This window comes from Pistacia vera, unplaced genomic scaffold (genome assembly GCF_008641045.1).
Source record: "Pistacia vera cultivar Batoury unplaced genomic scaffold, PisVer_v2 Contig190, whole genome shotgun sequence".
NCBI lineage: Eukaryota > Viridiplantae > Streptophyta > Magnoliopsida > Sapindales > Anacardiaceae > Pistacia > Pistacia vera.
In genome coordinates, this window is record NW_022195991.1 from 2,157,577 (window position 1) to 2,218,524 (window position 60,948).

General features: G+C 37.7%; 2 protein-coding genes and 1 pseudogene across 2 annotated transcripts in view; all 3 read left to right on the top strand.

Moving 5' to 3' along the window:
• The window catches only part of LOC116127350 (putative leucine-rich repeat receptor-like protein kinase At2g19210), a 16,313-nt gene extending 3,889 nt beyond the window's left edge, over positions 1 to 12,424 (top strand). Inside the window, exons 3-4 of the mRNA XM_031412997.1 lie at positions 12,147 to 12,178; positions 12,298 to 12,424. Of these exons, the coding sequence (XP_031268857.1) occupies positions 12,147 to 12,178; positions 12,298 to 12,424 (159 nt within the window). The remainder of the gene's footprint in view (positions 1 to 12,146; positions 12,179 to 12,297) is intronic.
• A 26,749-nt stretch (positions 12,425 to 39,173) lies between these two features.
• On the top strand, positions 39,174 to 53,198 carry LOC116127351 (N5-carboxyaminoimidazole ribonucleotide mutase-like). Its single transcript, XM_031412998.1, is given in 5 exon segments — positions 39,174 to 39,220; positions 52,315 to 52,411; positions 52,522 to 52,675; positions 52,732 to 52,791; positions 53,040 to 53,198. Coding segments are annotated over 4 exon segments (447 nt in total). The 5' UTR covers positions 39,174 to 39,220; positions 52,315 to 52,337.
• A 152-nt stretch (positions 53,199 to 53,350) lies between these two features.
• Positions 53,351 to 55,227, top strand: LOC116127352 (annotated as a pseudogene).
• The last annotated feature ends 5,721 nt before the right edge of the window (positions 55,228 to 60,948 follow it).

The window sequence follows — 60,948 nt, forward strand, 5'->3', positions numbered from 1 at the left end:
TGTATTCAGTTTCTGGACCAATGATCGGAATAATAAACTGGATTGAGCAACAACTGAATCCCACTGTGGCCACAGTTTTAATGTCATTGTCATTTGCTGAATTATGTAGTGAGATAACTTCTCTCGTACCCAGGAGTAATGAATCCTCTGTCGATCCACCATAGTCTTGATACACTCCTTGATGCAGCCAATCACTGCTGTATTGATAGCTCTGAATAGAATTGCATTGGGCTAGTGTCAAACTACACCAATCGGTGCACAAGGCGCTCCGGTGATCTCAAGTCTAAGGATCACATGCACCACCATTCGTTAGAGGATTTATTCCATAGACACTAAGGTTACCATCCATATGGAATCCTCTGGTGGGTCAGTCCAGTGAACTTGCCTACAGCAAGCACCTATGTGTTGCACCAGGTTGTCACCAAACAACCTTAACAAGTAAGATCAGTCACTGCCTTTCGACAGGGTCATTGAACACTATGATAGACTTACCGTATTATCTGTGCCCTTACTTCAGAATAATATTAGGGCTATGGACGTTTCTGGAATGGCCACCATATATGCTCATAGGGTTCTCACTATCAAGATTTGAAACACTTGATACCCTCGTCATGGTTCTACCATTCTAAGGACATATATCAATACATACAATAATGATTTACGTGATATAGAATAAAATGCCTTTTTATTGATCAATGAACATTAATACAAAGAGTCAATTCTACAATAATTGATTGGCTCTAGGGCACCTACTCTAACATATTATTGATTGTAATTTATTAAAAATTGTTTGAATTATGATAAGTCAATATTAATGTTTTTTTGGTAATTATAATAAAATGGAAAGCTTACAAAAAAAATAAAAAAAAGATTTATAATAAATTTCAGAATAAATAAATTAAGTTGGGGTATTATTCAGAAGAAAAAATGATTAAAATGTCTATTGTTGATACGAAAATTGCACTAACCTAAGAGAACCGCCTTGATGGAATCGGAACTGATGTGTCCGTGATTTAATGAAAACCAGCAATGGAATATTTAATATGGTAAAATAAATAACACAAAAGAATTTTTAAATTGGTTCGACAAGTTAGAACTTGAGCCTACGTCCACTGTTATCTTATTGCTTCTAATGGATTAAAAGAACAATAATAAATTTGCCTAAAATAATTTGCTAACCCTTCTGTCATCGTTGGAGCGGGTTTATATACAATTTTGAGATAAAGGAAAGAGAGAAAATATCGGGATTGCAATCAAATTCAAATTGCAACTCTGATATTTCCGTGATTGAATGCTAAGATCGCCTTGTCATCAGTGGTAATCTTATCTCTTCTGAAATATCTGATATTTGAGCTTATCCCTAGTTTGTCAAACAACTGCTAGAGTTGGTCGCAACTAGCTTGTGTTAGGTTGAGCTATCCCTTTCAACGAGCTTATGCTAGGTCAGACCAATGTGAGTCAAACTGATTCTAGGCCGAACTATATCATCACGGGCTCTTGACTTCTCCAAGCTTAATGGAAAAATCACACACAACATCTTCCCCCTAGTGTTTGGTACTCATTTCGAGCTTCAAGGACTAATTGCCCCCTTTGACATTTAGCTCAAACTTCTTAAGTCGCATGCAGACTGTAGACTTGGCCGAAATTCACAAGTTAGCCTTAGTCTCAATCAACGTGAACAAGACTTGGCTTTTGTTGTGATATTTCTTGATGCATTTTGAATTGAAATGAGGGGGACATAGGTAATTTCCATGCAGTCGTGTCGCATTAAATGTTGTCGACTTTTGCAGTTAGTTTTTGTCGCGAGTAGGCAACTACAGCTGTCCACGCATGGAGTTAAGGCAACGTGGGATGACGGTTATGATTGCATTATTCTGACGATTGATTGCCTTTTGTGGATGACTAACATGTGGATCTGTTGAGCGGTCAAGATTGCTCGAGAAATGGAAGGCTAAGATTCATCACAGATCAACGGCTTAGGTTAAATCTCGCCCTTTCGTCTCCCCATCACTACTATAAAAACAAGCTTTTTCGCCAGAATTACACAGTTGCAAGAATTCTTCCACACCCACAATCATTTTCTTTCTCTTCTCCATTGTTGCTTCTTCAAACTTACGACGACGTTCTGGCGAGTTCTCACTACATCTCATTCTTGTTCTTTTATTTAAGTTTCTTGTTGTTGAGAGCGGCCATTACTATGGCCGCATTAACTTTTCTAGGGTTTTAGAAGTGCTTAGATGGGTGGTTGTTGGAATCTTGATAGCTCGCTTGCATCCTTAGGTTGATGCGAGCTATCTTGGATGCCTAAACTGAAGGCAAGTATGGATAGGTCGCCTGTAGTCTAAGCTCTAACACTTGGCCCCTTTTGTTTCAGGTATCTAGAAGTGAGCTAATATGATGTCTTCGTCTAGTAATCCTAGCATTGAGTGTCTATTCGAGGTGGGTTCCCCGCCGACCTTAGTTGTTTGCGGGGAAAGGATCCCAAAGGAGGTTTCCAAGGAAATCATTGTAGGGAGCTCAAATAGTGATGCTACGGGCTCCTCAGATACGGCTTCTACCAAGAAGCTCCTGATGCGTGTCTACTACAACATGCAATATGTAGCAAGTATACTAGTCGCACAAGTAATAGAGTGATGAGTAAGTATCGTTCCCACGAGGATTGGTGGCTAAGCACTAAGTTTTTCTACTGTTTTCAAGTTGGAGCAACCGAGTTGTTTGGATTGAAGGGAGACAAATTAAACTTAAAAACTAAAACAAAATTTCTAATTGTTCAAAACTAATTGATGAAGGCAAAATTTAAGACGCGGATAAAATCAATTCAAAACAAACGGGTAGGGTTTTGACTTCATTCGAACTCTCTGGGTTAAACCTAAGGATTATACTAATTTCAAAGTCACATGCAGTGATTGTAAATCAAACTCTCTAAAATATAAAATATACCTTCTCATGCTATATTTCCTTACTCTTTCCTATTAAACTTCCACACCCAACAAAATGAAGATTAATATTTCAAAGTTCATTAAGCACAAGAATCCTAGATTGATTTCATTGATTCTTAAATCTATCTCTAGCATTTAATACTACAATGGTGATTACCCAAGAAGCTTAACATGAATTATTTCTCAATCTCATCATGTTCATCACATAAAAACAATAATTTCAGAATAATCACACAATCAAAGCAAAATCATATGAAAATAATAATCATCAATTACTTAACCCATTAGAATCCGAACTACATCAAAACCCTAACCCAAAATAGGTTAGTTCATGGCTAAATCAACAATACCAATAAAAGAAATGAAAAATCCGAAGTTCAACATAATGAAAATAAGAGAAAAGACAAGAAAATCTCCCCAAATGAAGAATCCACTGGTTTAATCTCGAATCTTCACCCTTTGCAATCAAAGTTTGCCCAAAACTAATCTAAGAAAATGTAAAAAGCTGCTCTCTCTAAGAAAAACGAACTCTCTCAATAAAATGACTAAGTTTCTCTTTTATACTCAGCCAAAAACCTAAAAACAAATGCCTAAATGAAACTGTGCGTTTTTTAAATTCCCAGACTTCGCCGCGGCGAAGAAGTGAAATAAACCCACGTGCGCAACTCTCTTCGCCGCGGCGAACCTTCATGTGGAATTCTGAAATTACAGAATTGCCCTCCACTTGCTCCTTTGCTTGAATCTTCGATCTTTGACACTTTTCTCATGGAACAAGCTTCATCGTGCATCCATTCTGCTTCAGAACTTTCCCAACTTCTGAGATCCGCTCACTTCTGAATCCAAAAACTCCAATTCGCTCCTTAATTGCATTAAATGTCCATTTTAGCCTGAAACACAAAATATAAAGAATTAAGTAGCAATTCAGGTCAAAATGAACTAAAAAGTATCTGAAATCCGACTAAAAAGTCTAATCAAAACAGTATAATCCACGGATTATCAAATACCCCCAAACTAAAGACATGCTCATCCCCGAGCATAAGGACTCAATGAAAGAAAAACAATAAACAACTAAACACATAAAACACAACACAACAAAACTGAAAAATGAACAAACACAACTTAGACTCAACTCAACATACGAATTGCCTCGAAATTTCACAAGTCTCAAAGGTTGTTGAAAAATTATTATCAGAAAATGTTCAACACTCCAAGAAGTTATAAGCTACATCGACAGTCTTTCTCAATCGGTCCACCGAGTAGGTGATCCCCACTTCAATCCACATTCCAACTTCCCGGATTATTTTATGCAGAAATGAAAAGTTTATCAAATGGTGGCAGACTCCATAAGCCTAAATATCGAACTACTCTCCACTAATGTGGACTAGACATCGCTAAGGATCAAAAGGTCTTTGCAAGCTTGTAATGTTAGGCTCGGGTAGTGGGTTTCAAGAAAAAGGATAGGATAAACAAAGTAAGAGAACTCGGTTTTCCTCATGCAAACACTACAAGTCACATCAAACTCCACTTCTTCTCAACCACCAATCAAAGTATCAACCAATTTACACCCCTCAAACTTATGCATTCCTTATTTTGATTTTGAATTGAACTAAAGAACAAATTTTTTTTATTTTTTTATATATATATTTTTTTATTATATATATATATATTTCACACAATCAAATTGAGGTTAATTAACTCTCTTATTCTTATCACCCTTCTCACAACCCCCAAACTGTTCTTTTAATGATTCGCACCACTCTTTACTTTCTTTGTGTTTGCATTAGGCCCAAGATTCTCCTAAGGGTACGATTATGTGTTTAGGGTAGTTGGATTGGGAATTTTTTTGGTTTGTAAGAAAATAAGACACAATGATAATCGCATAAGGCTCAAGTAGGTGACTAGGGGCAATATCACTCGTGGGTTGGCTAGAAAGGCTCAAACGTTCGAAAAAATGCCTAAATCATTTCCTCAAAAATGTCTATCCTAAGATTTCGCCTCAAGCACTTCTCTACTAGGTTCTAGAATCCACCAACATTATCAAACTTTACCTAACCACATAAAATGAATCTAAGCATGCCGAAATAAATGAAAATGGTGGTTGAACCACTCAACAAACCTCAATCAAAATTCAATCAATAAACATAAACTTGAAGCAATGCTTAACACTTTTCAACAATAAAATCCCAACAATCCTAGTCTCATCATGGACTTATGCAATTCATCATTGGCAACCACAATAAAAACACAAACTTAACTGAAACAAAATCAAATTTTTTCAAATTTTTCTACCCCCAAACTAAAGATGACATTGTCCCCAATGTCACATTATGCACAAATTAGGAATGGAAAACAAAATAGAAAAAGGTGAGAGATAGTTCCCTGATTAATCTGTGAAGTTGAAATTCCACTCAACATTGTGCACACCCGGTCCTCAGCTTTTTCATCACCCACATTCTGTACAACAATTGAAAACTGTGGTGTCCACTATGTTAGAAAAATCCACTGACTAATATGAAAGTATTACAACCCTAATCTAGTCTTTACATCAACTAGAATTTAAAACAAAAATGAAACAACTAAAACAACTCACACAATCCCAAACAAAAATATCAACGGAGTTCAATGTTCAAAATAAAAGAAAAACAAAAACAACTAAACAAATAAAAATAACAAAACTAAAACAGGTGCTCAGGTGCTCATTCTTCAGCTTCCTCGTCTTCCTCAGCGTCATCCTCTTCTGTTTCTGAGCCCATCCACTCATCTGAATCCCAGTCTTCCCACTAGTGTTTTGAAGTATCAATCCCGACGTTGTTGCAGCAGCTAATTTGCAGCTCATGTGTCTTCCTAGCATGCTCTCGCATAGTTTTTCCGAGCCTTTTCATTCATAAACCGGTCATCTACTTTCTTTCCTTTTCCCTTGCCCTTGGATGGTACCTTGACTTTGAGCGGCATTTTCTCCTAAACTACACTTCAACTCAAACAATGCAACTCAACAATTCAAACCTAAGTGTCCTACAACACCCAATTCAATCCTGCAAAAACTTCCAACATTTCCAAAAAATTTCACCTCAAACCCCAAACTACAATTTTTCCAATTTCAACCAAACACTTCAAAATTCAAGACCCATACTTCTCAATATCACACAACGTACAATCAACTCTTCCTCAAACAAAATCAACACTTACAAGCACACAAATTCCACAACTCAACCAACAATCAAAATTCTCAGATCTTCAATTCAAAACTCAAAATTTTTGAATAAAACGTTAGAGAACATGAAATCTTACCAACACTAAGGAGTATTCGCCACCAATTGAGCCAAAATAAGCCTAGATTGCAAACCCCCAAATTTCCTTGAACTCAAAAATTTCATGAATTTTCGCAAAAATTGTTGTTGAAATGAGTTGTTTTGGTGTTTATGAGGGTTAAGGAGTGAGGAAATTGGTTGGAAAATCACTGGGAAGGCTCTGGATTAAAGTTTGAAAATTTTTCTCTGAAATGGATTTGAAGAGTCGCGTGAAAAATGAAGAACGGAAGTGAGAATTTATAGAAAGCAGAATTTAAAGACGATGAAGGGTGAAGGTTGTTCGCTTCATCAGCTCGCTAAAGGGGCACGTTGTCTTGTTCGTTCGCTGATTGTCCTGTTCGCTTGCTGTTGTCTTGTTTGTTCACTATTGTCTCGTTTGTTCGCTGTTGTCTTGTTCGCTTCATCAGCTCGCGAGAGAATGGCGCCACGGCGAAGTTCATCATTTGAATCTAGGGTTTTTAAAACCCAGTCGATGCCGCGACAAAGCAAAATGCTTCGCCGCGGTGAAAAAATACAGGGAGTTCTTTGCCTCGGCGAAGACAAATCTTTGCCGCAGCGAAGATTCCTTGTTCTTTTTCGCTCACACTTCTCTTGACGCGGCGAAGACAACTTTGTCGCTGTGGTGAATTTTTACCAAGAGAATAGCGCCGCGGCGAAGAGACATTTTCGCCATGGCGAGGTCTGGAACCTTTGCCAACCAAATTTTTTCAAAAAAAAAAAAAAAATGCTTCACCGCGGCGAAGCGAAGAAGAAACTTTGCCGCGGCAAAAACTGGAAAATTCAGTTTTCTCCTTTGATTCACAATTTCACCTGAAACATCCAAAAACACACAAATTAAACTTCATAAACACAGTCAAACCAAAAACTAAACAACTACAAAATAATGATAAAGATAAAGAAATGAAAACACTTGGGTTGCCTCCCAAGGAGCGCTTGTTTATAGTCGAAAGCTTGACTCTTTTGATTTTTCACGTCAGTCCGGACTATCCAGTTACATCACATCTTGGAAATCCCCCTTGCACTGGAGCTTCATTTGTTGATGATCTTTTTCACACAGGGTCTTTGTTGAGAGCTTGGCCACTCATCCATCCCTTGGTTATAACTTTGGTGGCTCGACTCTTCTCACCGACTACTTTCCGTTTTCTTGACTTGCCCTCACCCTTTTTGAGCTGAGAGACCCGTTCCTTGTGAAAACACCATCTCGACTATGGCTCATCTCGGAATGTTGTGCAACCCTTTCCATTATGGTCCTCACTCTCTAACTGACTCAGTTTGACAATGCAGCTCTTAATTTCCACATTAGGACTATTCAGTTGGAATGGTTCAATTTTTGACTGGTCACCAAATCGATTTTTAAACATGACTCTTGCTTAGGTGGATTCTTATCGACTCAAGGACATTAAATGTTACTTCGTCATCTTGCATCCTCATGATCAATTTCCCTTCTTGAACGTCGATTAAAGCTCTTCCAGTAGCCAGAAATGGTCGTCCCAAGATAAGAGGAATCTCCTTGTCCTCTTCCATATCCAATACAAAGAAGTCTATAGGGAAGATGAACTTGTCCACCTTAACGAACACATCCTCTACAATGCCCCTCGGATGCTTTATGGATCTATCCGCAAGTTGCAAGCATATGGTTGTCGGCTTCACTTCACCAATTCCTAATTTCTTGAAAACAAAAAAAGGCATAAGGTTAATCCTGGCACCTAGGTCACATAAAACTCGATCAAAGGTAATATCTCCTACAGTGCAAGGAATAGTAAAACTCCCTGGATCTTTGAGTTTCGGTGGCAACTTCTTCTGGAGAATGGCGCTGCACTCCTCTATAAGCATCACTGCTTCTCATTATCCAACTTCCTCTTGTTCGATAAAATTTCTTTAAGAAATTTCGCGTAGCTCGGCATCTGTTGCAATGTATCTGCAAAAGGAATGTTAATATGTAATTTCTTAAAAACATCAAGAAATTTAATGAACTGCTTATCCTGATTTTCTTTTCTGAGTCTTTGAGGGAAAGGCACTAGAGGAGTGTGATGTGCCAACTCTGGGGGTATTTCGGGGAATGGCAATTTCTCTTTCCTTTTCTTTTGCCTCTCTTCCCGCTTCTGTTCATCTTTCCTAGGGCTAGGTGGTTTCTCTTCAACAATGATGTCTTCATCAACTTCCTCATTAGATTCTTCATTTTTCCTTGATAGGGTTTTCTCTTTCCTTGGATTTTCCACCTCTTTTAAGACTGTCCCACTTCTCAAGGTTATTGCGTTCACTTGCTCTGGTGGGTTAGTCACTGTGTTGCTTGGTAAAGACCCCTGTGGTCTCTCATTTAGCTTTTCAGCTAACTGCCCCATCTGTACCTCCAAGTTCCGAATGGACGCCCCTTGATTTCTAAAATTAGTTCTCGTCTCATTCATAAAACCTGTGGTTTCTTGCATGAACTTCCCAAACACGTCCTCCAATTTTGTCACTCTTGGGTCCCCTTGTTGGTTGTTCACCCCTGTTTGGTTATTTGGCAATAACCTTTGATTCCATTGACTGTTTTGCTAATTCTGTTGGTTTTGATTGCCCCAAGACAAGTTTGGGTGATTCCTCCAACCGAGATTAAATGTGTTGGAGTACGGATTATTCTGTTGCCTTTGATTTCCAGCCAAGTAGTTAACCTGCTCCGATGATGACAATGCTGAGGCAAATGTGTTCCCTACTTGACATTCATTGCTCACGTGATTACCTGCACAAAAATCACAAGTTGGTTGAGGAGCTTGAATGGAATTTACCTGCATACTTCCCAACTATTTCTGAAGTGCTGTCAATTGGGCTGAAATGGCTGTATAGGCATCAACTTCATGAAGACCCATAGATTTCTTTGGTAGCACCCTCTCATTAGGTCTTTGGTAGTTGTTGCTTGCCAGAACCTCAAGCAACTCATGAGCTTCTTCCGGAGTCTTATTCTGTAATGCTCCTCCCGAGGCTGCATCCACCATAGTTTGCACATTCACTATTAATCCATTATAAAATGTTTGGACTTGCATCCAAACTTGCAACCCATGATGTGGACACCTTCTCAGTAACTCTTTGTCTCCGAAGCCTCATACAAAGATTCTGACTCTTCTTGAATGAATGACGTGATGTCATTTCTCAACTTTGTCGACTTTGCTGGAGGAAAGAACTTGGTCAGAAAATTTTGTGCTAAATCATTCCATGTGGTGATTGTTCTGGTTGGTAGTACCAGTAACCATCCCTTAGCTTTATCCTTCAATGAAAATGGGAATAGTCTTAATCTGATTACATCATCTGACACTCCATTAGACTTGAAAGTATCGCAAATCTCTAAGAAATTTGCAATGTGTAGATTTGGATCTTCCTTCAAATCCCCCCTGAACTGAACCGACTGTTGGATCATCTGGATGATTGCTGGCTTTATCTCAAACGTGTTGGCTTGGACAGCTGGTCTTGTAATGCTCGACCCACTGCCTTCAACTGAGGGAACAGAGAATTCCCTCAATGTTCTGTTCTATGCCATCTCTACAACTATTTCTTCTGGTTCAACTGGAGCTTCTCTTTCTCTTCTTTCTCTGTTCAGTCTTCGAGTGGTTCTTTCAATCTCAGGATCAACAGGAACCACTGGCTGACATCTTGCTCTTCGTATAAACTACACAAAAAACTAGCAAGAGTAAAATCACACTAAACAAAGAAAAGTAACAAAAATAAAACGAATAACAATTGAGTAAAAATAATACTCCAATCTAGCTAACACTGGAAAATTTTAATGTTAACACAAAACTCAATCCCCGGTAACGGCACCAAAAACTTGATGCGTGTCTACTATAACATGCAATATGTAGTAAGTATACTAGTCGCACAAGTAATAGAGTGATGAGTGAGTATCGTTCCCACGAGGATTGGTGGCTAAGCACTAAGTTTTTCTACTGTTTTAAAGTTGGAGCAATCGAGTTGTTTGGATTGAAGGGAGACAAATTAAACTTAAAAACTAAAACAAAATTTCTAATTGTTCAAAACTAATTCATGAAAGCAAAATTTAAGACGTGGATAAAATCAATTCAAAACAAACGGGTAGGGTTTTGACTTCATTCGGACTCTCTAGGTTAAACCTAAGGATTATACTAATTTCAAAGTCACATGCAGTGATTGTAAATCGAACTCTCTAAAATATAAAATATACCCTCTCAGGCTATATTTCCTTACTCTTTCCTATTAAACTTCTGCACCCAACAAAATGAAGATTAATATTTCAAAGTTCATTAAGCACAAGAATCCTAGATTAATTTCATTGATTCTTAAATCTATCTCTAGCATTTAATACTACAATGGTGATTACCCAAGAAGCTTAACATGAATTATTTCTCAATCTCATCATGTTCATCACATAAAAACAATAATTTCAAAATAATCACACAATCTAAGCAAAATCATATGAAAATAATAATCATCAATTACTTAACCCATTAGAATCCGAACTACATCAAAACCCTAACCCAAAATAGCGTTCATGACTAAATCAACAATACCAATAAAAGAAATGAAAAATCCGAAGTTCAACATAATGAAAATAAGAGAAAAGACAAGAAAATCTCCCTAAATGAAGAATCCACTCGTTTATTCTCTAATCTTCATCTTTTGCAATCAAAGTTTGCCCAAAACTAATCTAAGAAAAACCGAACTCCTTTTGTAAAATGACTAAGTTTCTCTTTTATACTCAGCCAAAAACCTAAAAACAAACGCCTAAATGAAATTGTGCGTTTTTTAAATTTCCAGACTTCGTCGCGGCGAAGAAGGATCTTCGCCATGGCAACAAAGTGAAATAAACCCACGTCGCAACTCTCTTCATCGTGGCGAACCTTCATGTGGAATTCTAAAATTACAGAATTGCCCTTCACTTGCTCCTTTGCTTGAATCTTCGATCTTTGATACTTTTCTCATGGAACAAGCTTCATCGTGCATCCATTCTGCTTCAGAACTTTCCCAACTTCTGAGATCCGCTCACTTCTGAATCAAAAAACTCCAATTCGCTCCTTAATTGCATTAAATGTCCATTTTAGCCTGAAACACAAAATATAAAGAATTAAGTAGCAATTCAGGTCGAAATGAACTAAAAAGTATATGAAATCCGACTAAAAAGTCTAATTAAAACAGTATAATCCACGGATTATCAGCTCCCACCAATCCCTACATTTAGGAAGGAGCCAAGCTCCTTGATTAGTCTAGAGGACATTGGTCGCATAAGGGAAATTTATGCAATCCAACCCCTGTTGATGGCTCCGAGAAATGCCTCCCAAAAAGATCCCCCCGCTACCTGGATGGCGATCTCTGAAATCCTTCTAAAGTGCGGTATGTCTGCCCCACCTCACTTTTTCATCGCCTACGTGTTGAGGAGATTTGGCATTGCTCCCCTCCAGCTCACGGGGAATTCATACATAATCATAGTAGGACTATATATAGCTTACCAAATAGCTTAAATAGGCGAGCTATCGGTGGACGAGCTTGTCCATCTATATAGGTTGAATGGTTTAGTCGAAGTCCCAAAAAAGTTGGGTAATTGGGACTCTCAGTACTTCTTTTACCACGCCAAGGAGAATGGCACCTTTACCTTGGATACTAGTAAGTGTTTTGGTAATACAAAACTAAAGGCTTTTTAGTCAAATAACCGAGCTAAACCAGCACTATACTCTTTATTTTGTAGTGAACGTCAACCTGAATTTTGTCAACGTAGAGAATCGAGAGCAGATCTAGTGTTTTAGCAAGCTTCCCGCTGTGAGTGCAATGTCACCTAGTTTATTACACTTTCTCACTTGTAAGCGTACAATTTTTGCAATGATTCTGCCAAGTTTTATACCATCTTTGAGAAAGGTAACTGTTCAAAAGCTCACCTTTTATGTCTTTCTTGTATTAGGTCGCTAATAACTCTACTACTTTTGCAGATATGTGAGTTGATAAGCCTAAGAATCTGAAGAAGAAGTTGGCAGCTCGCGGAGCTGCCAAGAATCAACTAATAACCTAGATGAAAAAGCAGCCTACGGGTCTTGTAAGAGCGTTTGGGGCAGGTTCCTCATGACCGGTCCCAAGCGAACTGGTGGTGAGCTTGAAGGGGCCCCAAGTTCTAAGAAGTCCATAACTACTTCCAAAGCAGTTGCCAAAAAAGATGTACTTGACTCTACAAGGGCTCAATGAAGAAAAACACCGAGCCAGTGGAGGGCTCAGGGAAGAAAAAAATGCTCGAGCAATTGGAAGGCTCAGGTAAGAAAGTTGCCAAGCCTACAGGTGGCTTGAAAAAGGTCTTGATCAAGAGTGTGGCCAAGAAGAAGTCCACTTTGGCAGTTGAGGCCGCCTTGCAAAAAGTGAGTAGAGGAAGCTCTTCCAGGCGACATGACAAGAAGGAGCTAGTTGAGGCCGAGATTAACAAGCTGATCTGCGAGCTCCCTAAGCACTTGGGCGTTGAAGCATATGTTGCTAGGGAAACCGTGTTTGAGCAGTAATACGAGCTGTTCAAGTCAGCCCCTCCTCACGAACTGATTTCTCGCATATGCAGCTTGGTCACTAAGGTATTGGTAGCTCGCTTTTTCTGTTTTGCTTCGAGTTCTTCCTCCTCTTTTTTAATTTTTTTGTTTTTTACTAACTATTTTCTCCTTTTCAGGCTTGCACGATGTAACAACTGCTGTAAACTAGTAAAATGCTTGCATAATAATATAGAAAATGGGCCCAAAACTTTTCTTTTTATTATATGTACTAAGTCTTTTATACACAAAGAGCATGATTTACAAAATGCCATTTAAAAAGACAAAAACAGGGGAAACAGTGAACTATTGCTCCTCGCTTGCCGACGCCCCTCCGACTGCATCATCACCTAGATCCTGCATCCACAAAGGAAAATGACGGGGTGAGCACAAAATAATGCTCAGTAAGTAAACCCTCTATTAGTCTAACCCCGTAACTATTTTTCTTAATTCTTTCCTCACACTTTCTTTCCATTGTTTCCTACTAATATCATGGCCTCATCTTACCGGAGGTACGGCCGGATGGCGTTCACACAGCGCCATCTCACTCTTCATGACTGTCGGGTGGAGTTCACACAGCACCAACCTGCTCTTAATGACTACCGAGTGGGGATCACAAAGCACCTATCCGGTTTCCATAACTATCGGATGGAGATCACAAAGCACCTACCCGTTTCTCGTAACTTTCGGGTGACGATCACAAAGCATCAATCCGTTTCTAATAACTATCGGGTGATGATCACAAAGCATCAACCCGTTTCTAATAACCTTCTCATTCACTCTACTTTAGCACTTCTCATTCTCTCTACCCTTATAGTAGTTGCATTCACAAAGTTCTCTACTCATAGAGCAAGTGCATACACAAAGTTTTCTACTCTTCCTTAAGTCAATTAATGCATATGGATGGTTCATGCTCATTAATGCACTTAGGAAATGCCAATATGCAATGTTGCAATAATTAAGGTTCATAATTCATTCTCATGCTTCTCTTAGGCATTTCTTCAAACAACTCATGTGCATATAAAAACTCTTCTCTAACTGCAATCCTATTTCTCTCTTTAACCATCCAAAATTGGAAGTAAATTCCCTTCCATGAGCATAATCCCTACCATAGAAGAACACTCCCAAAAGACAAACTCAATTTCATCTATCTTCATCTCAAACTCATCACACATCAACACTTCCATAAAGGAAATATATCCAACAACATAACATGAATACTCTTCTCAACTCAATTTCTCAACAAACAAACACATATCTCTACTCAATTTCTCAACAAGCATCAATTATACATGCATAAAGAAATCTCTACTCAAGAGAATTCTCAAATCTCAACTTGGGTTGGGATTTACTTACCTTGTGATTGAGAGATCTCTCTAGCACTTCCTTTCTCTTGGTTTGCTTGATTTTTCTCTACCCTTTAAACAATTCAACAATTAAACCAAAAGACCTGAATAATCAAATATACACAAAATCTTACAAAACTTTACATCCAAAGCAAGAATCCTTACCTTAAGATGTCTTAGATTGATTTTCTACCCCAAATCACTCCAAAAGCCCTCTAAAAATTCTTTAACAAATGAAAGAGAAATTGAGAGGAAGTGAGAAAATGAGAGTGGCGGTGGAGAAGAAGAATGAAGGGTTTGCAATGACTTAATTCCTTTTAATACAATTTATACACAAGCATTCCCATTTTGCCCTTACTCTTCCTTGGAAATTCCATCTATGTCCTTTGATTCATTACAAACACACCCCCATATTAACATATTCTCCATGAAAATTTCTTACATTTTACTCCCCACTTTCTCTACTAATTAGGGGTAGAATGGTCAAATTGCCCCTAGGGAAGAAAATATCTAAAACTTAACAAACAATTTGGTCGGCACATCGCCGTGGCGAAGAAACTTCTGTCACCGCAACGAAACTGTCCAGTAGCTTTCCCGTGGCTTTAACACCTCTTCGCCGCGGCGAAGATTCTTCTTCGCCCCAGCGAAGCCTGGAACACAAAACTTCCTCTATTTTCAACCAATTTCTAGGCAAATATTCAACATACCACTCAATCAAAGGCCAACCAACAATAATACTAATAAACCGACTCAAATAAGAGTAAAAGAAGAAACGTTAGCTACGTACCTCAAGTGGGGCGTTACACACGACAACCGAGCTCCTCTATGATGGGGGCTATACGACCTTGGAAGGCTCGCATCAAGGCTAGGAGGGAGTGGAGAAAGTTAGGGAAGAGGCCTTGGCAAGGGCCAAGGAGATGAAGCAAGATAATGGTTCGTTGTGAGTTGAGCTTGACTTGTTGAAGAACGAACACGTTGAGGTCCTTGCTGGCAAAGAGAGAGTTTCTCAACAAACTCTTAGATCGAGGCCACCAAAACGTTGGCAGACAAGGACCTGGCACAACAGCGGGGTGTCAATAATAAGTTGGCTTCCGAGCTTGCAAAGACTTAACAAGCCAAATTGGACTTGGAGGCCAACTTCTCAAATGTGTTAGCTCACCTCTTCATCGAAGAGGAGAACTGCAAGGTGGCCGAGGCGGACGCTGCTAACCTCAAGAGGGAGATTAACGAGCTAAAGGAAGAAGTTAGGACCATGCTTGGGAGACATCAGTCTACTTGGTCCAACACCTATGGGAGGCTCATCTTTCGCTAGACTTCTCATTTCTCCTTGCAATATATCAAAAGGAGATAGAGAGGATTAAGGTTGGGGCAGGGGACATGGAGTCTGTTTATTCAGATAGCTTCGAGTCAGATGAGAGCGAAGGCGACAAAGAAAGTGAAAAAGAAAAGGCCAAGGTCAAACATGAGGTTGAGGACCCGACCTTGCCAATTCAACCTTTAGCTTCTATCAGCGTTCCTCCTCTAGGTGAGTCATCAAAGGACACTCTTCTATCTCCAGCTCCCAAGACACTCAAGCTCCTGCACTATAAGCTGCTCGTTTTTTGTCTTTATTTTTTATTTTTATTTTTAATTGAAAAATTAAACAATCAATGAAGCTGAATTTTTCCCATTCTCTTGTCGAGCAATGTTTTTTTATTACTGTGGAGTCATTTTAATTGCTCTAACTAAACTTAGTCTAATAATTTGAATTTGCTCCAAATTATGCGTAGTTCACTTCTTTAAGAGCTTTTCAAACAATCAAGAAAGTCTTTCTTGTGACAACACCGAGTTAGGGTTGGTCGCCTGTCTCGTGATTTGGTCATCAAGTTATGATCGGCTTTCTCTTGACATGTTTTACTCGAGTGTTTTTTGACTTTTAACCTCATCGTGTCATGGAATTTTTTCCTTGATGAGTTCAAATTATGGTGTTGCTTATATAGTTAAGCTGCCTTTTTTCGAGCTCTTGACTCCAAGTTTTTTAGGGTTTATCGCTTAGGTCGCGATCTTAAAAATAAAAAATAAACAGGAAAGATTATGAATATATCTCTTTATTGATAACAAAAAATTAGTCATGAGAGACCTTACATTACTGATAATAATAGAGTAACAATACTGGACCTGAGCTGTTTACTGATAGTATCTTTGTAAATGCTTGATGTTTCATGTTCGCAAAACTGCTTCGCCATTAAGGAATTCCAAGTGAAAGGTTCCCAATGCGAGCTTTTCTGAGATCCTGAAATAACTTTCCCATTTGGGCCCAAGTGCCCCCAAGTTTGCATTCTGTACACCAGGGATGATCTTTCTTATAACTAGGTCACCTATCCCGAAGTCTCGATTCTTGAGTTTTGAGTTAAGGTATCTCTTCACTCGCTGTTGGTGCGAGGCAACTCTTAGCTGAGACTTACCTTGATGTTCCTCGATCAAGTCTAACTTCAAACGAAGAAGATCCTCGTTTGAATCTTTTTCAAAGACCTCTTGCTGAAACGAGCTGACCCCAACTTCAACTGAGGCTATCGCCTCGTATCCATAAAAGAGCGAGAATGGGGTCTCTCCTGTCGAGCTTCTAGCTAAAGTTTTGTATGACCATAAAGCCTCAGGTTGCTCGTTTACCCATCTTCCCTTAAGGGAATCAAGTTTTTTCTTAAAGGTGTGCTTGATCACCTTATTAACTGCTTTTACTTGACCGTTAGCTTGAGGTCAGTCGACAGCAAAGATGTTTTTCTTGATGCCAAGCCTTTAACAAAACAATTGGAAGTCTTCACAATCGAACTATTTTCCATTATCAGTTATGATGGTATGTGGGATTGGAACCTACAAATGATATTTTTGTAGAGGAAATCCTTTAGCTTGTTCGAAGTTATGGTCGCCAAATGCTTAATTTCTGCCACTTGGTGAAGTAATCGACCGTGACCACTGCGAACTTGACAACTCATTTTCCCTGAAGCAGAGGGCCTATTAGATCAATTCCTCAAATTACAAATGGCCACAGGCTTGTTAGGGTAGTCAACTCTTGGGGTAGAGCTCGCAGAATATTTACAAATCTCTGACACTTACCACATTTTCGCACAAAGTAAACCGCATCATCAAAGACTGTCAGCTAATAGTACCCTTGGCAGAGTACCTTGTATGCCAAAGATTGGCCCCCAGCGTGGTTTCCATAGATACCCTCGTGGATTTCCTTCAAGATATACTTCGCATCCTTATGATCTACATATCACAAGAGCAGGGAATTGTAGCCTTTCTTATACAACCTGTCGTTAATAAGTGTAAATCAAGCTAATTTTGCTCGCAGTGCCTTGGCTTTGTTTTGTCCATCTAGTTATACCTTTGCCTTGTTGCCAAAGTTGTTTCCTTTGATGCGAGGATGTTTAGACTTGGCAGGAATTTGATGGGGATTGAATCTATTGTATCTTTGCTCATCGTATAAGCCAAGCGAGCTAAAGCATTGCCACAAAGTTCCTTTCCCTTGGAATCTGCTGAACTGTATAAGCTTTGAAGTGCTCAAGCTCGAACATTAATTTTCGGATATAGGACACCATTCTGTCTTCTTTGGCTTGGTATTCTCCAGATATTTGATGGACGACGAGCTGGAAATCACTATAGATTTTGATTGATCTTGTCCCCATTTCTTTGTCCAAGCAGACTCCTGCGAGCATGGCCTCATATTCTACCTCATTGTTTAAGGCGGCAAACCCGAATCTAACTATAACTATAGCTCGGATTGGATCCCCTTCAAGACCTTTGAGTAGGAGCCCGGTTCTTGTTCCCTTTTTATTTGAAGACCCATCTACATACAAGGTCCACTGCCACAAGTTGTCAAGCTTGTGCTCCATAAATTGTTTACTCTTGAGGTGCTTGCTTCAGGCTGGCTTGACTCCTCTTCGGGCTGATATGAGAACTCTAAGATAAAGTTAGCCAATGCTTGTCCCTTGATCGTTGTTCTCAGGAGGTACTTGAGGTCATGCTGACTCAGTTCCATTGTCCACTGAATCAATCTACCCGGTGCCTTGGGCTTTTGCATTACCTTTTTCAGTGGAAAATTTGTAAGCACATGCACAGAGTGTGCCTGGAAGTAGGGCCGCAATTTTTGAGCGGCTATGATGAGTGCATAGGCAAGCCTCTCCATCTCTGGATACCTTGTTTCGCCATTGAGCAACTGCTTGCTCACATAGTAAACTGGCCACTTCACTCCTCCTTCCTCGCGTACCAAAGTCGCACTGATCGTGGACTTAGATACCGATAAATACAACAGTACGGGCTTGCTTGGAACGAGTTGGATAAAAAAGAGGCTGCCTCAAGTGCCTTTTTAACTCCTGGAATGCTTTCTCGCACTCCTCTATCCATTTGAAACCCTTATTACCTTTCAAGGTTTCGAAGAATGGCAGGCATCTGTCAATTGCTCGAGAAACAAATCAGCTCAACGTGGCTACTCACCCTGTCAAACTTTGAACCTGTTTTATCTTGGTCGGACTTTGCATGTTCAAAAGAGCTTGAATCTTATCTGGGTTGGCTTCAACACCTTTCTAATTCTCTAGAAAACCCAAGAACTTCCTTGAGCTTACTCCGAAAGCACATTTCAAGGGATTTAGCCATATTTGGTATTTCTTTAGAATACCAAACATTTCTCCTAAATGCTCGATTGTTAGAATAGATGCCCTAAAGCCAATCAATTATTGTAGAATTGATTCTTCGTAATAATGTTCATTAATCAATAAACGACATTTTATTCTACATCGCGTAAATCATTATTATTGCAATATGTATTGATATATGTCCTTAGAATGGTAGAACCGTGACGAGGGTATTAAGTGTTTCAAATCTTGATAGTGAGAACCCTATGAGCACATATGGTGGCCATTCTAGAAACGTCTGTAGCCCCAGTATTATTCTGAACTAAGGGCACAGATAATACGGTAAGGCTATCATAGTGTTGAACGACCCTGTCGAAAGGCAGTGACTGATCTCACTTGTCAAGGTTGTTTGGTGACAACCTGGTGCAACACATGGGTGTTTGTTGTAGGCGATTACACCACAGCAAGTTCACTGGACTGACCCACCAGAGGATTCCATATGGATGGTAACCCCAGTGTCTATGGAACAAATCCTCTAACGAATGGTGGTGCATGTGATCCTTAGACTTGAGATCACCGGAGCGCCTTGTGCACCGATTGGTGTAGTTTGACACTAGCCTAACGCAGTTCTTTTCAGAGCTGTCAATACGGTGGTGATTGGCTGCATCAAGGAGTGTATCAAGACTATGGTGGATTGACAGAGGATTTATCACTCCCGGGTACGGGAGAAAGTTATCTCACGGCGCAATTCAGTATATGGCAATGACACTAAAACTGTGGCCACAGTGGGATTGAGTTGTTGCTCTATCCAGTTTATAATACGGGTCATTGGTCCAGAAACTGAATAAATAATATCGAGAGTAACCGAAGGTTGACACTATTTCTATGCCTTCGTCTCGTCGAGATAACGTATGATGAAAGGATCGAATTGCACGGTAACCATATCGTTGACAGGTAGCTACTTTGCTGAATCCGAATCTATCGGGTGGCCATGATGCCTTGCTAGGGGCCAATCTTGGTCTGTGTATTAGTGAGACGATTAATTGGTGTTAATCGCGATACTATACACTGCCGATATGATGAGGAGCCTATGGGTCACACACATAGAAGACAATTTAAGATCCAAGAAGAAAGAAGGGCGTTTTCGTCTTTTAAGGCGAAAGGGTATTTTGGTAATTTCACAGTGCAATTAAATTTGCTGAGGTCGTAGCCTTTATTTAATTTGTTAGAAAAATTAAATAAGTGAAATTACGTTTAAATGTGTGTTCGCACATATTTAAATATATTATCATTATTGTTAAATGTTAATATATATTTAAATATATATTAATTGATTTTAATTGAGATAATGATGGAAAATAAAATAAATCAAATTGGGAGTGTTTGGCAACATGGGGCGTTTGGGTTGGAGCCCAAGCCTATTCTGTATGGGATTAGGGCAAATTGTTTTTACTATAAAAAAAAAAAAAAAAATATGTGAATTTTGATTGAGATTTTTTTTGGAAAAACAAAAACACACAGCCCCATTGTACACTCCCACTGCAGAATCCAATTTTTGCCCAAAATCAATTCATTTGATTTGTCTTCTTGATTCTTAAGGCTAAGGAGGATCTAGCAAATCCCTCCTTAGTTCTTTTGGGATTGTCTTCGTGTGGACTATGTGGGTTCGATCCTACACTTGGATCGGTAGCAAAACATTCGTCGACAAATTTGGAGGAGCCTCCAACGTGCGTTTGTTTTCTCTTAACTCATGATTAATATTTCTGCAGATTCTTATTATGATAAAATTGTAAAATTATACCCTTGATCTTGGCTCATGTAAACGATCCTGTTAGATTATTTTGTTGTTTCTGCTGCGTATACAGGACCGTTTACTAACATCGATGTGACTTTCAGCAACCTTTGATTGATGAGCATGTCATCAATATATATCTCCATGGTCTTGCCAATTTGTTCAATGAACACTTGATTCACTAAACGCTGGTAGGTCACCCTCGTGTTCTTTAGGCCAAATGGCATAATGTTGAGTGTTGGAAATTCAGATTTATTTAGTGATTTGGGGGTGAAACTGTAAGGAATTTAAGGTTTAATGCATGACTTATGATGTGATTTCTTGCATGTTTCGTTATCTTTCAGAATCACGGGTATTGTGTGTGTTTTCAAGTATTCAGGTGCAAAAGAATGGATTATTCGTGCTGTGCTAGTGTTCAGACATCTTGGACCTATCGAGTGTAGATAAATCAAGGCGAGAAGAAAAAGAGTGAAATTCTGACTTGGCGCCACAGCACGATTTTCTAAGTCGTGGCGAAAAAATGGGGCAATTCAAACTAGACCTAGTCAAGGACCGGTCCCAAGCAGGCCCGAGCCTAGGCTCGTTTAGGACTGGTCCTTTTGGGACTGGTCCTTTTGGGACTGGTCCCATGAGCAATTTTAGGACCCAGACCGGTCCTATGGGCTTGCAAAATTTCTTTTTCCCCCCTTACCTTTTTTTATATTTTAGGGGCGAAATGAAATTCTGTAAAGGGTTTTATTAATTTTTAGGGGTAGATTAGTAATTTAAGAAATGAATAAAAAAGTTCACAAACCGCCCAATCATCATAGCTGACAACTTCCTCTGGATAGTTCTTTTGGTTGACGAAATCTGTAATTTGTTTTGTGGTTGGCAAAGTTTTTTCCAACATCAAGTAGGTGGAGTTCCAACAGATAGGCATGTCCATACATAACTTCAAAGGTCGAACCTGTAGGTCTTCTTGCCTACAATATTTGACGTACTCCTGCCATCTTTTATTGCTACTGTCGACGATAAATCTGATAGCCACACGCACCCTCTCCATCTTCGAATGTATAGCATCTAAACCTGCTTTAACAATCAAATTAATGAGGTGGCAAGCACATATCTGGTGAAAAAAATTGCCTTCACCACGCGGATCCAATCTCTTTTCAAATAAAGAGATTGTTGCGGTGTTAGCAGCTGCATTATCAAGCGTTAGCACTACAACTCTATCAGTTAATAGATATTCTTGCAAAACTTCAAGAAGTGTAAAATAAATAGTGTCAACACTATGTTTTTCATATTATGGTTTAAAACCCATCAATTTTTGAAATGTACTGTGACAGTTAAAAAATCGATTTTTGATCTACAAGCCCATATGTCTGATGTAAGTGCAATAGATATATTCCTAAAATTTTGAAATTCGTTTTTAAGTTTATTATTTATTTTGTTATAAAGTTTTAGTATATCTCTTCTACTTGTACTTCTACTAACAGGGGTATATGTTGGACAAAATGCAGTTTTAATCATATGAATAAAATAAGGATTTTCAGATAAACAAATGGGAGAGTACGTAGCAACTATGAATCTTGCTATTTCCTCTCGTGCAACATATGCATTGTATTGTCATGTTGAGAGAGTTAAGAATTGTGGATTAAAATTAAGTTGAGTTTGAATTTGCCTACCTAATCCGGTTGAAGATGTACCGGGCAGCTGCATTATTTGGGGGTGCTTCTTCTCCAAGTGTCATCGCATCGTCAAAGTCCCCTTCTCAGCGCCAATAATGGTTCCACAGAAATTACATACCCCACACGATTCTTCCTCATCCCCATTTGATTTTGGCCGTTTTGATTTGGTGAAGTGTCGTCATACATCGGACACAACCCTCTTTGACGGTCAAGGGGGTTGGGTTATGCCCGTTGACTCGCAACTCGCATGTGTTTGGCTACACCTCGTCCCGGCCGAATGTGGTTGTGGAATTGCAGTTGCTACCTGATAAGAGTGTAATTTACATATTTTTTATTCCTATCATATTATGTTTTTGTTATGTTTTATGCCTAATTNGGGTGGGAACTTGGAATTTTGCTAATCTTTGGGTGGGAACATGTCGTTTACTCTAAAAAAAAATTGTTAATTGTGTCAATTTTCCAAGTGGTCACATAAATAACATCCCTACTAGGTCAACATTACAAAACAATGCTCAGAATTGAACGTTGTAATTGATAAAAGAGAGATATAAAATTAGCTTATTATATTCATAGCATTTTACAACTTTAAATACATCTCAAGGAACCGTTTCTGCTATACAAATAAGGAATAAAAAACTAACCACAATCTCCACAACACATTACACGTTCAACCATAAACAAACTAAAACTAAAAGAAAGCCTATGATTTAGGAGCAATTCTTATCACGTTCTATCATGCCCCCGCAAGAGCAAGCTGTTCGGTAGAATGCTAAGCTTGGATTTGATGAGATTAGAATAGAGCCTGGGCTAGTGGCTTTGTGAGAGAATCAGTCAGAAGTATGCACATGAGTAACATAAAGTTCCTTCTTCAATATTTAATCTCGAACAAAGTGAAAATCAATAGCAATGTGCTTCATTCGTGAGTGGAATACCAGATTAGCACATAAATATGTTGCTGCGACATTATCATAGCAAATAGTAGGCATAGTGGATAGATTAAAACCAAGTTCTTGGAGGAGATGAGATAACCGGTTAACTCAACTGTAATGGAAGCTATGGCACGATATTTAGCCTCTGTAGTGGGCCGAGCCATAGTTGGTTCCTTCTTGGAGCTCCAGCTAATGAGATTAGGACCTAAGAGTATGGCATAGGTAGAAGTAAAGGAATAGTTGTCTTTGTTTGAGCATAATCAACATCGACAAAGGCATGGAGAGCCAAAGAAGAATGACAATGAAGAAGTAATCCATAGTGAAATGTACCCTTAAGAAAACAAAGAATACGTTTGACTGCATTCCAATGATTAGTAGATGACCAATGAATGAACTAAGAAAGCTTATTGACTGCAAATGAGACATCGGGACGTTAAGAGACAAGTACTGGAGAGAACCAAGGACTTGCCTATACTTCGTGGCATTGTGATTTGGGAAACCATCATAAAGCAAAAGAGACTTAGTAGAAGTCATTAGAGTATTAACAGGTTTTGTTTTGGCTAGAAGACCATGAACATACTGATGCTATGAGAGATGAAGACTAGAAGCTGTACAAGTAGCTTCAACAACCAAAAAGAAACTTAAAGAGCCTAAATCTTTTAGTGAGAATCGACTGGAGAGAGTATCAATAAACTTCTGAATAGCAACATCACTATTACCTGTAATAATTATGTCATCCACATAAACAAGGAGATAGAAAGTAATAGTAGAAGTCCAACTCACAAATAGAGAAATATCACAGCGTGAATTACAGAAACCAATGAGGGTGAGGAAAGCTCGCAGCTCATTGTACCAAGCACGAGGAGCTTGGCGAAGGCCATAAATGGTTTTGTTTAGTTTACACACAAAGTTTGGAAACTGAGAATGTAGAAACCCTTGAGGTAGCTGCATAAAGATATCTTCACCCAACCAGCCTTGCAAGAAAGCGTTGTTTACATCCAATTGTCGCAAGGACTAGCCCCGAGAAATGACAATGCCAAGAACAAGGTGAACAGTAATCGGCTTAACAATAAGACTAAATATGTTTGTGAAATCAACTCTAGACCGTTGGTGAAAGCCCTTAGCAACTAGATGAACCTTGTAGCTAGCAATAGAACCATTCGAATGTCGTTTGATGCGATACACCCACTTACTTCCAATAATATTCTGTTTGAGAGAGGAAGGAACAAGAGACTATGTGGAATTGTTAAGTAGAGCAGCAAACTCTTTGCACATAGCCTCCCGCCATGGTTTTAGTTTCTGGGCTTGGGTAAAAGAGGTTGGTTTAGAGAGGATAGAGGTAGAGGAAGAGAGAGATGTGTTTAAATCAAAGATTTTTTTGAGTTTGAATATATTGTTGAGAGAATGAGTAATGATGCGAGAAGAGTGATCAGGATTGATTGTAGGTGGTAAGTGGTGGGTAGTCTGGTCTAGAGAGGTGGAAAAGGAAGGGGAAGTGGGAGAGGAACTTACTTGAGCTAGAGGAGAGGCAGGTACATTCGATGGCACCGAAGACGTTGAGATAGGAACCTTGGAATGAACCAAATTTTGTGGAGAGGGGGAGCGATTTGCGTTGCGTGTAGGTGAGTGCATCGATAGTTGAGATGGATGCAAGGAAGACACGGTCAAGGGAGAGAGAGAGAGAGAGAGAGAGAGAGGTGGAGAAGGCGGGTGAGGAACAGACTGTGCAGGTGATGGGAGTTGTTTGATAAGCATATTGGAGGATGGAACTTTATCTAGGAAGGCTGGAGAAGAAATGGGCCTTGTGAGTGGTGGGCCTAATAGGAAAGTAGGAGAAGATAGGCCATGTTGGGTGGGTTGGAGGAGAGTGTTAAGGAATTCGTTAGTGGAGGTAGGATCTACCTGAGAAGAAATAGGGGAGAGTTGTTGAAAAGGAAATAAAGTCATTTCAAATTTAACATGGCGGGACACAAAGGTTTTATTACTGTGTGGGTCAAAACAATAAAAAGAGTGTTGAGCAATGGAATAACATTGCTCAAATTTTAGAAGGATTCGGTTCTACAACCCTATCGGACACAATGTGATTAAAAAATTTGAGTCTTGTCGCCCTAAACAAACATTTTTCTTGTTTGGCAAATAATTGATTGTCTTGCAAACATTTTAGGACCATGGCCAAGTAATACTCATGCTTGTCTATGTCTCGACTGTATACAAGAATATCATCAAGAAAATAATAACAAATTTGTGTAGGAAAGGTCGAAATACCTCATTCATCGTGCTTTGGAAGGTGGCAGAAGCATTTGTCAAGCCAAAAGGCATGACAACAAACTCATAGTGGCCATCGTGAGTTTGAATCGTTGTTTTGTTAATATCTTGATCATCCATTCGAATTTGATGGTAACCTGAGTGTAAATCGATTTTGGAAAAAACTTTAGCAGCAAATAACTCATCCAAGAGTTCATCAACTATGGGAATTAGAAATTTGTCTGGAATTCTTACTTTATTCAAGGCTCGGTAGTCCACGCAGAAACGCCACGAACCATCCCTTTTTTTCACTAACAATACTGGCGAGGAAAAAGGACTGTGACTTGGGCGAATCAAACCACTGGTCAACATCAATTGCACCATAAGCTCGAGCTCGCCATTTTGAAAATGTGGGTAATGGTAAGGTCGAACTTGCATAGGTGTAGCATTTGGGTGAAGACAAATACAATAATAGTTAGAGGCTTGTTGGCAATGCAAATATATCAGTGTACTGCTGTAAAATGCCTGCTATTTCAACTGGTAAATCTGTAGGTTTTTGCGAAGGTTGCTAAGTTGCACATACTGCCAAACTGAAACACTGAAAAGTAGAATCAATGGAGTCGACATTGAACATTCTAACCAACAAATTTAGCTGAACTGCTTTGATTGATGGTGGTTGGTGACTTGTCAATGTCAACGCCACTCCATTCCACATAAAGGATAAAGTAAAAGCTTTGTAGTCCATCAAAATTGGTCCAAGGGTGGCTAACCATTGCGCAACCAATACCATATCGACTCCATGAATGGGAATGACAAATAAGTCAACCATAAACTGATGACCATCCAAGAGCAAAGGAACCCCCGAGCACACTCCCACACAACGCATGGTATCCCTATTCTTGATCATAGCATGGAAATTAAGAGAAGTGGAATAGCCAAGCCAAGATGCACAACGAGACGTTCTTGAATAAAATCATGAGTAGAACCCCCATCAACCAAGACCTCCATTCGACAACCCTGAAGATACCAGAACAATGAATATAGTGGGAATTATGTTGTCTAAAGCAATGCACGAAAAGACTACGGCACAAACCTGAATCGAGAGGCAAGTTTTCATTGCCTCGTCCATCGAAGGTTGTAGTAAGTCGACCTCTTCACGGTCTATAGCAAGAAAAACGGGACTTGCAATGAGGACCAGGATGAATCTTTCATCACCAGTTATAGACATAGGCTTTTTCACACCTATTCCCAGTTGTCTGGATGTAGCCGTTTTATAGGAATTACAAGTGGATGTTCTGACGGTTTTAATGGTCAAAGGCCTGTGGAAGCAGTATTGTGTCGTAGAGTTCTTTCGAAGTATCCCGTGTTTGACATGTGAAACGTGCATATTGGTCGACGCCTACGACTTGCACGTGCACAAGGCTCAGAGGTCTTAGAAATTACATTATGATAGATCATGAGATTTGAATATGGAGCTTGAGATTATAGTAGGTGGCGAAGAAATACATAAATAACAGGCTAAACAGAGAGTTTTATAGTTGATTCAGTGCTAAAAAATCTTACACTCTACTGTATTTTTATTGACCTCGCCATCTTATTTACTTTCATTATTTTTTGTATCTTTGTGTCTATAATGTTTTGCCTATAAGACATACAAAGATGAAAGAATACAGGTATTACAGAGAGAAAGATTGAGCCTCAATGCTATGCTAGCTCTCATAAGTTCCCACCTCCTTTTCAAGAAGAAAAGTACCAATTTCAACATTTTGAGGTCAGTAATGAGTATTGTTGCCAGTTGCCTTGACAAGTAAGGCTCTCGTCCATATATCTCTTAAATGAGCATTAGTGGTTTGTATGTAGAATCTTGTGAGGTAGGATATGGCGCTTTGAGAGCTAGTACAGGAAAAGATCATTTATTGAGTTGACATACATCGACTTTTTATAGACAAACTGTATAATCTCTACAGTGAGTGGCAAAAAGGGCAATTGTATTGTCCGAAGAATGCCACGAAAGAAGAATAAGGGATGGCAATAGAAGGCAACTATTTTGCGAATGAATGCCGAGAAGAAGAACAAAAAATAAGGAGTACATGTGTTGGTATTTTCATATATCCTTTGTAATTGTTACAGATGTTTTTTATACAATCTATGTAAATAATAAAGGAAATACAATCATCAATCATATAAATGATACTATATTCCAGTAAATAAACGCTCTTCATGATATCTGCAGTATTTTAATCAATGGCTTTTGATTCCAGCACCATAATCTGATTCATAGCAAATCACTCTCTCCCTCAAGATGGACTGATGTTTGGTAGTAGTCGAAAAAATCCTAGTTGGTAGAACTATGAATGTCGACGAGCCTACATAAAGGCTCGTAAATTCTGATGTTTGTTTCTGTTATATCCTGATGTGCATAGGTCTTTGAAATTCTTCCTCTTGATCTCTTATCTTACACAAAAGACCAGTCATTATCATTTCATAAATATATGCTTAGTCCTTTCAAATGATAACCGGATTTGCGTTCATGGCAGTTAGCCAGTTTATTGTCACCACATACAAAGTGCAGGGTTTTTCCCCTGTTGTACCTCCCTGTCTAAACTCTCATCAGTAATCCAAGATCCAAACAATCTCAGTCAAGTTGTGTTTTACTTTACCTGCCCGCTGTACTTCTCTTCTACTGAGGAAAACGTGAGAATCGTGTTAACTGCTTCTTTTGTTTTCCAGGAGTTATTCCTCCAAAGGTGGATCCATCCAATTTTATACAAACCCAGTTAGAGTGACCTTCTTCTCGGTACAATAGAAATGAGGGCATGACCCCTACACACTCTAGACCTAACGTCATCGAATCACCCTAGCAGTGACATCCATCCAATAATTTCCATCTCTGGTCAACAGAAGATTTTCCCTAGGCCAAAGGACACCTTTCAAGTATTTGTAGTACTTATTAAATGCTGCATCATGTGAGACCATGGGCTATCCCTCAACTACCCCGCCCTGGGGCCATCGGGCAGGGGTCTTCCTATGCGCCCACTCTAGGAAGTCACATCCCCTGCAGTGGGTTTCTTCTGCCTTGCCACCCCTCTCGAACAAGACTGTACTATAGTACTGTGACAAGAGAGGTGAGATACCAATCAGGCTAGCTCTTGTCCATACATAATTAGCCTGCAGGTCTGTGTTTCGAGAGGTGGGGAAGGCAAAGAACACACTCTGTCAGGTGGGGATATTCCTAGGAATGGGCACGCAGGGAAAGCCCTTGCCGACGGCCAAGGGTGGGGTATTTGAGGGATAGCCCATGGTCCAAAATCCTAATGAACTGCTTTTGTGCCCAATCATAAATTGACTCAAAATGTGACACAATCTATATCGGAACGTTTCAGTGGTGAGATAAATCAATCTTCCACAAGCTTCTGATAGTGAGATGGATTCTTCCAATGAGATCTATCTTTTGAAGATGATGTGCATGATCATTATTGCTGGGTTGATGAGCTTCAGTATCATTTGTCTCAATAATGGCCGCGTACAGTTTGTCAGAATGCAAAGCCAATATTGACGACCAAGGCTCATAGAACATACTTCGTTGAACAAATGATTAATCCCTTCGCTGGGAGACGTTGCGATCTCTATCCCCAGATAAATTACGCCTCCCCCCAGATCTGTTATACCGAAATGTTTTTACTTGAGCAGTGTTATTTAGTAGTATGGAGGTCCTCCGCGCCTTTCTCCCTCATTATGTCCTGCGATTAGAATGTTCGTCCACTAAACTCACCATAGAGAATGAAGAGTACGAATACAAAGAGTGTGCTGGATTGGACACAATCTTATGTTGGTAAGGCCTCCGGTGATGTGTCTTGCATCCACGACGTTTCTTTGTGGGATGGGGCGCTCTGTTTTAAAGCAACCATATAGGACTGCTTTAGACGACCACTAGATAGCATTCCCTGCCCCGTGCCTACTAAGTCCTGGTGCGGATATCCATGAAACTTCCTGAAGGTCCCCATGGAGGAAGATTATGACACTCCATTTGTGAATAGGCGGGACAGTTTGCGCATAGCGCTACTGACAGAAGGCCCGACGTAACTATGTTTGGCCACTGGGGAACAAAAGCGTTTCTGTATAGGATCACAAGGCTCTCTCGCACTTGTGAACGCCTGGTTTGCACGAAAGGGCTGTGCTGTACCGTTCAATCGAGCCATCAGACCTCGATGCTTGATCCCCCTTGTCAACACATAATCACAACCCATTGCAAATTGCACTAATGGTTCCTAATGAGTAGTCTACGAGGAACGAGATCCCAAAGTTACTGATTTTAGTTGAGGATCGAAGAGCCAAGACAATCATGTCGCAGCGATACCATGGCTCTGACGCCAGTGATTTATGGTTAGACACACCCTCCAGCATCAGAATAGCAAAAGGTTCTTGATGTGTCTGAAATCTGAATAATACCATAACCCTGTGTGCAGAGAACAGCCGTCATAAACTGCACTAATTAGAAGTTGGACTTAAGTGTTACCTGTGGCAGTTGAGAATAGTGTGAGAAGACTTAGTCGCTGTCCAAATAGGAGGTCGTAGTGGATCGTTGTAGATCGCTCGTGGAGCCGGTTTCGATCATCAAGAACTATAGGAGGAGTGTTCGAGAGAAGGAGGTGGTGGCCTAGTGTCTGATATCTCTGTGGTGATGAATCAAAGGAGCAGCATCTTGAAGTGGGATCTGGTTAGTTTCCACATTGAATAGGATGCTCGGTTAAGCATATGGTCCAGACAGAGGATCGGAGAGAGGATCTCCAAAATAAGAGATAAACTGGTGAGGAGCATGGTGCAGATGTTTGAACCGACCCTTCAAAAAAGGCAAGCGTGTCTTCAATAGCAAAATACAACTATCCTCTAGGAAACTCTTCTAAATAACTGGTCCTACATGCCTAGAAATCTGCGATTTCATCATATAGCGATAACCTTCTGATGCAATCGGATAGATATCCTCATAACGAACCACCCAGTGTCGGCGTCGGTATTCAAATTCGTCATGGACCCCAAATATTAGTGAATACAAGATAACAACTGAACTACCGAAGATGATCAACTGTACGGGTTGCCAAAGAGGAGATCATAGAGGGGTTTACCATGAGAACCCGGCTTCGGCTCTGATTGAGATGAAGGTAGCGGACCACAAGACATTCGCCCCCAAGCTAATGTGGTATGTGTCTTGGTGTTTTAGTGCCACGGTCGCTACTTCTGAAAGATGTCCTATGTTTGGTTTCGACTATAGCCATTTTGCTGGCGGGGGTATACAACCAAGAGCTTACATGGATCCTAAAACCCTGGAGAAACGATAGAATTCACGAACAGTGAAAGTTAAAAAAATCCGGCAGCTTATCGTTCGCACTAAATGAATAGACATGTCAATTGAGGTTTGACCATGTCACAAAACATTATAATGTGTTGAGGTGTTTGGGTTTTAGAAGCATGAGGAAGACCAAGTGTACCCCGAGAAAATCATCAACAATAGTTACGGCAAAATCCGATCCACGTGATTTGGTGTGTGAGTAAGGTCCCCAATGTCCATATGAAATAAGAAAAAATGCGTGTGGTGGAAGGTGTGTGTTTCTGGGAAATGTGATACGGGATTGTTGGCAGAGGGAATGGAAAATAGCATTAGGTGGTAGCACCGATGCACTAGCCCAATCTTTGATGCAAATATAAGAGAATTTTTAGCTTAGTGTTGTAATTACAATTAGAAAGATTTATTTTGGGTTAATACCAACAGTAGACTTTCTCCTAATTGTTGTATTAAGGTCACATATAACCACGCTAATAGAGAGAACCATGGTGGACGTTAACCCGCTAGCCCATCAGTTTCCCAGTCAGAACGGTCTTAAAACTCAAACATTTGTTTAGGAAAAAAAATTTCAATAACTACAAATATAGATGGCAAAAGCTTGGAAAACAGATATACGATAAATCGAAAAAGCCGGAACAAACCAAGACATTGTGAAGGACTAAGCGTTTGGAAATGTAACCGTTCATATTTGTGTGGCGGGGGCCACTCTGTACATTAGGCATTACGGACACAGATGCGGCGGATTGTGTGGATGGTGGGAGAAGGAAGAAAAGTTTGGGAGGGAGTACAAACAATGTGGTCACTAGCCCCTGAATCAATTATCCAGATATCATCTTTAATCAAATGAAAACAAAAAGATGTACCTGCATAGGATGCTGTATTGGCCTGGGGGATCTGATTGAGTATCTGAAGCAAATGTTGATATTGATTTGGACTGATCACCGGAGCTGTAATCCCATTTCCAGAAGTAACATGCTGATTAATTTGATTTGCTGTAGCGGGCCCAAATCTCTGATTAGGTGGGCGTCCATGTAACTTCCAACAGGTGTCTTTATTGTGATTTTTTTGCTTACAATAATCACAATATCTCCCCTTTTTAGAGGATCCAGCATGATGGGGCCTACTTTGAGAATTTTGGCCATGTGGAATATTTGTGTTATGGGAAACATGTGGGCCATGAGAAGTACTTTGCCCATTATTGCCATTATAAAAGGAAAAAGTCTTTTGGCCATTGGATTAGGTGAGTGCATCTAGGCCATTGATAGCCCCATATAAAATAGACTTTTCTCCATTCAACTTTAGCTGCTCAAAAACTTCTCCTTTACCATTTTCGTCTACACCCAACAGATCAGAGTCACCATTTTGTTGCAGTCGTTGTTGAGATACATTGAAGGCTGTGGATCCAGGATGATGAGTGGCTTGCAAGTTCAACCGCTGGCTTTCCTCTTGGACAGCAAGCTGGTAAGTACGCCGGAGTGATGGCGCTGGTGAGGTGGCCAACATTTGGGTGCGAAAGGGAAGACAGCTTTCGTTCAAGCCCATGAGGAAGTGGATCAGCCGATTTTGGTCCTTCACACGCTGGATCTGTTGGAGAATCATTGGGGACCCTTCAAATGGTTCTTTAACCGCATCAAGTTCATTCCAAATCGCCGAAAGGGGATTAAAATAGGAAGTTACAGAGAGATTTTGCTGTTTAATTTCAACAAGAGTTTGGCGTAAACTGAATAGTTTCGCAAGATCTAATTGCCCGTACATCTCGCGAATGTTTGCCCATATTTCTTGGGCGATTTCTGTCTGAGGTAGTCCCGCAGCAATCTCCTGGGTCAGGGAGTTGCTAATCCATCCTCGAACAAGTGTATTGCACCAGTTCCAGTGCTTGATAAGGTGTGGTTCATCTGGTCTTGGAAGGGTTCCATCGATGAACCCTTCCTTGCCTTTGGTTATCAAGGCTCGTCGAAAATCTCTGGCCCAAGTTGCGTAATTAGTTGATCCGGCTAGGGGTTGTTTAACGAGCACAAGCTCGGAGCCATCAGAAACCGGCGAGTAAAGTGGATCCCCAGGTTCTGGCCGATTGGTGGCGGCTGGAACAAACTGAAACATTGGGTAGGGATTTTGACCCGTCGGGTTGGAATGGACCATGAACCGAATTGGTATGGGCTGTGTTTGTGGTGATCAGAACTGGGATCGGGGTGAGGCTTGATGTATTTGGCTCATTTGTGCCTGTTGGTTCTGTGCTGATATGGTGGAGTTTGGTGGACCATGATGAATTTGTTGGCTGTATATGTGTTGTGTTGGTTTATTTTTGGTTTGGACAACAAAAACGAAACTGATCTTAATACTTGGTTTTGAGTTTCGAACAAAATGGCTAAAAGGGATTGTGTTGGGCGGAGCAGTAACTTGTGACCTCTTGCTATACCATGTAATCATTGAGCCAGAGATGCAAAGAGCCAATTGTATTGCCGAAGAATGCCAAGAGAAGGATTGAAACGGATGGGGGCAGTGATTACGAAGGGGCAACGCGTGTTGATGAGAGATTCGGCGAGAAGAAAAGTAAATATAGAAGAATGTGTGTAGGATTCAGATATCCTTTGTAATGTGTACAGATGCCTATTTAATACAGAGGCTATGTAAAATAATAAAGTAAATAAATCACCCATCAATATTAAGATTTACTTATATTACAAGTAAAAATCAGTAGCATGATGATCTGCAGTATTTTTCAATGTCTGCTGATTCCAGCACTAATCTGCAGCATTCCATATACATCATCCCTCCCGTACACGTGACCCCACAAGACGAAGTGAGCACGTAAATTCCCGTAGCTTATTCCTCTGTGAAGACGCGCCAAAACCCATTGCCTAATCAAGTGAGTGAGGCCGAAAGACTAGCTTCCCGAAATTTTGAGCTTCATGAGTCCTGCATACAACAACTTACTAAAAATTATCAAAAACACCAGAACTTGTTTGTACTCACTCGGAAACAGGACTGATAAGCACGCCATGGAACAGTCTGCAAACTAGTTGGAAAGCTAGCCTGTTTGATCAACGAATTCTAAGGGACAAAATGACATTTTTCAAATCATTGATGAAGAAACGCCAGGAACGAATCGTTGTTTACAGTAATGTTTCATGCTAAGTAAAAACTTGCTCTGCCTTAAATACAGACCTGCATTTGTTGCCATCAATCGATGGACAGTTTAAACAAAAAGGTTTGGAGGAAACTCTCGACAGTCGCGTCATCACAGCATCCCGGCATATCTGAAGAAGACTCGTCGGAAAGTTTTTTTGCTAGTGGTTTTGACCGAACTTCTTGTTTGTAGTCGAGATACGCCAAATAGTAACGTCTTGAAAACCATCTGCCAAAGAGACCGCCAATTCTCTGTTAAGGAAGTGAAGTCTCTACTGGTGCATTTTGGAAGTGCTGGTAATTTTTAGAAATGCTCATCAAAAGACAAGCAAGTCATTACATTCTGCCAAATCCGGTGACGAGTAGCACAAATGTAGAGACTAGATCTTTCATGTGAGGGAACACATAGCTCCAGAATATTAGAGAGAAGATTCATTTATTTATCATGTTTTGTTATTCAAAGTCTATCCTTCATATAGGCAACAATCCAAACACCACCAATGACTTAAACTCATACTAACCAAGATAATATAAACCAACAACCTACTGGCATATAATACTTTGCCGGAGACTGAATAACCAATTCCAATAAGACACAATAACCAAATCACAAACTAATCTTAAGGACAAATTAAGAGAAGCTTATGCATCATAATCCTTTACAACTTGGTTGTTGTCGTAACCTGACTTGGGAAAACCTCCTTCGATCTTGCCACACAACCATACGTCCAAATTCCTAAGGAGTCGAAGGGGTTACTGCTTGGTTGTGGTGTGTGTTGGCTAGTTTTGTCAACTCTCTGTTATGGTGTTGGATACATTTTGTCTACTACAAGGGATTTGGTATGTGATGCTACCTCCCCATTTGTTGTGAGACCCTGCATCCTTCTTTGTTCTGTGATTTATGGTGAGAATTGGTTGGGGGTCGTCTGTGGGGGCGTGGCCTTTAAACTGTTAATTCAGGAGTTCTTATTGATTGCGAGAAGTGTCTTTTGCCGTGTGGTTTTTTAGCTGAAGTATTGCAGCAAGGTGAACGAGGCTTGCTCTATTGTGGATTAGGTTTGTGGCTGGAGAGGGATTATGAGTGGTTAAATATGTGGGAAGCATTGGGCTGGCATGTCTGACTTGGGGTGGTACTTTGAGGCCTGTTGTTTTATGGGCTGGACAAGGATGAGTATTGTGGGTTGGGGCCTTTTGAAGGGGTCTGCAGGTTCTATGTTAGGTGCGGGGGCTGTTTTTGTCCCATTTCTCCGTAGATGGGGGGTGTCTTGTACTACTATTGGGCTATACTGTGGCCTATTTTATAAGCGGGCAGGCCTTTGCGGATTGGGTTTGAGGACTGTACCCTTCTTATGTTTGCTGCGCTGTGCCCTTTTTTTTGGCTGGTGCTGTTGTGTTTTTTGGTTAACCCGTGCTATTCAACTTATTTCTCTGCTATATAACATCAACAGCTAAGGCCAGCAACTCTACAAACCATAAGAGCGCGCCTGCCTAGAGGTTGAAAAAAAAATGGGTTGCTTGAGAGGTCAACTCTAACCCGTCCCGCATTAAAAGGGTTCAACCTACCCGCAAGTAGGCTTCGACGGGGCCGGGTTGCACTTTTGTCATTTTAAGTAAAGGGACCGCCAACCCGGCGGGTGCAACAGCCAACCCGTGGGTTGGAACCCGCAAAAAAATAAAAATAAAAATAATTTTTTTTGTTTTTTTAACTCCCCTTTATCTTTGAAATATAACCGTTTTATGGTAGTTAGAGGGGTCTTTTTCGTCATTTTATTTCCCCATTTTTTTTCTCTAAATTGGCCCTAACTCTCATATTTCTCACAACTCAAATACTCTCATTCTCTCTAATCTCTATCTTTTATTGAAATTCTCAATTGTTCTCTTAATCTCTGTTGTTATCATTTATCAATTGCTCGTTATTATTTTTATTAGTTTTTGCAATTTTCAATTCATATTTCCAATTTCCGTATTTCATATTCCATATCCAATTCTCTTTCTTTAATTTTTTATTCTTCTACATCAATTTTTTTTTTTAACATACAATGGATAGATATTTCCTTCTATCAATTTCATGGGAAGGAAAAACTACTATCCTAGGCTAGTACCGCTGAATTTACTAACAGAATGAAGGAGGAGATTCAATAGTCCCGCTTTCCTCGTCGCAGAATACGATACACCTCAAAATATACCGATTCCCCCCATGCTGCTACACTCCAACTCCCGGTGGTTCTAGAATGCGTCCTTGGCCAACTTCATCTCAGCGGAAGCGGTTCTCAATTGTTTGAAGCGATCGACGACAGACACACATCAGACGTTGGACGCATTTCGATAGTTTTACGGAGGTAGAAAATAGAGTTCAAGTGAAGAAAGCAAGATGCAAGTATTTGGGGAAATGTTTAAAGCTGATCAGTAATATACTATACTTAAAAATGCATGCTAATAAACATTGCTCAACATGGAATGGAGAAACCATCAAACTCAAATAACTAATATGGTACTACTTGGCATATAATTAGTTGTACATAGGAACAATTGTTTATATATACTTGCAACTGATCAACCTATTAATATGGCTGAAGATAAATATTTTGAAGATTTATTAAAAATTCATTTTTTCCAGATTTAAAAGTATTCTAAAACTGCAACTGAAATGATTTATAAATTGTTTAGAAAATGAAATTAGAATTAAAAATATTATACATACTTGTCATGTTAGTGTGGCTCTAACTGCCGATATTTGGAATAGTAGAGCTAAACAAGATTATATTTTGTGTGACTAGTTATTATTTTTAAATGAATGTAATTAAATAAATCTTATTTAGGATTTAGATTAATGGAGTTGATCAAGTAGTCAAAAAATTTATAATAATTGTTGAAGTTTTAGAAGATTATGATATTGTACTAGAGTGATAAGTTTAACTTTAGATAATGCAAGTCTAATAGTAGGCTATAAAATTATTTTCAAAGTAATTATCCTGATAAACATTTGAAGTTTTTTCACCAACGATTTATGTCATGTTATTAATTAATTGTGAAAAATGGTATGAAAACAATTAAGAAAATATTGAGAATAGAGATTGTTAGCTTGGATTACTGGTAGTAAAAAGAAATGCTGAATTTCAAGATGCTAGTTTAAAATCAACTATGTCTCCTAAAACATTTGATTAGACTGCCTGTTAGATGAAATAGTACTTATTTAATACTTGATTCATGTTTACCTATGCTAATTTAAAGTTATTTTTTTGCAAATAATAGAGGTCCTCATTATTTGGTAGAAAATGATTGGCAAATAGCAAGTATTCATTCTTTCTTAAAATTTTTTACCAATCCACTTTACAACTTTCTTGTGTATATTATCCTACTAGTCCATTGGTAATACATACAATTATAAAAATTTCAGAGTATTTACAAAGAACAAAAACAATGAAATTTTAAAAGAACCAATAAAGGCAATGGGAATTTTTTTTTTTAATATTTTAAACTATTCCTTTTCTTTATTGTTTAGGTGCCATTTTTTATCCTAGAATTAAACAGAAGGTTTAGAAAATGGTTTTTAAAGACATTAACTACAAAATTTACAAAACTTAGAATTTGCAATCACAAATAGGAGAGGTAAAAAATTGTCTTGCAGAGGTATATTTCCAATATGAAAACAGTTGGGAACCCATAAAGACACGAATACAAAGGGAAGTTTCATCAGAAGAAACAAATGAAACTTCTACACTGGAGTGCATTAATAGGCGAAGAGGAACCGAACCCGAAGCACAGGCGCAGCTTCCTCTTCAGAAGCACCAACGACAACAACGAATTATACTGTCTGCCATGTATCAGAGTAATGAGCTTCAACAATATTTGGGAACTCCTGAAATGTTACCAATAAATCACAACAAAGAGCCAACTTTGATGTCTGGAATATTGGAAAACCAGAAAATGTATTTTTCCGGTATTACAAGACTTGCCTTGGATATTTTGCTGTTCCAGTCTCAACCGTCTCATCCGAACAAACATTTAGTGCAAGTGGAGAATTTTAAGAAATGAGGACTAAAACTTTCACAAAAAATGATTGAAGTCCTACATGTTTAGAGATTGGGAATGGTCGAGTCATCAAGATCATACGAGGTTCTCGACGATACGTTAATAGAATCATTTCAATTTTGTAATAGATGATAGGATGAGGAGGTCCTAGTCAACCCCAAATTAGTTGTTTTGTAATTGTAACTTGAAATTAATTGTCAATTATTGCACTCTTTTTTCCTTACCAAGTTTTTGTCCCATTGGGTTTTTCTGTGTGAGGTTTTAACGAGGCAATAATTATTGTAATTTCTTATTTTATTTTTTGATAAATGAATAAATTTAATTTTCTTATATACAATTTTAACTGTATAAAATTGAATTAATATTGAAATGTTACAAAAAAAATTTAATTGAATTGAATTATGATATTTGAAAAGAAGTTAACTAAAACAATATATTTATCATTTCATAAATTGTTAATTATTCATTTGAAAAGTTAATTAAACATTAAACTAACAAACAAAACCGAGCCTAACTGGGGGTTAGGGTTGGCGGGCCGGATTGAGCTTTGCCAATCCCCCAAATTGCGTAAACCCGCCAGCGGGGGGGTGAGTTACTTTTCCACCTCTACGCCTGCCGTGGAATAAAGTACGGCGTCCCACCGGTCGCTTCCGCCGTGGTGCTGATGCAGCGAGGATCTGTGAAACTTAAAATGCTTCAAAACTTAGTGCTTCCAAAAAACTTTGAGTCTGTTTTTACTCCCAATATCACCTCAAGTCTCCGTTTCATAAATTTCACTTGGAAAAACACACAAAGCGAACTTCAATGGAAAATCAACCTAGCAAGTTTATGAACTTCCAATCTAACTTGCCAAGCCTCACGTGACTCGCTCGGGACTTCTTCTCCCTGGTCCAAACTTTACTTTCAATAATTTGCTCACTTATTTATTTATTGAAATTGAGCTCTTTTATACGAAATTATATTATGTTCCAGTTCCTTGCTTGTAGCGTACCTTGTGTATTAGTGACATTCAGCTTAAAGTTAGTAAGGTACGTTTTGCATTGTAACGGGACCATTAGAAAGTACTTTTGGTTCTATCAAATTCCATGATGGTAATCTAAATAATCAACGGTTTAATAGTTTACATTTTCTCAGTGTCAAGGTAGAATTGAGTGTTATATCAACATTGTAGTGTAGCATATGATTCAAGTCTTTAGGTGCCATCTTTTATGCTAAAAAGAAATGCTCAATAGTTATTCGAAGACACTTTCTGGACCCTTTCATGGTAGGAATCGTATTTTATGGTTAAATATTTGATGGTCTATTATTAATATAGGAATCAACTGTCTAGGAAGGATGATTCAATTGTCCAGAAACTCGAAGAAAGCTCGAGTGGTGAGTCTTCAGGTAAGTTTCAGATATCAAATGGTACTGGCTGAAATATCATTGGTTGATAGCTTCAAACAGATTGAAGTATTGCCCAGACAACTGTAATGCTATGCAATTTTCATTTTTTGGAAAAATTATCGAAGTGAAATAGGCTGCATGTTTTCTATTTGGAGTATCCTTCCTTCCTTACTAACATATGTTTTGCTGAAAGTCGGAATTTTTTTGCTTTCAAATTATATTTTTCTCGCTTACACTAGATAGTATGTGTGCTGGGGTTTTATTGTTTCACCATTCCATCTTAGCTTCTTATGATTCTGATATACCTTCTGTCAATATAGTCTATAAGTCAAGGGGCATAAAAAGGGAGCACTAAGGGGAAATGAGTGTGAGTGAGGGTTGTTACACTAAGGGGAAATGAGGTTATGAGGGTTGTTACAGTTGTTACGGGATTCTGCATGCATGTGGCTGAATGAATAAAAGTTATTAGAGTAAGGGTAGTAGAGGAAGTAATTGGGTATAAATGCTAGGGTGGTGGTAAAGGAGGTATCAAGTTGATTCAGATAGTGTTGTGGCTGAGGTCTCCAGCTCCTCGAATTGCTGGGAATTGTTCCGGGTTCACTTTTCTTGCTACTGTTATTTCATAGCTTCATATTAACCTTCAGTTTAATCCAATTAAGTGTTATTTCGATTCGCTACTTGTGTGTGTGTGTGTGGGATTGAGTTGCTTGAACAGGTGGTTCCATCAAATTCCAAGTTGACAATTGCTTACATTTTTGCTTAATGTCTCTCCAATTAGCATGATATTTAAGTTGCTTCCTACTATTGCTTATTGCAGTCACCTTGTGTTGGGATTATCATGAACTCAGATTCAGATCTTGTATTATGAATGAGCTGCAAAGATTGAGCTGTGGGAGCATGTGTGGTGTACCTACCAAGTTGCATAGTCGTGTTTATAGTTACTTTTGAATTATTATAAGTATCTTTTTGTATAATCCATGCTAACTCTGGAATCGATATACTATGAGTTTTCAGATTAGAACAATTTCCGCAATCGAACTCCTAGAATGATGCTTGATTATGCCTTATCTGCTCCGGAGTGAGGCATTCGGACCATCATTGCTGGTGATAGTAGTGCAGCCCACTTGCCAGGCAGGTTTATACATTCTGCTCTATGTATAGTGAAGTAATGCACAAACGGTCTTACAGAATTATGTCTCTTTCTTAATATTTAGGTAGTGATTGGTGTCCCTTTGCGTGCTTCCAGATGGATGGACCGATTCACTCTTATCAGTTGTTCAGGTAGACTGTAGTACAAAATGTTTCTGTTTTCTATCTTATCCTCTTTAAATACATGAAATGGATATTTAGCACATCTCCAAAATTCAGAACTGGAACCTGAAGGTGCCCTATTGTGTTTGCTTTCTGAGATTTTTTTTTTATCTATTGAAAAGCTTTATTGCTTTCTTCAAATGACATTTGATTTATTTATTTAACATGATTTGTCTATCTACATGTGCTTAGTAAAAGCTTTGCTGTTTGTTATTCAAATGCCTAGAGGTGTTCCAGTTGCAACAGTTCGCAATAGATAATGCAGAAGTTCAGGCTTATGGCAGCAAAAATGTTGGGAGTAAATGGCAATGTTGATCTACTGCAAGGTTGGATCCTTCTTTGTGGTTGTAATAATGCAAACTTTAATTTTTTAATAAATAAATAAAAAATTAGATGAATTGTATTTAATTCCAAACTAATAAAATTATATATTGCTCTCTCTTGTTGAAATACGCGCATATAAACTATATAACTTTCATGGTTCCAATTTATGATATTGGACATGTTATTTGCAGAGTGAGCCAATATCAGGAAGATGCAGGGGATGATGTCTTGAAAAAGCAGAGAAGTTACAGGAAGATGGTTGGTCATTTTATTGAGTCCTTGGGTAACTCATGCTTTTTTTGGTGATTTATATTTAAATATGGGATTTCATCAGACTATATAGTTTAAGTTTGTTGAATAGTATACTTGAATCAGAAAAATTAGTATTAAGATTTTATCAAGCCAGATTGAAAAACTTTATAGTATTCTTTCCTTCAGTCAGCTCCATCTCTTGCTGAAAAATTGTCCTTTGATCTGGGTTTGCATAATAATGATACTATTTACCCCCTTTCACCAATTTGAGGGTTGCGATGTTTGATTCATATGGCATTTTATGTGGATTATACTGTACACAACAGTTGTAACAACGTTGTTTACATTGGTTATGATTTGTAGCTGGATTGCACTTTGCTAATGCCTTCACCATTGAATGAGAAAGTATGACACTGAAATTCTGTTATTTGCTCTACAGTTTACCCCAATGTTGAGATAATTATGGCTCTGATTCAGATCTTCCTGTTATGAAGGATGCTGGTAAGATCTTAGTATTTGATGTACCTCATAAGGTTAACCTTATTGTTTTATGCATGTATCATATTTTCAGCCATTTGATGTGTGATATTCATCTGTGTGATAATCTATTTCAACCTGACCTTTTGTAATTATAATTCTCAGTTAAAATGTTCAGTGCATCGGACTCCTGAAAGATGTTTTCTTATGCCTTTTCGCTCAGGATCAAGGCACCTCCATTACCATTGGTGTGGTGGTGCAGCCCACTTTAATAACATTCTCCATATAGAGTATCTAATCCCACATTTTTGTGTGGAATTACATCAGCTCGGATGAACTCTAGGTATGGTTGCTGCCCTTACTCCCTTGCCTGTTATGGGGGTTCCTGTGCGGTCTTCTGCATTGAATGGAATTGATTCACTCTTATCAATTGTGCAGGTAGTCTGTTTATTTAACTCTTACTATTATTTATAGGAGACGTAATGCTCAGAATATTCATTCTCCTATGGTCTTAAATGTTTATGAAATTAATCTATTGGCACCCAAAATTCATGTATGATATATCAAGAGGTACCCTTTTGGTTTGTCGGTTATAAGAATTTTTGTAATAGCCAGGGCTAATTACATTGTAGTCTTTGGGATATGTTTAGTGAAATTACTATTCAGTAAGTTTATTTTCTGACTCATGTAAGCTCTAGAAACATCATGAAGCTATTAGTTAGGCCTCATTTATTGGATCTGTAACTTTCACGGCACTAGAGATATTTAAATGACAGAATGACATAAAAACTACTAAACCTGTTGGCGTATCCATGATGACTTCCCTTGCACAAAAGTAATGTCCAATTGTATAGCCTGACATACCAATTATTGCTTGTATCAATTCTTCAAGATATCAATTTTATGTTATATTAGTGCTTTCAGAATTTTTTTTTTTTTTTTTTTTTTTTTTTCCACATACTGATAATTCTAATTTGATTATTCAGATGCGTGGGGATGTCAGTTGCAACAGTGGCAAAAGTGATGCAACGAATGCGAGTTTGTTAGCAGAAGGACGTTGGGGGTTGGCAATGCTGATATACTGGGAAGGTGGGTTATATAGATAATTCATAGTTTGATTCAAAGGCCAAACAGATATAATAATATACTCACTCTTTTTGTATTAAATCGTGATTCATGAAAATAGTAATTTAAATGATTTTCCTTTGCTCCTGCTCATTGATGTTTTAAGCGAATGAGCCAATACTTGAAAGACATGAAGAACGATGTCTTGACAAAAACTGAGAAGCTAGAGCAAGATGGTTGGGAGTCTTATTTGAATCATTAACTATGTTAATGCTGTTATGGAGAGGGTCTTTTTTTTTTTTTTTTTTTTTTTTTTTTTTTTGTCCACTAACAAGTGAAAAAGTCAGTTACAACATTTGGATATAAAATCAATAAAGATTGACTCATTCCAATCTTACAAATTTCTCTCACAATCTTGACATGATTGTTGAGTTGTCGACTACTTCAGCATTAATGGGTTGGGCTTAAGAATAAGATCCTTGTAAAACTAGGTTTAATCCTTAAACCTAGTATATAAACATATTTTTCTTGTTATAGAAATGAGAGCAAATTCATTCATTATAAACGAGAGAGGTGAGACATATTGCAATAATATTGACTCAGCTGAACGTAGCCCACATTGGGTGAATTAGGGTAAAATCGCAGTTTATTTTTTTTGTTACTGTTTGTTTGTTTACTATATATATTTGTTCCTGTTTGTGTTTCTATTTCGTTCAATGATAACTCACAATTAGAGAGATGGGACCCATAGCAAGCAGGCGGGATCCGTTTGCCAGTTGTCATTTCGGATATAGAGAAAGTTTGTGAGATTAGATGTAATTTAGATTGTCCTTAGAATAAACTGGTAACTCTAATAGGACAGAAATGTAGCAAAGATCATTGTAGGGAAAAAGGTCGAGGGAAGAGGCAAGCTTTTGTCTGTGATTTTGTTGCCATAAGATGGGTTTAATTGATAAATTAAAATCAGTTTTTCCTGTACTGGTTTGGTAACCATTTAATTATAGATAGATGAGAGAAAATGGAAGGACTACTAGAGATTGAAATATAATCTTAAAAGAATATGAATCATATAAAAGAGCTGCTTTATAATGAATGTTAAACTATAAGGAATAAATTTTAATAATGGTTCTTTGTGAAGTCCTAATAAGTATGTCATAGATTAATTGGGGTTTATTCCTTTTTAGAATAAAATTAAAAAGAAAAGTACATTGGAAAACTACTATATTAATGACCATGGACACAGCAACCAAAAGTACTTTAATGTGGGTAGTACTTTTGTAAAGATTGTATACAAAATATGCAGTGGAATTGCCCTTAATTAAAATTCCTTTATTTTATTTTATGAGTTGATTTTATATTTTCACTTTGTATGCTAACTTCATAAATTGTTTTCATTGAAGTAGCTGTTTACCGAATTTTAACAGATTTTCAAAGCTGATGAGCTTTTTTCAATATCGCCTCAAGCGAAACAACAAGGTGAACTAAAGCTTGTCAAAAGTTGCTGTTCTTTCTTCAGGCATTTCTCTAGTTAGACATTCTTTTATTAATAGTGATCGAGCACGATCTATCAGAATTATATCATGAGTGCCACTTGAGAATTTCCAATATAGAATAAAACCTTAATCTACCAGGAAAGCTCAACCTATGGATATAGTACCATCCAGCTCTCTACCAGAGATACGTGGAGTAACAGTCGGGCTTTCACGAAAGTTCGGCTTCACCGCCCATGTCAGGGCAGCTAAAGAGCCAAAAGTAACTAAATTTTTCTTTGGTTGGATGACTTTGTGCCTATTTTACAAAAGGATGCAAAGTCCTCACAGTTGTTTAAAGCAAATTGTAGTCAGCAAAGGTCCTTATTCCTTGGAAAAACTCAGTGGCAGTCTTCACAACCCTCATCGGGCGGCTTGCAGTCAGTCGGGTTAATAATATATAATGAGTGGCATCAGAAAGCAATCCAGGAAGTTTTGACGATCCCACCATGTAAGCTGGTGTGTGCCCCATTTTTGGCATGGGAAGAAGAGTTACTTTGCTTTGCAAGTGGTAGCAAATGAATGACCATGCTGTCCCCCACAATATTCCTGTTATAATCAAGGGAGTTCTCGATGAAAGAGAACATAAATACTATACAATATGATTATATGACTTTTATTGAATTAATAAAATATAAGAATAACAATTTAGAATATATGGAGTCTATGATACTTACCTACCAAATGATCGTAGTACACAAAATAACGAGATTACAATAATTCCACTGAAAATTTTGCCAATGCAAAAAGTTGGTGAAAAATTGAGTTGATATATCATTAAAATTGACGAAAGCTTAGTGGTGTCCGTTATCAACACTATATATAATATATACTAGGTTTGGTTTTGGAAAGTGAAATATGTATATGTATATGTATATTAATATATTCTTCCAATTAGATGTAAGTTTAAAAGAGTGTGAAAACTGAAAAACTTACCGTGATGATAGTAGGCACCTCGTTACTAGCGATCTGATCACGTTGGGCCTCCGTGGCTGGCTGAACTTTGTCCCATTTAATAAAATTTTCCCTTAATTTTCAATTGTGATTAGAGATTATCTGCTTTCAATTAAACCATTACAAATTTATAGATAGATGGAGAGAAAATGCAAGGCTATTAGAGATTGGAATATAACTTAAAAGATATGAATTAATTACAAGGAATTTCTTTATATAATATTAAAACTGTTAAGGAATAAATTTTAATAAGTGCTCTTCTGTAAGTCCTATTGAGATATGCCCATAGATTAATTGGATTTATTCCTTTTCAGAATAAGAGTAAAAATAAAAATATTGGGTATTCATTCTAATAGTAAAATTTGAAGAGAAGTGACAAGCCTATCTATAATGACCATGGAGAAGAGCAACAAAAGTTTAACGTGGATAGTATTACTCTTACAAAGTTTGTATATAAAATTAAGCATAAAAAGTCATGTGGAATTGTCCTTTAATTAAAATTCGTTTTTTTCATTTATGAGTTGCTTTATATTTCACTCTTCCAATATGTACGACACGTCATTTTGTATGCTAAACTTTGTGTATAAACTTATTAAGACTAGTGTTTCAAAATCCAGAAGTTGTTTTCATTGACTGTATAGTGTAAGAAGAGAAGACAAATAGAATCATTTAAGTTGAAAGGTCCATGAATTCCAAGAATTGAATGTGATGTCACTAAGGAAATTTTGTCTTTATGACGCGAGAAACTGGCATTGGCATTTACATAGATTGACACAACCCGTCCCGAATTTCCTCGTCGTAGGATCGGGGCTCCCACAAGACTCGGATACCCGAGACGTGCCATGTAGGAAAACTGCGAAACCTGTTTAAAGACATACCTCATCTTTCGTTTTACAAAAGAAAATAGTTGGGAAACTTTGGTATCAGGTTTTCCACTTATTCTACACATTCCAAAATATGAAACAAAAGGAAATACATCATGGAAAACATGGTTCTTGAAACGAAAGTCCAGATTTACAATGCGACATAAATATAAGACCCACTAAAAGATGTCAACGCGTGGCACAACCCTGAGCGGAGGCTCACTGCTCGGCACGATCTCCGGAAGGTCCTGGTGGGGGGAAAAACATTTAAAAATGGGTGAGCTAAAATACTCAGTGAGTGGGGAAAAAGGAGGGTTTATAAAAGTTCTTAAAAAAGAATAATGCTAACATACAACAATTTTCAAGCAAATCATGGCAACAATGTAACTTTATGAATATGCAATGGAAACACCACCGTTCTCGCATACAATATACAATTTATTTCTAATCATCCTGCACTCAGTAAACGTTACTCTGACTTACTTCCTTTAACTGTATGGATTTGTATAAAACCTCAACTTTATTATTAAAACTCTCACCACAACTAGTACCTGGGGGAATCTGTCGTACCTGGTGGGCGTCCCACACGCAGGCAGAGCGAGGGACGTACTTGTCATACCCGGCAAGGTCTATCATCGCGCGGGCAGAGCCTCAAAAACTGTCATACCTGGCGGACCACTCAACGCCCAGGCCGAGCCAATAAAATCTGTCATACGCATGCGCAGAGCCAAAATCTGAAACTGTCATACCCAGCGGAATCCTGCATCGCTCGGGCAGAGCCAAAAATCTGTATCTCTGGGGATGGGTACTTCGTAGGGTGGTTTTTGCACCACAACAATCTCATGCAAATCTCAAGTAACATGTAAGTCAAGAGTATATTACGTATGTGTTAATCATCATACAAATATCACTTTTAAAAGTCAAAACTCATATAACACATTATAATTATAATTAAACCCAAGAGCAAATATAATAATAATATATGAATATTTCCTATAAGGATAAGACATGCCAACATGTGAGATTTCATGGAAAATATGGGGGTAAAATGCAGGTTTTAAAATATATTTCCAAAACTGACGAAAAGCACCCCATTTTCCCCTTTTTTTTTTACCGAGAAATATTACTAACCTCACAAATCTCAGTCTCTTTAACATTTTAACAGCCAAAATCCCTTAACTCCCAGCATTTTAAAACTCCATTCAATCAATTATCCAAAAAAACATTTCAATTAAAACACAATCCAAGCACAATTCCCACATACTGTCCAGCCCAGTACATGTGATATATTACCCAAATAAAAAGACAGCCGAGACACACAACCATGTTAAATCACCATTATTCACTCAAATTTTTATGGCACTTTAGACACACTGCAGCAAGTTCCCATATATATATATTATATATATATATAATATATATATATACATATAAAGCATGCAACATGGAAGGTTCCATTTGACTAGATCTAGTGTTGTCTCACTCAAATATTGTACAGCGGAACATACAATGGCTATATGGATAATCTTAATCAACATGCAGCATGAAACATATTCCATTTAAATCAATCTGAAGGCATTCCACACAAACTCATTCAGCTGATGATGCAGAGTAACCCTTTAGTCCGATTTTACTTATATATAATAAAAGAAAAAGCACACTTAAAACTATCAGCCGACAACATGCAAAGGTTATTTGACAAATAAAACATCTCACTCAAATCACCATTCACACATACTTCCAAAAGTGATCCAGCCGAGAGCATGAAGGTCATTCATCAAGCAAAAAATCTCACTTAAAACACAAAACCAAACACATTAAAGTTCAGCCAAAAGCATAAGAAAAACCAATTTAAACCAAACTTCGCAATTTTCTTAAACTTTCATCAAGACATTTAAAATAGAATCACAACTTAACATGCAAACATGGATTTAAGCTTTTGGAAGAAGATTTGATTAATCCACTCACTCTTCTATCCTATAGTTGGTGCCTATTACAGTGCTTAGATTTCGATCTCCACCGTTCAGAATGTAGGCTGTGTTTCATGAACAACATATCCGAAAATCGCACGATCGGACGGCGAATGAGCTCAGATCAACGATTTGATGATTCCACTGTTCACAGACTTAACTAATAAACTCTCCCTTTCTCTTTGTTTCTCTCCTTCTCTCACTCTATCTCTCGGCCCCAACCACTTTCTTCTCTTCTCTCTTTTTTTTTCTTTCTTTTTCTTTTCTTTCTCCTTCTCTCTCTCTTCTTTCTTCTTCTCCTCTCGTTTTCTTCTTCCTTTGGGGAACGCCCAGTTTTTCCTTTAAATAAAAACAGCTTTCTAAATTATTTCTGCCCCCCATTTTTCTCTAATTTCCAGTTTAACCCAGCCACATAAGCTTTCCCTAGCAAAAATGTCCAAATTTTTCCCTCTTGATACATGCAAACCCATCAGGATTTATTTCTTCGATTTCACCCCCTTAACACAGCTTTAAAAACTGACAGAAATACCCCTATCTTACCACAATACCAAAAAAAAAATCAAATTAATTAAAAAAAAAAAAGAATTAATTAACTTAAATACAATTCATGATCTAACTAAAATCAGGAATGGGTTTTACATAGATCGTGTCGAAATAATTCTTCTAATCGAGTTTTTATGATATGTGATAGCATTTTTAGGTATCATATATTGCATCCATGATGGGTTTGAAAATGAGATGACACACTATTGATGGGTAACAAATGCACCAATTTATTAATTTCATTAGATTATTTGTGGCAATGTCATATATTTTTAAACTTTCTTTTTTATCAATATTGCCACCTCCATTGTAGGTGATACAAAATGGAAAAGAAAGCAGGGAATTGTGAATTAAGTGATTCGCATTCATCAAAGAAGTAGTGCTCATTTGTTTACATACAAAATGAAAAATGCCAATCTGGCAATCCGTGTGACACTGTCAAGTCATCAACAACAAACACGAATCATAAACAAGAAATGGTAGTTATTATTATTGTTTCAGGAATAATGTTATGCTTACAATTGAGTCATACAACCAGACAAAAATTTTACAAAATTCATGTAAAACAACTACTTTGTCTTATGTTTTTTGTCTGGTTGTAAGACATAGTTGTAAGCGTAGCATTATTCTTGCTTCAGAAGCAAATTGACTTTGTTACGAAAAAGCAGAGTTTTAGACGACCTTTGTTCCAATGCACCGCTAAATTGATTGGGCCAAACCACTTTAGAATTCTTGTGTTTCGTTTGCTTTATTTTTTTTTTTTTTGTTGCTTGCCATAATTTTGTGTTTGAGTTGTGGGAATATTTTTCAATAAGTGGTATCAAAGCCCACAGTTTGTGATCTGGGAGAAGACAAGCTCTAAAGGAGGCTGGATTTAAGAGTAGATCAGTGACTATCAAGCATCTCAAATTTTCTAGAGGTATGTCTAAGTTTGAGGTTCTTTATTTGATGGTAAAATTAATTTTATGTTATGGAAAAGTACGATACAAGACCTTTTGGTACAACAAATTTCTTGATCAAACATTAGAAGAGAGTAAGCCAAAGAAGATGTCTGGTAGAGAATGGAGTAAATTCAAAGGAGAGCTATCAGTATAATCAGATTGGCTTTAGCTCCAGAGATAAAGTATAGCGTGCTGACTGAGTCTACACCAAAGGGTTTGCGGGAAAAATTGGAGGGTACTTATGCATCGAAATCGTTGACTAACAGACTATGTTTCAAGATGGATTTGTATTCTCTGAAGATGGATGAAGGTACTAGTCTCCATGATCATTTTAATAGGCTAGTATCTCAATTGTTGGCTAATTCTGATGAGTTAAAGGATGAAGAAAAGGCATTGATATTGTTGTCATCTTTGCCTAAATATTATAGACCTTTAGTTCAAACTTTGTTGGTAGGCAGATCTACTTTAAAATTAGATGATGTGACTACCTTGTTGCGTAGGAATGAAAGTTTATGGGATCAAAGAACTCATCACTTAGAGGAGATCTACTAGTTGCAGAAGGTTCTAATTGAGGGAGGACTCAAAAGAGGAGGCGATAAATCAAAAGTAAGAGATTACAGTAATAACGAGTGTTATTATTGTGGAGAGAAGAGACATATCCAACCACGCTGTAAGAAATTAAGAGGGGATATGCTTGCTTTCAAGAAGGCTCAACATATGAAGGATTCGAAGGATGATGCTTGGATTGCTGATAATGAAGATGAATTTTTAGTAACATGTCAAGATGAAACTCAAACTTCAAAGGGTGAAAAAGGTTGGGTTTTAGATTCAGCTGCATCCATGCATGTTTGTAATGGTAAAGATTGTTTAATTTGTTGAATTGAAAAAAGATGAAAATTATGGAAATATTTTTGTCAGTAATAACGAGAAAGTGAAGATTGAAGGCGTTGGTAGCGTTCGTCTCAAGCTTCACAATGGTGTTGTCAAGAAGCTTCGTCATGTGAGGTATATACTGAGTTGTAGTCACAATTTGATTTCTTTGGGTAAGTTGGCTTCTCGTGGATATACCTACATTGGTCAAAGAGATGGATGCGAAGTGTATAAAGATGATGTTATGATTTTGCAAGGCAAAAAGAATGAAAAACAACTATATTTGCTTGATGAAGGTGTGTGTCTTAAGAAATCAAGAGATAATGTTGTTCCAATTCCAGTTGTGAAAGAAAAGAAGACTGTCAATAGAGTATGATTTTTAGATGCTGCTATAATGTTTGGGGATTCAGGTCAAGGGAGGAATTGTTGGGATTGTGCCTTGAATCCCATACTACTTAGGAATGAGAGTTGCAAGGGGAATCTACCCTTTAAATAGACTAATAGATTAGGCTTTAAAAGTATCTTAAAAAGTGTAAGATAGACACCAAAAGAATAGTCATTATGGGCTGTTATTAAGGGTGTAATTGGGCTTTTTGGGATAATGTAAGGAGTCTGCAATTTTTCTCTTCTAAAAATCGCACAATTGTAAGCTTTTGCTTAATGGATTGTTTGAGTGAATAGTGGACGTAAGCTAAATTGATTGAGCCGAATCACTTTAAAATTCTTGTGTTTAGTTTGCTTGCTTTTTTTGTTGCTTGCCATAATTTTGTGTTTGAATTGTGGGAATCTTTTTAAACAAAGGTGAGTTGAAGCTTGTCTCAAGTTGCTGTTTCTTTCTTCTAGCGAGCTTGCCTCAATACCACCCTTCTAGCGAGACAAAGAAGTAAGTTGAAGCTTATCACAAAGAAGTAAAGACCGAGCTGCGGAGAGAGAATTATGAAACAATGACAACCGTATCTTATTTGTGTGACTGAAAGCAAATTATACATAAAAACAATATTCAATATATGCATACATAGATAGATAGTTAATTTACTAGATAGAGAATCCATGAAAATTTGAAGAATCGAACAAATTAAACTGTTAGTTTGTCAAGGAACGTTTTATATGAATGGCCTTGCCTTAGCTATATATACAAGAATTCCTTAAATAGTTGACCAATCTTCACACGTTAGGTGATGCATGTGATCAAATAAAAGCATGGAGATGCTTCTAACATTAGCATAACCTTAAAGCAAAGGTTAAAATCACTAAAAAGTATAGGGATCAGTTGAGCAATGAAACTGTANGAAGTGAAATAGGCTGCATGTTTTTCTATTTGGAGTATCCTTTCCTTCTTACTACATATGTTTTGCTGAAAGTCGGAATTTTTTTTAGCTTTCAAATTTATATTTTTCTCGCTTACACTAGATAGTATTGTTGCTGGGGTTTTATTGTTTCACCATTCCATCTTAGCTTCTTATGATTCTGATATACCTTCTGTCAATATAGTCTATAAGTCAAGGGGGCATAAAAAGGGAGCACTAAGGGGAAATGAGTGTGAGTGAGGGTTGTTACACTAAGGGGAAATGAGTGTGTATGAGGGTTGTTACAGTTTGTTACGGGATTCTGCATGCATGTGGCTGAATAGAATAAAGTTATTAGAGTAAGGGTAGTATAGGAAGTAATTGGGTATAAATAGCTAGGGTGTGGTAAAGGAGGTATCAAGTTGATTCAGATAAGTGTTGTGGGAGGTCTCCAGCTCCTCGAATTGCTGGGAATTGTTCCGGGTTCACTTTTCTTGCTACTGTTATTTCATTCAGCTTCAATATTAACCTTCAGTTTAATCCAATTAAGTGTTATTTCGATTCTGCTCTTGTGTGTGTGTGTTGGGATTGAGTTGCTTGAACAGGTGGTTCCATCAAATTCCAAGTTGACAATTGCTTACATTTTTGCTTAATGTCTCTCCAATTTAGCATGATATTTAAGTTGCTTCCTACTATTTGCTTATTGCAGTCACACCTTGTGTTGGGATTATCATGAACTCAGATTCAGATCTTGCTATTATGAATGACGCTGCAAAGATCTTGAGCATGTGTGGAGCATGTGTGGTGTACCTTACAAGTTTGCATAGTCGTGTTTTATAGTTTACTTTTGAAATTATGTATAAGGTATCTTTTTGTATAATCCAATGCTAACTCTGGAAATCGTATATACTATGAGTTTTCAGATTAGAACAATTTCAGCACATCGAACTCCTAGAATGATGCTTGATTATGCCTTATCTGCTCCGGAGTGAGGCATTCGGACCATCATTGCTGGTGATAGTAGTGCAGCCCACTTGCCAGGCAGGTTTATACATTCTGCTCTATGTATAGTGAAGTAATGCACAAACGGTCTTACAGGAATTATGTGCTCTTTCTTAATATTTAGGTAGTGATTGGTGTCCCTTTGCGTGCTTCAGCATTGGATGGACTCGATTCACTCTTATCAGTTGTTCAGGTAGACTGTAGTACAAAAATGTTTCTTTTTCTATCTTATCCTCTTTAAATACTATGAAATGGATATTTTAGCACATCTCCAAAATTCAGAACTGGAACCTAGAAGGTGCCCTTTTATTGTTGTTTGCTTTCTTGAGATTTTTTTTTTATCTATTGAAAAGCTTTTATTGCTTTCTTCAAAATGACATTTGATTTATTTATTTAACATGATTTGTCTATCTACAATGTGCTTAGTAAAAGCTTTGCTGTTTGATTATTCAAATGCCTAGAGGTGTTCCAGTTGCAACAGTCGCAATAGATAATGCAAGAAGTTCAGGCTTATTGGCAGCAAAAATGTTGGGAGTAAATGGCAATGTTGATCTACTTGCAAGGTTGGATCCTCTCTCTTTGTGGTTGTAAATAATTGCAAATTTAATTTTATAATAAATAAATAAAAATTAGATGAATTGTATTAATTCCAAACTAATAAAATTATAATATTGCTCTCTCTTGTTGAAATACGGCCTATTAAACTATATAACTTTCATGTCGTTCCAATTTATGATATTGGAATGTTATTTGCGAGTGAGCCAATATCAGGAAATGCAGGGGATGATGTCTTGGAAAAAGCAGAGAAGTACAGGAAGGGGTTGGTCATTTTATTGAGTCCTTGGGTACCTCAATGCTTTTTGGTGATTTATATTTAAATATGGTTTCTCAGCTTACATAAGTTTAAGTTTGTTGAATAGTATACTTGAAATCAGAAAAATTAGTATTAGATTTTATCAAGCCAGATTGAAAAACTTCTATAGTATTCTTTCTTCAGTCAGCTCCATCTCTTTGCTGAAACTATTGTCCTTTGATCTGGGTTTGCAAATAATGATACTATTTACCCCCTTTCCCCAATTGAGGGTTGCGATGTTTGATTCATATTGGCATTTATTGGTGGATTATACTGTAACAACAGTTGTAAACAACAGTTGTTTACATTGGTTATGATTTGTAGCTGGATGCACTTTTGCTTAATGCTTCACCATTGAATTGAGAAAGTATGACACTGAAATTCTGTTATTTGCTTATACAGTTACCCCACATGTTGAGATAATTTGGGCTCTGATCAGATCTTCCTGTTATGAAGGATGCTGGTAAGATCCTTAGCTTATTTGATGTACCTCATAAGGTTAACCTTATGTTTTATGCATGTATATATTTTCAGCCCTTGATGTGGATATTCATCTGTGTATAATCTATTTCAACCTGACCTTTTGTAATTATAATTCTCAGGTTAAAATAGTTTCAGTGCATCGGACTCCTGAAATGATGTTTTCTTATGCTTTTCTGCTCAGGATCAAGGCACCTCCATTACCATTGCTGGTGCTGGTGGTGCAGCCCACTAATAACATTCTCCTATAGAGTATCATAATCCACAATTTTTGTGTGGAATTACATCAGCTCGGATGAACTCTAGGTATGGTTGCTGCCCTTACTCCCTTGCCTGTTTGGGGGTTCCTGTGCGGTCTTCTGCATTGAATGGAATTGATTCACTCTTATTCAATTGTGAGGTAGTCTGTTTATTTAATCGTACTATTATATTTATAGGAGACGTGTAATGTCAGAATATCATCTCCTATGGTCTTAAATGTTTATGAAATTAATCTATTGGCACCCAAAATTCATGTATGATATATCTAAGAGGTACCCTTTTGGTTTGTCGGTTATAAGAATTTTTGTTAGCCAGGGGCTAATTACATTGTAGTCTTTGGGATATGTTTAGTGAAATTACTATTCAGTAAGTTTATTTTCTTGACTCATGTAAGCTCTAGAAACATCATGAAGCTATTATGTTAGGCCTCATTTATTGGATCTGTAACTTCACGGCACTAGAGATATTTAAATGACAGAATGACATAAAAACTACTTAAACCTGTTGGCGTATCCATGATGACTTCCCTTGCACAAAAGTAATGTCCAATGTATAGCTGACATACCAATTATTGCTTGTATCAATTTCTTCAAGATATCATTATATGTTATATTAGTGCTTTCAGAATTTTTTTTTTTTTTTTTTTTTTTTTTCCCATACTGATAATTCTAATTGATATTCAGATGCTGGGGATGTCCCAGTTGCAACAGTGGCAAAAAGTGATGCAACGAATGCGAGTTTGTTAGCAGTAAGGACGTTGGGGGTTGGCAATGCTGATCTACTGGGAAGGTGGGTTTATAGATAATTCATAGTTTGATTCAAAGGCCAAACAGATATAATAATAATACTACTCTTTTTGTATTAAATCGTGATTCATGAAAATAGTAATTTAATGATTTTCCTTTGCTCCTGCTCATTGATGTTTTAAGCAGAATGAGCCAATACTTGAAAGACATGAAGAACGATGTCTTGACAAAAACTGAGAAGCTAGAGCAAGATGGTTGGGAGTCTTAGTTGAATCATTAACTATGTTAAGCTGTTATGGAGAGGGTCTTTTTTTTTTTTTTTTTTTTTTTTTTGTCCACTAACAAGTGAAAAAGTCAGTTACAACATTTGTGATTATAAATCAATAAGATTGACTCATAATCCAATCTTACAAAATTTCTCTCACAATCTTGACATGATTGTTGGAGTTGTCGACTACTTCCGCCTAATGGGTTGGGCTTAAGAATAAGAATCCTTGTAAAACTAGGTTTATACTCTTAAACCTAGTATATAAACATATTTCTCTGTATAGAAAGAGAGCAATTCATTCATTAAACGAGAGAGGTGAGACATATTGCAAAATATTGACTCAGCTGAACGTAGCACACTTGGGTGAATTAGGGTAAAATCGCACGTATTATTTTTTGGTACTGTTTGTTTTGTTTTACTATATATTTGTTCGTTGTTGTTCTATTTGTTCAATGAAATCACAATTAGAGAGATGGGACCCATAGCAAGCAGGCGGGATCCGTTTGCCAGTTGTCATTTCAGGATTATGAGAGAAAGTTGTGAGATTAGATTGTAATTATAGTATTGTCCTTACAGATAAACTGGTAACTCTAATAGGACAGAAATGTAGCAAAGATCATTGTAGGGAAAAAGGTCGAGGAAGAGGCAAGCTTTTTGTCTGGGATTTTGTTGCCATAAGATGGGTTTAATTGATAAATTAAAATCAGTTTTTCCTGTACGGTTTGGTAACCATTTAATGATATAGTGGAGAGAAAATGGAAGGACTACTAGAGATTGAAATATAATCTTAAAAGAATATGAATTCATTATAAAAGAGCTGCTTTATAATGAATGTTAAAATATTAAGGAATAAATTTTAATAATGGTTCTTTGTGAAGTCCTAAAAAGATATGCTCATAGATTAATTGGGTTTATCCTTTTTAGAATAAAATTAAAAAGAAAAGTACATTGGAAACCTATCTTATTAATGACCCGGACAACAGCAACCAAAATACTTTAATGTGGGTAGTACTTTGTAAAGATTGTATACAAAATTATGCAGTGGAATTGCCCTTTAATTAAAATTTCCTTTATTTTCATTTTATGAGTTGATTTTATATTTTCACTTGTATGCTAAATTCCTAAATTGTTTTCATTGAAGTAGCTGTTTACCGAATTTTAACAGATTTTCAAAGCTGATGAGCTTTTTTCAAATATCGCCCCTCAAGCGAAACAACAAGTGAACTAAGATGTACAAGTTGCTGTTCTTTCTTCAGGCATATTCTCTAGTTAGTACATTCTTTTATTTAATAGTGATCGAGCACGATCATCAGAATTAATATCATGATGTGCCTATTGAGAATTTCCAATATAGAATAAACCTTAATCTACCAGGAAAGCTCCAACCTATGGATATAGTACCATCCAGCTCTCTACCAGAGATACGGGAGTAACAGTCGGGCTTTCACGAAAGTTCGGCTTCACCGCCCATGTCAGGGCAGCTAAAGAGCAAAAGTAACTAATTTTTTTTGGTTGGATGACTTTGTGCCTATTTTACAAAAGGATGCAAAGTCCTCACAGTTGTTAAAAGCAAAATTGTAGTCAGCAAAGGTCCTTATTCCTTGGAAAAACTCAGTGGCAGTCTTCACCCTCATCGGGCGGCTTGCAGTCAGTCGGGTTAATAATATATATGAGTGGCCATCAAGAAAGCAATCCAGGCACGTTTTGACGATCCCACCATGTAAGCTGGTGTGCCCACATTTTGGCATGGGGAAGAAGAGTTACTTTGCTTTGCAAGTGGTAGCAAATGAATGACCATGCTGTCCCCCACATATATTGTTATAACAAGGGAGTTCTCGATGAAAGAGAACATAAATACATATACAATATGATTATATGACTTTTATTGAATTGAATAATATAAGATAAACAATTTAGAATATATGGAGTCTATGATACTTACCTACCAAATGATCAGTAGTACACAAAAATATAACGAGATTACAATAATTCCACTGAAAATTTTGCCAATGCAAAAGTGGTGAAAAATTGAGTTGATATACATTAAAATTGACGAAAGCTTAGATGGTGTCCGTTATCAACACTTATATAATAATACAGGTTTGGTTTTGGAAAGTGAAATATGTATATGTATTGTATATATATATATACTTCCAATTAGAAAGTTTAAAGAGTGTGAAAACTGAAAAACTTACGTGATGATAGTAGGCATCTGTTACTAGCGATCTGATCACCAGGTTGGGGCCTCCGTGGCTGGCTTGAACTTTGTCCCATCTTAATAAAATTTTCCCTTAATTTCAATTTGTGATTAGAGATTATCTGCTTTCTAATAAACCATTACAAATTTATAGATAGATGGAGGAGAAACGAAGGACTATTAGAGATTGGAATATATCTTAAAAATGATATGAATTATACAAAGGAATTTCTTTATAATAAATATTAAAAACTGAAGGAAAATTTTAATAATGGCTCTTCTGTGAAGTCCTATTGAGATATGCCCATAGATTAATTGAGATTTTTCCTTTTCGAAAAGAGTAAAAATAAAAATATATTGGAGTATCTCATTCTAATAGTAAAATTTTGAAGAGAAGTGACAAGCCTATCTATAATGACCATGGATAAGAGACAACAAGTTAACGTGGATAGTATTACTCTTACAAAGTTTGTAATAAAATTAAGCATAAAAAGTCATGTGGAATTGTCCTTTAATTAAAATTTCGTTTATTTCATTAATGAGTTGTTGTTATTATTTTCACTCTTCCATTATTGTACGACACGTCATTTTGTATGCTAAATTTGGTTAAACTTATTAAGACTAGTGTTTCAAATCCAGAAGTTGTTTTCATGACTGTATAGTGTAAGAAGAGAAGCACATATAGAATCATTTAAGTTGAAAGGTCCATGAACTTCCAAGAATGTGAATTGTGATGTCACTACTGGAAATTTTGTCTTTATGACGCGAGAAACTGGCATGGCATTTACATAGATTGACACCACCGTCCCGAATTCCTCGTCCCGTAGATCCGGGCGCTCCCACAAGAACTCGGATACCCGAGACGTGCCAGTAGGAAAAACTGCGAAACCTGTTTAAGACATACATCATCTTCGTTTTACAAAAGAAAATAGTTAGGGAAACTTTTGGTATCAGGTTTTCCACTTATTCTACACATTCAAAATATGAAACAAAAGGAAATACATCATGGAAACATGAGTTTTGAAACGAAAGTCCAGATTTACAATGCGACATAAATAAAGACCCACATAAAAGATGTCAACGCGTGGCACAAACCTGAGCGGAGGCTCACTGCTCGGACGATCTCCGGAAGGTCCTGGTGGGGGGAAAAACATTTAAAAATGGGTGAGCTAAAAATACTCAGTGAGTGGGGAAAAAGGAGGAGGTTATAAAAGTTCTTAAAAAAGAATAATGCTAACATACAACAATTTTCAAGCAAATATGGCAACAATGTAACTTTATGAATAGCAATGGAACAACCACCCCGTTCTCGCAACAATATACAATTTATTTCTAATCATCCTGCACTCAGTAAAACTGTACTCTGACTTACTTCCTTTAACTGTATCGGATTCTGTATAAACACCAACATTATATTAAAACTCTCACCACAACTAGTACCCTGGGGGAAATCTGTCGTACCTGGTGGGCGTCCCACACGCAGGCAGAGCGAGGGACGTACTTGTCATACCCGGCAAGGTCTATCATCGCGCGGGCAGAGCCTCAAAAAACTGTCATACCTGGCGGACCACTCAACGCCCAGGCAGAGCCATAAAAAATCTGTCATACGCATGCGCAGAGCCAAAATTGAAACTGTCATACCCAGGGAATCCTGCATCGCTCGGGCAGAGCCAAAAATCTGTATCTCTGGGGATGGTACTTCGTAGGGGGTTTTTGCACCAAACAATCTCATGCATAATCTCAAGTAACATGTAGTCAAGAGTATATTACGTATGTGCTTAATCATCATACAAATATCACTTTTAAAAGTCAAAACTCATATAACACATTAAATTATAATTAAACCCAAGAGCAAAATAATAATAATAATATATGAATATTTCCTATAAGGATAAGACATGCCAACATGTGAGATTTCATGGAAAATATGGGGGTAAAATGCAGGTTTTAAAATATATTTCAAAACTGACGAAAGCACCCCATTTCCCCTTTTTTTTTTACCGAGAAAATTATTACTAACCTCACAAATCTCAGTCTTTTCTTTAACATTTTAACAGCCAAAATCCCTTAACTCCCAGCATTTTAAAACTCCATTCAATCAATTATCCAAAAAACATTTCAATTAAAACACAATCCAAGCAACAATTCCCACATACTGTCCAGCCCAGTACATGTGATATATTACCCAAATAAAAAGACAGCCGAGACACACAACCCATGTTAAATCACCATTATTCACTTCAATTTTTATGGCACTTTAGACACACTGCAGCAAGTTCCCATATATATATATATATATATATATATATATATTATATATACATATAAGCATGCAACATGGAAGGTTCCTCATTTGACTAGATCTAGTGTTGTCTCACTCAAATATTGTACAGCGGAACATACAATGGCTATATGGATAATCTTAATCAACATGCAGATGAAACATATTCCATTAAATCTAATCTGAAGGCATTCCCACACAACTCATTCAGCTGATGCATGCAGAGTAACCCTTTAGTCCGATTTTTTACTTATCATAAAAAAGAAAAAGCACACTTAAAACTCAACTCAGCCGACAACATGCAAAGGTTATTTGACAAATAAACATTCACTCAAATCACCATTCACACATACTTCCAAAAGTGATCCAGCCGAGAGCATGCAAGGTCATTCATCAAGCAAAAAATCTCACTTAAAACACAAAACCAAAACACATTAAAGTTCAGCCAAAAGCATAAAAAAACCAATTTAAACCAAACTTCGCATTTTCAACTTTCATCAGACAAAATAGAATACACAACATAACATCAAACATGGATTTAAGCTTTTGGAAGAGATTTGATTTAATCCACTCACTCTTCTATCCTATAGTTGGCTGCCTATTACAGTGCTTAGATTTCGATCTCCACCGTTCAGAATGTAGAGCTGTGTTTCATGAACAACATATCCGAAAATCAGCACGATCGGACGGCGAATGAGCTCCAGATCACGATTTGATGATCCACTGTTCACAGACTTAAAACTAATAAACTCTCCCTTTTCTTTGTTCTTCTCTCCTTCTCTCACTCTATCTCTCGGCCAACCACTCTTTCTTCTCTCTCTCCCTTTTTTTTTCTTTCTTTTCTTTTCTTTCTCCTTTCTCTCCTCTCTTCTTTCTTCTTCTCCTCTCGTTTTTTCTTCTTCCTTTGGCGAACTGCCCAGTTCTTTCCTTTAATCGCTTTTCTAATTTATTCTGCCCCCCCTTTTTCTCTAATTTCCAGTTTAACCCAGCCACTAGTTTCCCTAGCAAAATGTCCTTTTTCCTCCGCGCATCAAGACCTGATTCACCCCCCTTCCGCTTTCTGAGTCCCCTTCTATACATAAATTTCGATAATTATCTTCCTGTCTACCGGCTGGGTTTACAGATCGTCGAATAAAATTCATCTACAGTTTTTATGAAGTGATAGCTTTTTAGGTAAATTATGCTCTGATGGGTTGAAAATGATGACCACTTTGATGGGTAACATGCACCTTATTTATTTTTAGATTATTTGTGC